This window comes from Calypte anna, chromosome 5A, assembly GCF_003957555.1.
Source record: "Calypte anna isolate BGI_N300 chromosome 5A, bCalAnn1_v1.p, whole genome shotgun sequence".
NCBI lineage: Eukaryota > Metazoa > Chordata > Aves > Apodiformes > Trochilidae > Calypte > Calypte anna.
The window spans coordinates 17,826,708-17,898,796 of NC_044251.1; the positions used below are offsets into that span (position 1 = coordinate 17,826,708).

The 72,089-nt window shown below is 40.2% G+C and overlaps 3 protein-coding genes across 6 annotated transcripts; all 3 read right to left on the reverse strand.

The window, feature by feature from the left end:
* Positions 1-14,942: 14,942 nt before the first annotated feature.
* SPTSSA (serine palmitoyltransferase small subunit A) lies at positions 14,943-20,286 on the reverse strand. Its single transcript, XM_030452581.1, has 2 exons — positions 19,949-20,286; positions 14,943-16,739 (listed from the first exon to the last, which is right to left on the reverse strand). The coding sequence occupies exons 1-2, from the start codon at positions 20,283-20,285 to the stop codon at positions 16,636-16,638; spliced, it is 441 nt and encodes a 146-aa protein (XP_030308441.1). The 5' UTR covers position 20,286; the 3' UTR covers positions 14,943-16,635.
* Positions 20,287-23,433: 3,147 nt separating this feature from the next.
* EAPP (E2F associated phosphoprotein) lies at positions 23,434-29,202 on the reverse strand. Its single transcript, XM_030452002.1, has 6 exons — positions 29,079-29,202; positions 28,341-28,522; positions 26,905-27,003; positions 26,459-26,582; positions 25,510-25,629; positions 23,434-24,027 (listed from the first exon to the last, which is right to left on the reverse strand). Exons 1-6 carry the CDS (start codon positions 29,150-29,152, stop codon positions 23,766-23,768), a joined length of 861 nt encoding a protein of 286 aa, XP_030307862.1. The 5' UTR covers positions 29,153-29,202; the 3' UTR covers positions 23,434-23,765.
* A 289-nt stretch (positions 29,203-29,491) lies between these two features.
* SNX6 (sorting nexin 6) lies at positions 29,492-59,158 on the reverse strand. 4 transcript variants are annotated; one of them, XM_030452234.1, is made up of 14 exons: positions 59,084-59,158; positions 58,868-58,915; positions 53,098-53,202; positions 52,137-52,247; positions 50,468-50,589; positions 48,142-48,265; positions 46,736-46,831; positions 45,371-45,476; positions 42,689-42,764; positions 41,442-41,481; positions 40,214-40,300; positions 38,462-38,621; positions 37,380-37,465; positions 29,492-31,419 (listed from the first exon to the last, which is right to left on the reverse strand). In XM_030452234.1, exons 1-14 carry the CDS (start codon positions 59,087-59,089, stop codon positions 31,366-31,368), a joined length of 1,221 nt encoding a protein of 406 aa, XP_030308094.1. In that variant the 5' UTR covers positions 59,090-59,158; the 3' UTR covers positions 29,492-31,365. The 4 variants fall into 4 exon arrangements, with proteins under 4 accessions (XP_030308094.1, XP_030308093.1, XP_030308098.1 ...); XM_030452233.1 differs by having other exon boundaries at positions 58,868-58,918; positions 59,084-59,152; XM_030452238.1 differs by lacking the exons at positions 29,492-31,419; positions 38,462-38,621 and having other exon boundaries at positions 37,446-37,465; positions 58,868-58,918; positions 59,084-59,152.
* Between the last annotated feature and the right edge of the window lie 12,931 nt (positions 59,159-72,089).

Below are 72,089 nucleotides of genomic sequence, written 5' to 3' on the forward strand. Positions count from 1 at the left end.
TCTAAATCCATGAGATCTGGACAGTGCAGATTCAACCTACTCTTTGCAGTGCTAAGAGCTAACCCCATGTGGTGTATCTGTGATGGGAGCACTGCAGCATCACCCACCCCTGGAGATCCCAGGACAGTGCCCTGGCATGGCATCACCCACATCTGCTTCTCTTCTCCACAGACACCACAACATCCAAAAGGTGACAGTGGAGTCACTAAGGTATATTTATCCACTCACTAATTTAAAGTATTCACATTCCTCTAATCAGGGGAACAGACTGCACAGGGATCTGAAGAAATCCCTATTGCTGGTGATCTCTCTAGTTAGATGGACTTCAGCCTAGCTCAACATAGCAGATGCTGCTGATCTGTGTAGCTGGTCCTGCACTTCAGTGAGAGAAGAGTAAGGAAATGTTGAGCCTCATTGTTTTCTAAGGATCTCAGATTTTGCTATCCTAACATTGCCTTGACTTTTTTTTTTCTGCCTATTCATAGCCAACTTCTTCTCAACCTGAAAATCCACAAACATGCAGAGAAGTGAGAGCTGCCTCCCCCTTATAGTAGTCTAACTGGTTTTGACCATTAGTACACTGATCATTACACTGTCTTGAAAAAGTGAACTGTCACCCTTCTAAGGGGACAGAAACAGAAAAGGGGCATTGCAGCAGCCAGTCTGCTCAAGATCACCTCACCACAGAAATCACATACTGTAAGGTGAAACAGTAACATTTACCAGTCCTCTCTGACCAAATACTTGATGTATTGCCCAGCAGTGGCTGGAAGACTGAAATCAGGCAGTCAGGTAAAATACGTCCTGGGTTAGACTTAAAACCACAATGCAATCAGTGGTGTGGTAGGACCATACCAAGCCAGACAAGCACTGGTGGGGCTGGCTCAGAGAGAGCAGTGAGGTGACAGCACAGACTCAGGGTGGGCCAGGTATGCACATAAACCACCTGCACATCCCCAGTGATGCTAAAGCTACCTGTTTGTCAAGGTCAGTATGTAACCTATCACAGAGCTGAGGGATATGTCCTTAAAAGCTCTTTTCTCCAGTGTTGTTCAGCCTCTCTGCTGAAGGCTGATGATAATCTAATAATTCTCTAAAAATCACTGTCCCAAGTTGCTCTGAATCACCCATCAAGCATAGTGCTCCAACAGAGAAATCAACAGAGGCTTCACCACCTCTTGGGACAGAATCAGAGCTGCTGAGGGCCACTGGTCCTGGACATCCCATCCACAACCAGGACCCTCCACACACACTGCTGGGAAGGCGTTGCTGCTGTCAGCCCCAGGGTGGAAACACCAAGGGTTCTGCAGCACTAATCTAGCCAGCACTTCACAGTAACCCCAAAAGATCAGGAAGGCAGAGCTGGCAAAACTCAGCTTCAAAGATGGTCCCAGAGAAGCCAAGATCTCTGCGCAGCTGGGCTTTGAAGACCAAAAGAAACAGACATTTGCACAGTGTTACAAGAGCTTAATCTACAAGAGACTTCTCACATGGAAAGGGATGCTTCCTAGCTGTAGAAGTCATTTGATCTTTGTATCTTAAAGTTGAGAGCACTGTTGGCAGCAAACAAACATATTTGACACAGTAAAAAAAAAAAACAAAACCATCTGCCAGGTTTCACTACAGAGCTATGATTTATATGGGCTTATAAAGGTTACAAAAGTAGGTATTTGTTCCTTCCCCATACTAAATGCTTCTGGTAACAAGATTCAGCAGCCTGGCTGCACAAGCCTTCCCTGACAATGAGGGGAAACCTCCATCAGCATCCCAAAGCTGTGGGCTGCAGGAGACAGTAAATAATAATCAGGAGTAATTTTATGGCAGACCAAGCCAGCACAACATCATGGATTCTTGCTCACCAGCAGAGCTATATAATAAGTAACTGGATCTCCTCTCTGCTTTCCAAACCAAAATATCTTCAGCTGCTGTACAAAAACAACCTCAGCAAGTACATACAACACAAGTCTAAATCTAGGTGCTGAGAAAGCTTGAAGAGAGCTGCATAAGCAAACAGGAAAAGTTGTTATTCTAGGGGGTACCTTAAAAGTCAGACCAGATAAAACCAAAACAGTAGGGTAATATATAGAGAAGATATTACCCATAACTTAAATACATATGTCCTTGCCTCAAAAGCCTTAAAACAAGGAAAAAGACAAACAACCAAAGGATTAGAATGTGGTATGACCACAGAAACATACTTTCAGTACAACCAGAAAGGGCATAAATTTAAAACAATATCAGAACTGAAAGGAAAAGAGTGAGGAAAGAGAAAGGGACAACAGTAGAACAGAAGCAGGAGGACAACACAAAAAAGCAGTCTTGTCAACTTTTATCTTCCTCAGATTAAGGATTCTGGCTCAAAGCCATTAAATTAAAACAAAAAAGAAATAAAAACATGCAGGATTTCAAAACTGAAAGGACCTTCCCCTCCACTTTTTTTTTTTTTTAATAGAGTGAGCTTACCCTCAGTTTGTTTATGAAGGAGCTTGTGAGCAGATCCTGCTCTTGGGTGTGCCTTGTTTGGCATTGAGTTGCAACACAAACTGCAGCTGTGATGCATCAGAATCCTAGGAGCAGTGGAGAGCTTAATGTCTCTAATTAATGTCTGTTTGGAACAAAAATGAGGCACTGGAGACCGCAGACAAACTTTGGCATGTAACACATATCTAAGGGGAATTAGGAGCTGGATAAATATGAGTTTGTCACTGTTGTGCTCTGGATATATTTGCAAAATGGAGATGGTGATGAGATCAAAGTATTTTCTTCTGTGCTGTGCCCAGGCAGTCGTCCTTGGTGTCTCCTTCACTGCAAGAGCTATGGCTGATCAAGGAGAGAGATGTGAATACTGTGGTTAACTTCAGGTCCCATTTAGTCACTGCAGCTATGTGCAGATTTGACTTGAGACATAAACCACCTGAAGTATGGGTTGGTGCCACTGTAACACAGGTAGGTTTTTCAACACAGATAAGCTTTTCAAACCAGAAGTAAGTGTCTGAAAATCAGCTTTGAGTGGGGATAAACAAGACCAGCTTTTCAAAGCTTCCATTAAGCCCTTAAGCTGGAAAATAATCATAAACTTTCTGCTCTCTGCACATCACAAGAAGAAAACCCATGGAGTGCACTGCTGCTGGAAAGCTGAATGCAAGTCACCCCCACTCAGCTCCACTGTCCTCAAGGCACAGAGCTCTTACTTGACTCCATATTCTCCTGCTGAGGTTTCACAGGCTGAGGTAAAAGCACAATTCAAGGTAGCCTCTAAATCCCATATGCCTGAACTCACAGTTCAGAAGTTGAGATCTTTACTCTTCATCTCAATAGTACTCCTTACCAGGCAATGCTACATACTTACTTGCCCAGGTTTGATCACAAGTACTTAGATCCACAACAAAAAGACATCTCACTCACCACACTATTGTGCAGCGCACCTTCTACCCTTCACAAACATCAGGAAAATGTCTTGACAGTTCTGGTCCACAGGCCACTGGTTTGGAACATCAGAGGCTCCACAGAAACCGACCCTACATTTCCCAGTCCCCAAGGACCAGTTGGAGCCAGTTTGGGAAAGCAAAACAAGGGTTGAGGCTGACAAAGGACAGTGAGGTGGTGGTGGAAATGAGGTTAGCTACCTAAGAAATAGGGTCCTTTAGAAAAATAATTATTTTGGCTTCTCGTGTATAAGAAAATATCTAAGACACACAGATTGCAGTAAAATTGCTTTCTTTCACAGGCATATGGTAGGGTATATCACAGAAAGAGTATGCTCACAAAGGGCAAAAATTTATTATCATAGTAACAAACAACAACAAAAATGACACAATCTCCCTGTGATAAGTCAATATAAAAGTCAGTTCACACCCTTCCCAAAACAAAGCACAATGCTGTGGACATCCACAGACCCTTAGGCTCAAACTCTCCATGCCTTAGGAATGGCATTGTTATCTGAAGGAAAGTTTTGTATACTACTAAGCTTGATGTCCTACTTTAACCCACCTTGAGACACAGTTAACATCAGCAGAAGGAAAGGAGGCATGGAACTTATTTGATTGGATTGGATCAGGCAATTTTTGGCCCTTCATTATGCCAAAAGATTGTGTTATGCACCAGCATAGGTCTGTAGGAAATCAGGATCTCTGAGGTTTTTCTTTCTCAGTTGTCCCCTGTTACCTCCACTTCCTCAGCTGGTCCCAAGCTCCCCATTAAAATTAGTGGGAATTGATCTGAAGAAGGTGGCAAACAGTGGAAACTTTTCTCTCTAATTATCTAGGGCATACCTTGGTCTCACTCATCATGTCCTGGTTGCATTGCATGGTGCTGATAATGGAGCTGGTGGTGCAATAAACAGCCAAGCTGAATAAAGACAAGGGGGAGTTTTATATGGTTTTGAGAGGTCTGAAACAGTATCACAGAGCTGATGGAAAAAAGTCCTAGTAGGACATCTCTGGAGAGAAGGCAAAGAGCCTTTCCCATACAACTCCCTAAAATCAGCCCAAAGTGAAATCTAAGCTGTGAGAAGCTTTCTGGGCCATTTGCCAGTTACTCTCAATTAGGAAGTACAGCAAAAGGGCTTTTGTCAGAAAACATATTATAATTTGATTTTTCATTTAAGTTCTGTGTATCTGGATGCCCTTAAAAAGGTAAAAAACCTCACACAGAGCTAATCTGTGTTGCCACAGACTGAACTGTACCCCATCCTGTAGATGGCTCAGGCTATCTGCAGTTCTTGGTCCTGGGGAGAGCTGAACTGTTCAGACAAAGATTTTGCATCAGCAGTTCCCTGTTGATTTTTCTTTGTGGACAGAAATTTCCAGCTTCTCAGCCTTCAAATGGGCACTCTTCATCACCACTAAATTCACTTCATAGAAACATTTACACTGAGTGCAAGGAAAATTCAAGCATTTATGCTTTAAGAAGAGACTTCTACTTGTTTTTCAGAAATATCCAGCTCTACTTCAGCAAATTTAGTTGGCTTAAGGTTTGGATTTTAAATGCCCATTTACAAAGGGACAATAAATACATGGCAAACACGCTGCATGCAGCACACAATGCAGGAAGGTAGCATGAGCTCTCCAAACAGTTCATACACACCAAGGTGAAATCCCCAGCACTTGGCACATCAGTGACACCAACCCCACTGACCTGAAAGGAGCTGGGATTCCTTAATGTTTTGGCCAGGCTAATTACTCCAGGGTTACTTAATCCCTGCACTATCTGAAGACAAAGAGCAAACTGAGGAGAAAAAGAAATTAGAGCACTGGCTCAAGACAAGCACGGATCTGTCCTCTACTTACAGCTTGTTGCTGTATCACCACCATCAAGGCACAAAGCTCAGGAAGCCCAAACCACGAGGCCCCTCAGGACAGCACAACTGAGCCTGCAGCCAAGGTGCTGGACCTGCTGCAAGTGTGCCCTGAGCAGAAAGAGGAAGGAACAAAGGGAAAGCAGTAGGCAACACCATTTATTAGAAGCACCTGTAGTGATTGCACCCCCACCAGCCTCAGCAGATTTTCAAAATGAGCTACAGCATGCAGCTGCTAAACCAAATGCATCCCACACTCCTCTTTCCCTGGTCAGCTTCCTTCTAGTCCCCAAAAAGGGGATTTTCACCAGTGGGCATCAGAAAGCCACCCAGGGTTTCTGTGGAATTTGTGGCCTTTCCGAATTTTTATGAACATCTGGCAGTTTTCCCAGCCTCGGTGTCCAAAGCTCTGTTCTCTGCTTCAGAGACCAACTCTATTGACAGTCTGTGCCACTCAACTCTCTTCAGCTTCCCTACCCGAATCCAGTGTCCCTGGATAGATACCTTGGCCTTACTTCAAGTAACACTGAACTGCCTCACTTATTCAGGTCAAGATGAGCCCTACAGAGAACATGCTTTGCTCAGTTTCTGATCAGCAATCCTTACTGCCCTCCTTGCAGCCAGCTCTCCTCACCTTCCATCTGCTGTTTCCCCCTGATCCACAAGTCCAAAAAATCTCAGCCTTGGATCTACCCTCTCCCAGCTTCACCTGCTCACCTGCTCAAAGTAAATGTTGCACACTTCTTACAGCTTCCAGGAAGGACAGCATTTTGGGGAAAAAGAGAAGAGTATTTTCCACGTGTATGTATGTCTTATCTCTTTCTATACGTCATTTTCCATTTTGAAAAGTGATGGTTTAATTTTGCATCCTTTCATTTTTGACTGCTGTACTGCATCTCCCCTTTAGCAGGAGAGTAAAGTGGCATGGGAAGCATCATATATCTGATCAGATCTCCTCCCTTTCTCTAACAATGCAGGCGTTTAACTAACTCCGGATGCAATTTGCAAAAATGTTAAGTTGCTCTTCAGATGTTGCATACAAAATGTTTGCTAAGATGCCTAAGTAGCATCCTGGAACAGGAAGAAGGTGCCTATCAAGATTCCATATCTCAGCAGCTGCAGTGCTGAGAGCCAGAAATTATCAAGCTTTATAATTCATTAGGACACAAAATCTATTTTCAGTGGCCCTATGATACATATTCGCCCTTCCTTAATGACTGATTCTCTCTCTGATTTCTCTCTCTTTCCCTATTTCTCTTCCTTTCCCTATTTTCTACTTCTTCCACCACCTGCTATGGGTCAACACTGAGTACAAGAGCTGTACACTGCTCCATAAGGAGGATGGAGCAGACTGTATAGCATCTAGGGAGAGGCACTGGTTTGTGGGACATGTGGGTTGCTTTATCACATACATGCAAATGGGCAAAGTTTCTTCTCAAAGCACAGATAAGTTAAAAAGAAGAAAAGTTGCCATCTTTTATTTTGAGAACACTGTGAGGTCTGGACCACATGGGGAGCTAAACCTGCCCTGTGGTAACAGTGATGACTGAAGAGGAAAAGAAACAAAGGGATCATAATGAGGACTGGTTATGATAACTTATGATTAAGTTATGTGGATGAGGCTTCCCATACACACACACCCTTGATAACATCATCCAGGAAGCAGTAATGGCAGGGAACTACCTAACTGGGCTACTTTTGGGAGGGGAGCACAGCAGAACATAGCCCTGTGGATGGTGATAAGAAAAATGCATTCTCACACAGAGAGAGGAGACAGGAACACAAGAAAGGCCTGATAGACTTGGTGCTTACATGGAAAAGGGATCAACTGGGAAAGAAAGGTGATGGCAACCAAGAGGCAATTGAGTGATCCATTGGAAGGCTAAGAGGTATTAAAATCACCTTCAAGATAAGGAAATAAAATAAATAAATAATGCAAATAAAATTGTCTGTAATTAATTTTTACTCTGTATTAAAAGAGGGGGGAAATAGGGTGACAGTTCCCCAAAGAAATTACACAAAAGCTCTTTATTGACCTCAGATAAAAACGGGGAAGTGTACAGAAAACAATCAAGATTGCTAAAGACGAGTATAAAAGAATAGCAGGAGTGCCTAGGACTAAAATCAAGAATGCAAAACAAAGTAGACAAAGTGAGATGTTAAGTAAGAAGGGACATTAACACATATACTTCAGCAGCTAGAACAACAGGAAACTTAGAATAGAAATTCACAAATAAGCATTAAAAATGGACAAATCCAAAGCATCTAATGTTGTAATACAGGAGTCTTCACTAAACACGTCAGAAGAATGTAGATGGTTAGCACAAGGTTAATACCAACAAAAAAAGGGTAAGACTACATTTGGTACAGTAACTGAAATATTTGTAAGAAAAGTATTTCTTTTTAAAGTAATAAAAAGCATGAATTAATTAAAAGCATATTCATAGATTTCTTGAATTTTTAACTCAAAAGGCCAAGTAAGAAGAATGGGTTATTATAGCTTTGCCATTCATACTGCTTGGACATGAACTTCCCTATAGGATAATTAAAGATTGGTAAAAATTTCTGGAGAACTCATAGGCAGTTTCAGGCAGACTGAAAATCTACTGCACCTCTAACAAGGGGAGGAAAAGAAAGAGCTGGAAATAAAAAAACTGTCGTGTTCAATTACAAGACAACACTAGAATAAATCATACCATCTGTAAACCCAAAGGTACTAGAGCAGATGAATAGTAAAGAACAAAACATACCAAATTAATCTAATTTCCTTTTACAACAGACCAACAGGCCTTGTGGAAAGCAAAGAAGCTAAAAATGTCAAAATTTGATTTCAGAAAAGGCCTTTGCTATTAGCTAATACTACAATCTCATCAGTAAGTTGCAGAAAAAAAAGATTAGAGTGAACCACCATAGTATGGCTGCAGAAGTCATCAGAAACTATTCCTAAGGGGTAATTATCCGCAGCTCCCTGTCAAACAGGAAAGTTGTATTGAAGTGGATATTTCATGGATAACTGCACCACTTCCAACTTCATTCAGAGCTTCCACTAATAATTTGGACAATGCAATAAACAACTTTACAAAATTCATATGAAAAATTAGGGAGAGATGTAAGTATACTGGATGGCAAGCATAATCCAGAATAAACCAACTGGAGAAGCAGTTGGGAAAAGCAGACAAACTGAGCATGAATTTAGGTTAAACACTGCATTTTCATAGTAACCCCCAAGCGAGTAACTTTGGGACAGGAAATGGCTGTTGAGATAACAGCTCTTAAGAGGATGGAAAGGCAATAGATCTCAGGCAGGAGGCAAATCAATATAATGCCACTGTGAAAAGGCAAGTATCAGACAGGGACATATGAACAAGATCATTTCATGTGTCTTTCAGGATACAAATACCAATAAGGCCTCAAATGAGATAACATCCTGTTGCAGAAAAGATCTGAGACCTAGATTCAGAACAGATTTGAGATTTAGCTTATAGAAGATAGCTAACTCCCTGCCTCATCCCTCCAGCCTTCAAAAACCTGTTGCAAAGAGGAAAGGAACAGTCATCTTTACATTTGGTGGAAAGAACAAGTAGCAACAGGCTTGGATGGAAGCAGGATTACATTTAGAGATGAGGAAAATCTTTATTATCACCAGGGTAAGAGCCCTCTACCACCTGTTTCATTCTCTTATTTGCACAGGCACATCTTGAAAAGATACATAAGACAAGAACAGAAGACCTTTTGGCCCCCAAAAGTGCACATGGCCTCACTGATCATGAAAACAGGCTCCCTTCTCTTCAAAACCACACACTGCTTTTTGCAATGCTCACAGTTCCCAAAATGAATCTCTAATTGGAACAGAGCTCTGGAAAAGCACACAGCTGGGGAATCACCCAGTTCCAGACAGACAGATGCCATTGACTTTCCACAAGTGCTGTCCCCCTCTCATCGACAGCATCCTCCCCAAAGGGTGATTCTTGGGGGTTGTCATTGGTTGATGGCTTTGTGAGAAGGCTGATTTGACTAGAAACCTGAAACTTACAGCTCATTTAAAGGCATAGCAGTTGTTGTTTGATGTCTGTAATCCACTTGATATTCTGGCTTGTTATACTCACACATCAAGCTGCTATTACAAACAGGCTAATTAAATGGAGAGAGCAAGGACTATTTTGACAAGCTTCATCCCCACTGCAGAGGTGAGCTCTAATTCCTTGAGTGCTGTCACTTAAGCAAGTCACTGCATTTAGAGTTGTTGCCAGGGGGGTTGCAGGGATCTGGTGTAGTTACCTTGATGTCTTAATTGAGTTGTCAGTGGGAAAATCTGTCTCATTTCCAGAGTGAAATTTTCAGTCGGGTGTAAGAAAAAGCTCCTGGGGCCAAACACATAGTGTGGCTCAAGGGATAACCTCATCTGGACATGTGCTAGTAAGGATGCTACAGTGTCTGTGATACTGTCCTAAATTTATTTGGATGTGAAAGCAAGGACTGGAGGTTGGGTTCCCCCAGATCAATAACCATCCTGCTGCATTTTAGCTATGTAAGTAACGCTGGCACTAACTTCAGTTACATCCCTTACCCATTAATCTGGACATAACAAAATTCAAGTTATACAGGTCCTTTATCTTAGAGCTCCAAAGAAGCCAAAAATAGCCTCTAGGAAAAGCAGGAGCACCCTCCCACCATTTTCAAGTACTGCAAAAGAATGTAGAATGAAGATCTAGTCTCTAACTGAAGGCACCTAATTAGCACTTTTAAAGTGTTCTCACACTTTAAAAAAAAAAAAAATCTTTACATAAGATTATTGTTTGGTTGGGTTTTTTTTTTTTGGTTGTGGATGAAGTTCCAGGACTGGGAGACAACAAAGCATTCCTTTTTAACAACTCTTCTTAACCACACATCATTCAGGAATTCACAAAAGAACATCAACAGCAATTCTACAATAACCAAGAGGAAAGAAAATATTACTCAATAAATGCTGACTGCAAAAACAGGCTTATTTTCTCTTTTTACAGTTTCAGGCCTTTCACAAGAAAAATCACCTCCCATAGTAAGTTATTTTCAAATTCCACAGGGAACACCCTCAAAATAAATTAGCAGAAATTAAGATTCTTCTTTCCATTCTCTTCCAGAAACAATAATTCTAAGAAAATGGAGATGACACATTTTGATTTCTTAACCAAAGAGTCATTCATGCTTATGACATGTTAAGTCTCAAGTACAAATGTCACCAGATGTGGATAAGGGTGAAACAGCCAGAAGATAAGGCATGCATTTCAAGACAAAAAAAAAAAAAGAAAAAAAGGAAAAAAAAGTCACTTTAATGTTATGTCATCACCGACAAAGTCCACAAGACAACTATTCTGAAAGTAGAACTCAAGAGAAGGTGAATAATTCTGCTCAGCTCACAATCTGTTTGGTTTTATAGGAAATAGACTTCCAAAATATTGAAGCACATGATTCTTTTCTTCATTTCAAACTCAGAAAATAGTGCTTTCCATTCTCTTGTTTTCAGTCTTACTAGTAACTTTTATTGACTAATAGTAGCACTGAGGGAAATATAATGTTGCTGTAGACATCATCTTGGGATCACATCACCACTCACCTTCCCTCTATTTTCACTCTATCATCCTGTACGTTTTTAACAACTTCAGGTTCTGTATTATTCTCCTAATGTCTACTGTTCCGGTTGTTGGTACAATCCATGTGAACGCTTTGGTATCAGTCTCCCACCTGACTTTTTCCCTTAGTCTTTAAAGAACAATAGAATAGCTGGTTCAGAGGAATTTCTGGATATTACCTAAGTCCATACTCTCACTGAAAGCAGGACTACTGCCAGCAGTAGTTCCAGTCAGGTTTGTCATGGTTTTATCCAGCCAAGTCTTGAAAACCACCCTGGGAAACCTGTTCCTAACTCCTAACCATATTCCTAGCCTCTTCTGAATAGTTTCTCACCATCCTTTTGGAACCGAAGAGCCCAAAACAGCATTGCAGCTGCAGCCTCAACAGCATGAAGAAGATGATGTCCTTTGATCTAGTGGCCATGCTCTATCGTAGCCCAAAGGATGACACATTTATATTGTGAACTGCCTGTGGGCTCATGTTCAGCCCACGCTACTGGAACTCACAGGGCCTCCTTCAGCAAAGCTGAGTATTTTGCACTTCTTGTCACACAGCATGAGGTTTCTGTCAGCGAAATTCCTGAACCCAGGTGTTACCTTTCAGCATATTAACTCACTCCCTCATTGAGGAACATTGTGTAATAACCTATGAAGATATTAATCATCAGCCCCAGTCTCACCTAATGGAGAGAGTACTCCACTTTTAGCCACAAGCAAACACTGAGGAACTGACAAGAATGCAGTGATCCAGTCAGCTCAACCCACCCAACAGTTCATTCATTTTACTCATGCTGCCTCTGGCCCAGATGAAAATGCCATGGGAGTCTCTGTCAAAAACCAGTTTGAAGTCAAGGTGCTCTGATGTTTACTGTCCTTCTAATCTAGGCCCGAAATTATGTGGAAAAGTATGCAGTGGCTGAAACCACTCTAATGCACAATATAAAGGGTTTATCAGTAGCTGAAGGAAGAGTTCAAATATTGCTGGGATATGAGGGGAAGAAAAAAAAAAAAAAAAAAAAAAAAAAGAGGTTTTCCCAAAAGGACTGCCTCTTGGAGCATGTAAAGCTATCCAGGACACTGGTATATCATGGGATGCATATATGTTTGCTTTAGAAGGAATAAATACATATATCTAATATTTATATAATATTTATATGTCCAATATTTATATAATATTTGTAAAGCTAATATTTACATAATATTTATACTAACAGGATGAGAGAGTTTGGGTTGTTCAACTCTGGGGAAACATTATAAAGGCCTTCCAGTACCTGAAGTGGGCCCATGAGAAAGCTGGGGAAGAACTTTTTATGAGGGCTGTAGTAATAGGACAAGGGGTTACTGTCTCAAACTGAAAGAGGGTAGGTTTAGGTTAGACATTAGGAGTAAATTCTTCAGTGTAAGGGGGGTGAGACACTGGCACAGGTTGCCCAGGAAGGTTGTGGATGCCTCATTCCTGGAAGTGTTCAAGGCCAGGTTGGATGGGGCTTTGAGCAACCTGTTCTAGTGGAAGGTGTCCCTGCCCATGGCAGGGAGTTTGGAACTAGATGATCTTTAAGGTCCCTGCTAACCCAAACCAGTCTGGGATTCAATGAAATACTACTATCATCAATCAGCTTAGAGACCACCAATCACCACCAGACCAAATTGAAGTCACCAGGCAAGAACAAGGAATGAAAGGCTTGAACTACACCTGTCACTCATCTGAACAGGCTTTATGATTTTCAAAGGCACTTATGGTTCACTTCTGCAGTCCACATTTAGCAGAAATAGTTCTGAAAACCAAGATGAGCTGCAGGTGTCTAGAGGCTGTCCACCTCACACCAACCAGCACAGCACAGAGCTGTGTGCTTCAGCTTGCTCAGGAATCCTCACAAACACTTCAGCAGACACATGGCTTAACAGAACTGGCTTTCCAAAGAAACACAGAGAAGGAGCACAAGCCCTTCTGCACTTTTGGATCCAGCATCAGGCACTACCACCCTGTGAAGGCACACCCTGAAGCCGTGTCCTAACCCAGAAAGCCTCACTTCCATGTAAGTTGTTTCCTGTTGCCTGGGTACAGATACAATAGCACCTTGATCACTTGCAATGGAACCCACCTTACCATTTTACTGGATACCAGGAGTTCATCAGACCACATGCATGTGTTTCTGTGGTCTAAGACAAACACGCTATGCAGATGCAATACAGGGGGCTTTCTCTCCAAAGCATGGAGTAAATAATGTAACATCAGCAAATTAACAAGTCAGAAGTCTGGCATCTTGTAACTAGATTCTCATATTCAGACCAGGTGTGCCTTTGGGTAACTCCTCAGATGATCTGATAGCACAATCCTATTACACCAGTGAAAACATTATCCAAAGATGTCTTCAAGAATTTTGTAACCTTACTGGTGTGTATTAACTAGCAACACTGAAAAACATACTCTGAGGCACCAAGCTTTTGCTTTTTAAAGTATATGAAGCAGGAACAACTTGACAGAAAACCTAAATGAAAGAGAAGACAACAAATAATAAAATTACAGGAGAGGAACACAAACCTTGCCCAGAGAATTTTTTTTTTAAACCTTATGTGAGTTTTTCTCCCTAGGCAGGCCCAAAACAAGCAAACTTCACAGAAAAAGAAATAAGATCAGTCATGGCAAAGACAAATCTTTTTCCAAAAAAATCTTTCTTGGGGGCAGTGCCATAAATTGTCTTGATATTGTGAAATACAGGCCTCAAAGTTCCAGGAGCACAAAATGCAAGACATGCCAACAACAATTCCAGCTGCTGATACGAGCATGAATAAAAGCCTGGACATACATACACCCATCGAGGCTCTGCTTCTGGCTCCAGACTGACTTTCTGCAACACTGTGCTTTGGTTTCCTCTTCTGGTTGTGGCAGCTCCTACTGCAAATGATTCTTTCTTTTAATGATTCTTTCCCCAGCACCCAGCCCTCACGTCAGCCAAGGTGCCTCTGCAGAGCCAGCTCTGGAAGCTGCCACAGCCACAGGCTATGGGGGCTCCTGCCAGGGCCACCAGCACTGCAAGCCACCCCACCCAGGCAGGACACCTCCACCACACCTCTGCCTGCCCCAGGCAGGGCTTGCTGATGGAGCTGCTATTAGCAGTTGTGCTGTAACACGGTTAACACATCTTAAAACACTTATTTCTTTTGATTTAATCTAATCCCCAAGAGCTATTATTAGGAAAAAACTAACATAAAGCTGCTTGCAGGGCTCACATTTTTTTTCCTCACTTCTCACAGTTGTTTTTCCTGGCTTTATCTAAATTACTGATTGCTCAAGTATCACCCTGCTTAAACAGAAAGAAAAATTGACCACCTGCCTCCAAATGGTACTTAAACTGCCTTCAAGTCCAGCTTGCACAGAAAAAGTTTAAGGTTCTATCACAAGGAGGATACTATACCCAACTAATGTAACAATGAAGCAAACTGCAGTGGTAAAACGATTTGGTAGCCTTATGATTCATGTATTATTCAAAATTAATGATTAAGTCCCTAGAAGTACCCTTATTTTAAAAACGAAAACATTCTGCTTCGTAATTATCAGCTCCTGAACTACCTCTTCACTAGATCAACTTTAAGAAATGGACATGTTGCAGAAACTTTCTTCTGGAAATTCAAGCCCTTATAACATACAGCATCTTATTATTTAAATTAGTCCCTCTAACAAAGTATCCAGAGGGTAAAAGACCAGTCCAAACCCATGATTCTCTTGTTTTATAATTAAATAAACAAACGCTGAAAAAGAGTGTACTAAGATCAGCACATCTAATTCAAGAATAGTATTGATCAAGCCCACTCCAAAATAGTTCAAGTGATTGGAGATTATGGATATTCTTTTTTTTCCCTCAACAAAAGACAGCTAACAAAAGCTGTGTATCAGAGCCCTGGTATAAAACCTTAACCAACCAAAAATTGTGCTTAACATTACTAATGCCACATGGAAGGGCTTTTCCCCCACCTCATACAACTAAATCCCTTTCTCAGCAGTGGATATGTATCAGTCACAGCAGTAGTTCAGAAAGAAACATCATAGTATCTGTTTAATTACTAGACAGCAGGAATTTATGCTACATTAAGCCAAAAAAGTATGCTTACTGTTAACTCCATATACACTTAAAATACCCACACACAACTTGGGATGCATTCTAAAAAAAAAGCCCACCCCTAAAACCAACCTGTTTAGCCAGCTGGTTGTTAATAAGCAAAGGCACTCCTCACTTCAGTAAAGCTAGGGTTAAGAAGTTTAAAACCCACTGTTTATAGCTCCCAAGATGACAATGGAGTTTTTAATCAAATACACCTAAGTTCTTAAATACAGAGGATAAAACCACTCTTTTCTCAAGAGTGCGCATTTGGGAAAATTAAGTAAACCTACATGAAAGGATCTTCATAGAGGAATTAGTTGTACAGACGAAGTACATCTCCTGACTGGATAAAAGATACAACAGTACCTATTACTACTGGGCCATTAAAAAAAAAAATCCAATCCTTTGGTCAAGTACCATTTTTCCCCTTTTGAAAAGTTCTGAGAAAAGCAAGCAGCGCTGAGAGACATTAACTTCTCCAAGAAAGTTTTACATCCAAGTTCTGCTTTTAAACTTTTATTTCTTAAACAACAACCAAAAAAAATCTCCACTTAGGAAAGTTGTCACCATCTGACATTTCAGAATACAAAACTGAAAAAAATCCCTATTAAAAAAAAAAAAAGACAGGACTTCAGCCAAGTATTCAGCTACTTACTGCTGTAGTTGTAATTCAAGTCCATTTAAACCCCTATATTTTGGTCATTTGTAGCGAGAACATTTGGAACACTAGCAGCAATAGAAAACCCCTTTAAAACCTAGATATAGTTACACTGTTGAGTGAAAATTAGCAGAAACCGTATCACTGGAACATAATAAAGCATCCTGTAAAATTACAACTGAATTGGTATCTAGAAAAACAGGGTTGATTTAAAGTGCTATCCCAAAGCCTGTGTCAGTAAAGACAAGTCCTTTTTTCCCCAACAGATAAAAGCCCAGAACCACAGCACTACTCTGAATATAACAAGTGCAGTCTTTACTCTTATACCTCATCTCCCCTGCCATCCTCTAACAGATGGAATACAGAAACATGGAATAATTGGTAATTCCAAATTTAGGTGGTATGCACAAATATACTGTTGAACAAAGTTTGGACAGCAAACAGTACACCTGAGTTCAGTCATACAAACTAACTTTTGTAAATAGCATTAGACTAATATATCCATGTCTCTAATATGAATCTAGATGTAATTTCTTACAAAATGCATTAATAGAAATATCCAGGCAAATACATACCATACAATAGCAAAAGCTTTAAGCCCCATTTAATAAGATGACTTTCTGATTAAAAATAGAAGGCAATTAAGATTTACTCAAAATTACAATTGAGAAAAGCTTTCACAGTGCAATATTGAAACTGTCACAAAGTTAAGAAAATACTGATATCAAAGTACAATCACAATGTTAAAGTAGACAAAACTACTATACAAGGGCGCACCTCATAAAATTAAAAGGAATGAACACAACATAGGGGACATCTCATGTCCCTGCTCTACGTATCTCATTTCCTAGTCTTCGGAGTCATAATTGTGTCTTTCCGACATCGGTAGAAGTCTTGTTAAAACCAAGAGGTTCATTCTTCTTTGTAGACCAGATTTCAAAGCCCCGTTGTTTCTTGAAAACATGTTCTTCATCACTGCACAATTTCAAAGTAGTGCAATATTGCCATGATGTGCTGAGGCATGAACACATAGCCTGTGTACAGTGCCATTCCAACTATGGAAACCAGCATGGAATCTGAATGACCGTTAAGGAAAACATGATTTGAAATAGAAAATGCATTACACGTCATATAACTACAGCATTAAAACTTTCCTGGTAACTATCTTAGAACATTTTAAAATCAGACAGGGTAAACTGCATTCAGCAATTTCAGCTACATGAAGAACCAAATGAATGCCAAAAATCACAGCACTGGAAGGAGCAACTGGATGACTTATGGAAGAATGCCTTGCAAGTTATCCCCTGCCTTGTCATGGACTGAAGAGGACAGGACCAAGTACAGGAAGCATGATGGAGGAACTCAGGCACTGAGAATATACAACTTTTTACATGCATCTTCCTAGGTGTTAGGCAGCTCTTGCAGAAGCCAGTCTCATTCAGCCAAACAGGAAAATGTCAACCATCACAAAAACAAACAAACAAAACCCACACATAACAAAAAACCCAAACAAAACCAAAACCACATAATACAAGCAGCTGTACTGAACAGTTCCTGCTTGTGGATGACCTACACATTTTTAAGCAGACAGCATTAGTTGCTGACCTCAAATTCTTGGAACAGAGTGACCTAAAAAATTTAATTTATGATGCACAAATCACATCTGGTGGGAAGGTTGTATTGTTGGTGTAATAAAGTCAGGAAACCTCAAATCCATTTTAAGCTGCTAGTGTCTTCTAGGCTCTGCATCACTTCAATATTTGGTTCATTTCTCCACCTGCATGTCATCATGCTCTGATGTCTCCTCACAGGAAAGCAGTTCAGTTTATGTGTTGTTTGGCATTACTTGGGAAAAATAAACCACAGGACGAATGTAAAGTATTAGAAACATCGTGACATGCACCTTTGTTTCACTCACAAAGCTCCACAGTATCAGCAGGGCCTTGAGTCAACTTGTGTACCTAAATAAACAGACTTTATATCTTTCCATCTTTAAACTTCTAGTTAAAAGACTTCAGTCTTTAACAGACTTAGTACTTTACTATAGCAGATTACACTGCAAAACAAACTTCTCATAAAGCTATCTACTAAACAATCTTAAAATGACCACTTTATTAGGTGAAATCCTAACAGGGATCTTTTGTAAAACTTAGATAAGTGATACAATAGCTTATAATGTATATGTACAACTGGACCTTTGTCAAACTCTAAGGTTCTCGATGCTTTATCTACAAAAATTATGGCACAAGATTACTGAACGATTATGCCATGCAAAGTCCAGGGTCTCAGAAATTCAAAAGTAAAAAAAATAAGTAATAACCTGTTGATACCATCCAATGACCTGCAGAGATTCTGTAAACTTAGACGGAAACACTATAAAAAGCACTGGAGATTAACAAGCATGATAACACTGGAGAGCAGTACTCACTTTTCAGGGGCTGAAACCAGAGGAGCAGCGCGCACCCTGTGTCCCCAAGAAATCACGTCACCACAGCACACTGTAACAAATGCTCTATAACCAGCTTCCCTGTGGCAGAACAGATATTAGTTGTGCTTATTACACCATGCTAGCTGCTTGGTGCATTTTTAGTCCCAGACGATTACACAGTAAGAGATACTAAAATGAAGGTCAACTCATAAATCCGTGTTTCTGCGTGAGAGCTCACTCCTGATTCTGGAGCAAAAGCAGCAGCAAGAGACACAGCAAAGCCACATGCCATGAGCTCCCAAAGCTGCTGTGTCTGCACTGCATCTACACAGAACCCAGCAGATCTGGCCCACCTACAGTCAAAGCATCCACTTTGAGGGCAAAAAACAGTTTTGCCAGCCCAAGATCACAACCAATAGTTGTGGCGCTCATGACACTTGTTAAATGGCAACTACTTCACTGCACTATGAGTATTTTATAAAAACAAACATACACACACACTTTCATTTATTTGAACATTTTGCACAAGTTGAAACGTTGCACTGTTAACACAAAAGAGAAAATACTCATGACCAATGTAGCTGCAGGGAAAGAAAGAAAGCTTCCTCAGCGATACAGACATGGCACAAAAAGAGGAAGGTATGTTACTAAAGAAAACATTTTGAAGGTGAAAATAATTGTGCACAGTAAGTCTATAGATGCTAAAAAACAGAAATACTAAGTTATCTACCAATTACTGACTTGCTCTAGAGAATAAAAATGCCTAGGTGGACAGCTGTAATTTGGATGACCACTTCTGTATAACAAATCTACATTCCTCTACAAAACTGACCAGTATCTCAACAGCCGCTTCTCACCACTACGTGCACCCTTCTCTTTGATGGGGTTTTTTTGGTTAATTTCTCTTTTTGCCTCCCAACATTAACTGGGGGTGGCTCAGGGTCATTTATGCGAGACATCATTTTAAATCAAGATCAAAAAAGCCACACTTAACAATACTTGTGATGCAACACAATGCAACACTATGTGATGCATACTTGTGAACAACACTTGAAAGAACATACTGTGTGTACAAAAGGGCCGGGTATAGAAGCAAACTGATAAATAACCTATGCAGACGCCTTCACATAAGCATCTATCAGGCTCTTCCACTCCAAAAGAGCCAAGCCAACTTACCAGCTCGAGTATTAAATACTCATCTAATACAAACCATGTGACAAAGCACCATGCAAACCTCAGCGTACACAGTTTTGCAGCGTGCACTTTTACTTTTCAGTAGGCAAAAAAACAAACTTAACACACGAAAGACACCTGTGACACCTGAAAACTTGAGATTTCAGTCCAAAACACAGGAAAAACAACTACTATAACTCTACAAAACTGTAGGAGCAGTAACTTCGAGATATAAACTCGTAAACTGGGCTGGATTCCTGGACACCCAGTGAGAGGATGCGGAACCCCAGCAGGGGCGGTTTCTCCCCAGCACCGCAGCACAGCACCATGTGCGGTCAGAGGCGGAGGCTGCCGCTCGCCCTGCCCGCACTCGGCGCCTCAAGCCAGCTGCCTTCGGCCCGGCCCGGCCCGGCTCTCCGCCCGCCGCCCCTCGGCCCTCACCTCTCCGCCCCACCGCCGGACGGGCACCCTCGGCACCGCCACGGCCCAAGAGCTTCACCGGCTCTCTCGCCAGGCACGGCACCCGCGGGGGAAGCGGCCACAGGGCCGGAGGGGCCGCCACACCCGCCCGGCGGCCTCAGGGCAGCCCCCGGCCCCAGCACCGCGCACAGGCAGACGCAGACCCGCAGGGACGTACGGCCACCCGCCAGGCCCCGCGGACGGGCTCCGGAGGCAAAAGGATACTGAAGACGGTGCGCTCCCAGGGCTCCAGCATGTACAGCGCGGTGACCAGCAGGTACTGGTAGTACAGCCACGACATCTGCTTCCAGGCCGAGCCTAGCGCCATGACGCGCCCCGCGCTCTCCCCGCCCGCCAGCGGCCCCGCTCCGGGCCCAGGCCCAGCGGAGGCGGGGGCAGCCCGGACCCGCCCCCCCGCCCCGATGGGCCCCGCCCCGGGCGGCCGCTGCCCCCCAATAGAGCCCTGAGGCCTCCGGGACGCCCAGGAGGCTGCTGAGTGCGCATCCACAGCAAATCGCCCAGCGCCCAGACACAGCCCGGCGGACCGGTACCTGCGGAGCATCGGAGCTCGGCAGCGCCGGCCCCTTGTGTCTGTTCTGATCAAAGTACGTGGCCCACCGTGAACTGCCGGTGTGAGTCATGCCTAGGAGAGGGGATGTGCTGTTCCTTTCATCCTATTTAATCCAAACGGATGTTCTCGGAATTACGGAAAGTCCGAAGACTCCGTTCTCTGTAGGAGTCATCATCAGTGGTTAAGGGGGTAAAGCCCACCCAAAACCATGAGATCTTAACATCAGCCAGCTCTGACTAGATTAATCCCTTGTGAATAGGAAAAAGAAACCAAAAAGCAAACAAGAAAAAAACAAAACAAAACAAAAAAAAACCCCAGGCAATAGATCCACTGTTTACTGTAAGTGCTGCCAGCTTTAGACTTCCCCAGAGGTACTTAGAGCCAGAAACCAGAGGGTGTGGGACGCCCCTGCCCTGACTGCTAATTGGCCTAAAATGAGGAAGAGGAGATGCAGCTATGAGGCTCCAGGGCCAGGCCACCAGTCAGGATCTGTACACACATCATAGTGCACACATCATAGGTTAGGAACTCATACAGACCCACTGTCCTTGCCCTGCCTAGCAAATAACTTTGTCATTAAGTCACTGTGCAGTGTGATTTTGTTCTTGCATTCACTCCATCCCTATCTTCACCTATGCTATTGGTACAATGAAAAACAAAGATAAGCAGTCACAGGAGAATAATGCACTTACACATGCAAGTTATTTGCACAGCTGCAAAATGTAACTACAGTGCCAGGAGATAACTGTGAAAAAGAAAGCCAGCTAGCAGACAGTTGAAGACTGCACAATTTTGTCTGGCAGAATCTGAAAAGGAGTTTAATTCAACCAGAAGACACGGACACACTTTATGCAGAATTATTTCAGCCCAAGGAGATATGGGGGCCTTTACACAATTAACACTCCCATACCAACAGCTACAAGAGCTGCTGTCCCTATCCAAGACTGCAGTTGCTTGTTGCAATTCTTGCTGACAGAGTCTTGTGTTGGTGTGGCTGCTTGAAAAAGCAGCAGTCATCATGAAAGCCTCTTTCGATACAAATGTATATGAAGTTCAAGGCCCACCAGGGTATTCAGCACAACTAAAGCATTGCTCCCATTCAAAGCTGCAAGAACATTACCAATGTGGGCAAACAAGTCCCAGTCCTGCCTGCCCCGATGCTTTGTAACAAGAAGCTCTGCAATTCAAATGGTAAGGCAAGCAAGAAGCAGCAGCAAGAAAGTATCTGGGATGAGAGGAAAGGTAAGCCACCTTCAAAGTCTCCCAATACATCTGCCCTAATGTTTTGGTTTATTTTTCACAATCTCAGGAAACATTGTGTAGAATGTGTGTGTGTAGATTAGTAAAACACAGCCCCAGGGACTCCAAAAGGTAACTAAACAGTCACATGATGTGATTGCGATCTAAGGCACAAAAGAAGTATATTCTACAGGTTCCTACCTTCTAAGTTTATCTGACAATACTTCAAAGAACATGTAACAAATTATTTGTAGTACTACTAAAAGAAAAACGATAAAGATACTTTTTTTTTAAACAGACCCTTGTTCAAAGGCAAGTGTTAAAAATACCAGGCTATAAAGAAGTATTACTTCCTATTAAAACCCAAAGAGTTTACCTGTTAGGAGCATGACTGGAGAAAGAGGGAAGGATCCACTGTTAACATTGCAGTGGCTTCATAGACTAAGCAAGAAGCCTGAAATACCAAGTAGCAAAAGCTCTTTATGCTTCCATGAAGAAGCTGTAGGGGTACCGAAGAAACAGAAAAAGCATACAAACTAACTCTATGGACACATTATAAACTATAGATTATAAATTTCTTCTTAAAATGTGTAATTGCAAGGAATAAGGACTAGAAAAAAATCCAGTGTTTTCTTCATATATATTTACATTTAAAACTCTTAACTATGTTACTAAGCATTAATGTCAGTTTAAATGACCCATGCCAGCAAACTCAATATAAGCTTATCTTCCACTCTGTATAAATAAAAGTTTCATTTTTTGAGATCTCAATGGGCCAATGTCACAGTTTGGACCCAGCAGGTACCAGCCAGGCCTCTGCTCAGTCACCCCTCAACCCCACTGTGGGACAGGGAGGAGAAAGTCCACCCAAAGGCTCCTTAATCCAGACAAGGACAGGGGTGTTTGCATTGCCCACTTACAGCAACAGAAGATTAAAAAAACAAAATCAGTCTACAAGGAGAAAGAGAAAAATAAATGCCCAGATCTTAATGCTTTCCCCCTCCCCCTCCTTTCCTGGGCCCGGATCACTTCACTGCTGCCTCCCCCTTCAGGGTACAGGGGATGGGCAGGGGGGGGTCAGGGTTCAGACTCCTCACAGCCTTCCTCTGCTCCAGCACGGGGTCCCTTTCATGGGAGAGAGTCCTTCATGAACCCCTCCACCATGAGCAGTCCCTCAGGAACTGCTCCAGCCCGGGCTGCACACAGAGTCACGGCTGCTTCAGGAGCAGTCACCTCCTCTGCCATGGGGTCCTCCACGGCTGCAGAGCCACATCTGCCCCTCTCTGTGATCCTGCACAGGCTGCTGCTTTGCTTCTGCCCACCCGTGACACTCCAGGGGCTACAAATCCATATTTACTCCACCGTGGTCCTTCAAGGACTGCTCCATTGTGCTTCTTCAGGGACTGCTCCACCGTGCTCCTCCATGGCTGCAGGGGTGACAGCTGCCACTTCACCATGGGCTGAGGGGAAATCCCTGCTTTCCCCCTTCTTCTTCACTGACCTTGGTGTCTCTTCTCCAGCATTGCTCTCTCACTTCATCCTCTGCCCTGCAGGTCCTTTTTTTTTTTCTTTTTTCACAGTTTTGTTTTCCCTTTCTTGAAGATGTTGCAGAGGCTCATCCAGCTTCCCGTATCTGCTCAGCCTGGGGCAGAGGTGGGGCAGGGATTGGAACTGGGAAAGCTTCCAGCAGCTTGTCACAGGACCCAGCCCTGTGCCCCTCCAACTTCCAAAATACCACTGCACTAACTCAACAGCCAAAAATCTAAATGTAATGACAATTCCTTCTTTATCAAACCTACCTGTGTGCAAATCCAGTAAGTATACCAACCCAAAGAAGCCAAACATCCCCAGTGAGTGTTGTTTACCCTGCCCCATAGAAAGGACCAATGCAGCTATGAAGAACCAGTTACTATACAGTATTTATTCTAAGCAGCAGTTCTAATACATATTGAGATAATGGGTAGTATATATACAGGGAATGACCATAATACACAGACTGTACATTATATTTACAAAATTGTAAATCTTCAGTGTTGCAACCACCTGATGGTGTGAAAGAATATTGCTCTCAAATGCACAGTTAATTGCATTCTCTTCATAAACTGCAAAAATCCAACCACTATACAGTTTTCTAAACAACCACATTTTAAAAAGGCAAAGATGCCTGCATTTATTCAGGATACTTCACACCGTCTTAAAATAGTGCAGGATTTTTTGCCTCATTTTTGTATATTAGCAGTGGCTGGCTAGAACATTAAAGAAGTGAAAAACTTCATCTTTATCCATCACTGCCACTTCAGTTGAGCATTCAGTACACATTACAGGATGATACAGTTCTTCTTCTTCATTTGATTGCATAGAGGTACTTTCTTTGCTGTGCTTCATTTTCTTATTTCTTCTCTTTACCTTTTTTCTGTATTTCAAAATCTCCTCTTTGTTAACAACGCAGTTCATCACGAACATTGCTCTATATTGTGTTTTGTAAGATTCATGCCTGTTGAGAAGGGGAGAAAATGCCGGTCATACCACTGGTAAAACTTCACTTCCAAAAATTCCATTATTGTGTATGGTTTCTTTTAATTATTAAAAAAATCACTAAAACCCCAGAAACTTACATATCTGTTTGTGTTTTTAGGTCTTTTTAACAACTCACTGGCTTTGCTGAAATAAACACTTTGAAGCACAATGAATTATGCATTGTTACATAGAGCTGATGACAGGAAAAAAGATCATGAAGTTGCGAAATAAATACTGGCATTTATATCCTAAAGTGTATTGCCAAGTCTGAGACTCCTTATTTTAAATAACAAATATTGACACATCATATTTGAAAAAGCATGTCTAAAATAAAATATAAAATGTATTTTCAGCTGTCAAGGGTATATCAACTGTGCAGCAGGAGTATGTACTAAAACTCAGGGCTGCAGTTCAATTCAACAGTGTCCTTCAGGCTGCAGTTTTACACCAGCCTAAAACAACGTAACAGCTGGCAGCAGAAGTCCTATCTTGACTTCTGCTGGCTTTACTGCTTGTGTAATTCTTCTCTAATTCTGTGCTGAGCTATTTCAGTTTATTAAAACCACAAAGGACCAGTCTGACAATAAAAAATCAGTTTACACATGAGATTAGCAAACTGAAATTCTTAACTATAGAACAGGGTCAAGTAATACCACATCCCGTGAAGGAAAGGCAAACAGTATCCAGTACTTGGATGACTTCAGGCTGCTGTAAAATTTCATCCTCAGTCACCAAAAGTACTCAATAAACAGAGTTTAATTATAATTTCACAAGATGTCTTTCTCCTTTATTCTCAATTTGAAAGTCCTCTCCTTAGCACTGGTTAGCTGGACTAATTAGGTTTGTAGCGCAGTCAAGATACAAGAGAGATGCAAAACATACTACAGATTCTACCTTAAATGCTCTTCAGGAACTTTTAAAATTAACTAAAATCACAACTGCCAAGACTCAAACCAAGTAATAACACATGATTTTCATTTTACTTAATCCTCCTTGCACTGTGACACAAAAATAATAGCTAATCCTGAACAAGTCTATGCCTCTAGACATCAAGAGGCATTTTTAAAAAAACAAACCAAATCACCATTCACAACTCACTCTGAACTTTTTCAGACTCAACGAAATGGTTTTTTATATAGCTTACTTTCTCCACTATGTTGAAGTTCTACCCTGTTCTTCCTCATCTCCATGTCATGGGTGAAGCTGATTTTTTTAAAAACCAGCATTCGCCTCTAATTCTGATTAACATATATATATGCTTGTCTTCCCTTTTATTTGCTCCACCTCACAAGACAGTCTTGATGATATCAATTGATTAAGTTAAATGCACTAAAAATACAGAATAATAAGATAAGAATATGATAAGAAAAATATGAGAAGAATAGATATGCGTAGAATATGCGTAGAATATGATAAGAAAAGACATTGCAAAAACACCCTTTGTTATTCACTCATATACCTCTGACAGTCCAGGCATAGTGTTGTCATGCAGGCAGGGCAATTCAAAACAGCATCACTATTTGGAACAGCTGAAGGTTTTGTCTGCTGCTGCAGTGGCACTGTTCTTTGATTACGGTACCTACTCATTCAAGAAAGGAGAAAAGAGAGACAAAAAGTGAAATTCCCTGCTGGTCAGATATAGCAATTCAGCCTCCAAAACTTTTTTTTACATTAAAACACACCAATAAATACTTGGTTTCTTCTGGACACCTTTTTCACAAACACAAAGCACATAAATAAATACACTGGGAGAAAAAAACCCACATAATAGTATCTCCATTTATTTTGTAAAGCGGATTCTTATTTGGCAAAACAAACACATCCAGCTTGAGAATTTGTGCTAATAACCCTCTCCTCTGACAAGGCAGTTGTCTCAAGTGCAATCCCTTCAGGCAACATACATTCATGTCATCCTTTGCAACAGATTTGCACAAAGAATTCTTCTGCTGCCATGACCATTTTTCCTCTTCACGTGTCAAAAAACTTTCAGTAAAGCAGCTCTGTGCTGTTCTTGTTTTATCTGAGCATTTTGTAGCTTGCCACATTCAGTTTTCCAAAATCACAAATCAAATATTTAGCAGAAACAGGTATTAATTTTGCTACTTAGGTATTATAGGATATTAAAAACTGAAACTAACAAATCCTACAACCTTTTTATCCACAATGTGATTGTTTAGATGAGATCTACAGACAAAACTGGCTTAACGAACTAGGATGTTGTGATTTTTAAAAATTTCAAGTTTTAGAATTGTGACGTTTTGCAGGCTCAACTTCCATGATGCATGTGTAAAAATTTTACCGGCTTTTAAATTCCTATGCTGAACATTCTAGACTATATTCACCATTACAACTCAGTTTTTTCATTTTATGTTGAGAATTCTAGGTTTCAAGTATGTATGGTCTCTTACCCCCTCCTTTGTGAGTCTACCCACTCTTGGTCTCTATTATCTTGCTCGGGGTCATACAGCAGTTCATCATTGGAAAGAATTCGACGTTGCTGATGTTTTCTGGTTTTCCGGACATCCGGTGCAGCTGGAAAGATTTGTGCAAGCACATGTAGTATTCATCAGACATACCATGATCCCCTGCTTAAATAATCAAAGTACCAGTTTTTCAGTGTCCCATCTCCACACTTGCAATAAATCAAACTAAAACATAAAGGTCTAGCTCATCTCTCCTCCAAAAGCACCTTAAATACATTGGGATACATCACAAAGTTGAGGGAACTACACTGAGATGATGTAAGCTGGTAATTCCTCCCCTAAAAAGTCTGCCTTCAGGAACAGCCCCTTGAACCCCACGGGGGGCTCTGATACAGTGTGCTACTGTAAAGATGACTTCTTCAGCCATTTACCTATTTTATCTTCATCTTCTGAGTCGGAATCAAAGTAAATATCATCATAGTATTTTGACGTGGTGGCAGGTCCAATCTGCCCAGTACTCGAGGAACTACCTAAGTGTGAAATTAAGAGAGAAATGTGGTAAGAACACCCTACCAAAAGAAGAGCAAGTATACAGCACAGAAATAACCTGTTTTCAAGCTACTTTATCCAAAAGTGCTTTGCTTTACCTGAGCATATTATGTAATTGCTCTCCCAATTAACTCCACATCCTGATCAACCACATCACTTCTGTTATGTCATTTACAGGTCCTCTCTCAGAGCAACGTTGCTGACAACCTCCAAGATGAATAGAATTCAAAGGAAAGTTTCTCTCAAGGTACACTCACTTTAGGCATAGACAACAGCATATCAAATATGCTTGCCTCTGCTCTGCATCATCCACAGTACCTCAAACACTCCACAAATCTTCAGTCATGCCAAAGAAATACAGGTGTGGCACACTGCTTCAGAAACTTTGATTACAATAAAATTCACTACAAAAATCCTCCAAAATTTCAGAGCCTCAGCAAAAAAAAAGACCAAGAGTAATTGTCAAGCACATCTTGTCATGGCTGGTCTGCACCAAAAATCCTATTCTGTGCTGGATGGATGTGGTGGTGTAACTATCACTACATCTTCCTAATTGCAAGACTGAAACCTACAGATCAGATTTGCCTACTAACACAGATAAAACTGTTAAACCTGCCAAATGCAGAGTGCAGTCCCTACATCAAAGTGAATACTACGTTGACTCTCCAGGAAATTAAGAACACTTTGCTAAGGGTTTTGTAATAGCTAAAAAAGAACATATGCTCTTCAAATGCAAAAACAATCCACCTCTTGCACCCATCGTACACAAACACCGGGACATATACATCTTAGCAGTTTTCCTATTTGATGCAATTTATAAGCACATAAGGTAGGAAGAGTTCAGTATTTTCCCTGACTTTTTCCCCCATACACTTGGCATCTCAAACTACCATATGCAACTCTTTTCTTCAAGTAAGGGCTCCAAATGTTGCTAGCATCTGCAACCACTAGACAAAGGACAGAAAACTGCATCCTGCTCAAAGGACTTACATACACACATGAATTAACAACTTAAAACAGAAGTTACAGGGATATTGAAAAAAAGGGGCCTGATCCAACAATCAGAAATCATATTAAATCAGAAAATAAGCAGTTGAGAGACACTAAAACCAAAACTATCTTAGAAAAGATGAAATAGAGGGATTCTGGTGACCATTTCTGTGTAAGTGTCTGGCTATTTTAAAATGCTCTGTAAGCCTCAGACACTACTGGGCTGCCACCACACAGATCTCCAGCCACAACACATTAACTTCCCACTTCCACAGCATACCACTTTACTCACCGTTTCATATGCAATCAGATGTTAAATTCACTTTACCTGTTTCTGGTGATGTCCATTTGCCTTCCATGGTCCTCATGGTGGTGTTCAGCTCTGCTTCCATCTCCTTTTGGAACTCATCTTCACTGGAAGACTCGCTCTCCCCAGTCAGGCACTCCCGGATCAGCTTCCGCTTCTGGTCAGGAGTGCCGTGTAAAAGCACATCCACCTCATCTTCCGAGCTACAAATTTACGGGTCAGACACCTAATTACGACAACCACTTTAAACCACTCACCGAGTCATCTAGAGAATGAACACCTGAACTGTGCGGGTGAACTGAAGCACTCACTCGCGTGTTTACATGTATTCATTACAATGTTTTATGAGCTTGCCGGTGTTAACCCTACGGTTTTAACGCAGAGCTCCAGCTAACTACGGCCCACCACGCTCGGCACGGCTCCGCGCCGGGAGCTGCCGACACACCGGCACTTGCGGGGTTACAAATGGAAATGCTCCACTTCCGAGGATGAAGATGGCGGCGGCCGTTGCGTAGGCCATCCTACGGCACTCCCCGGCCTTGCCCGGCGCCTAGGCCCTGGGGCAGCCCCGCCACGTACCGCAGGGCAGCGCCGGCCTCTTCGGCTGCCGAGCCCGGCATCCGTGCTCCCCGCCCCGCTTCCCGAGACTCCGACCAGGAGATACCGAGGAGCAGCGGCGGCCCGTGCCCCGGGCAGGAACCCCCACCCCGCCCGCCCCAGGCAGGGTAGCAACAACCCGCCCTGGGGGCTCCCCGGCACCTGCTGAGCGCTCGCTCCTCGTCGCTGGGCTCCTCCACCACGTACGGGTCTTCCTCCTCCCGCAGCCGGCTCATGGCGATGCCAGCCCGGCCCCCACCGCTTCCGCCAGCCTCACCGCCTTCCGGGGGCCGAGCACCTCCCGCCCCGCCCCGGCCTCTGCCCCTCCTCGTCCCGGGGCTGGGCCCCCGCGCAGCTCGGCAGCCAACACTGTCCAGGGCACGGCCCAGCAGAGCGGCAGCCCCCGAGCTCCCCCGGTTCTTCGGCTTCCCGCGCCTGCACCCGCACCAGCTGCCCGGGCCGCCTCCTCCTTTTTCCCTTGGGAGTTTCAAGTGCACGGGTCACGTTTCAAATACTTTTCTTCCCCGTTTCAGGGCCAAGAGCAGGAGTTTTCAGAGACACACCCGATACCAAGAGGCTTGAAAAAAATTTAATGAGCTAGTAACACTGAACAACGAGGACTAACCTAAAAACTGTTCCCACGTCCTACTTAAAATATTTACAATTTTGTTAACTGTATATACATTGTAATCTTTGTCCCTTATAGCCTATTTATAGATGAGTTCCTTAGGACTTATACCTGTTATATCTGGAAGATGAACAGCACAGTATTATTGTGGAGACATTGCTGGAAAGTACCATAAACAGCAGAGGAGCTGCCAAGCACCGCTGGGCACCGGGAACCCACACACACCCTGCACACAGCAGCTTCAGCTGAGCAACCTCTCTGCCTTTGAAATGCTCAGGTGTGCAAGGCGACGGGGTAAGTGTACTAAGCTGTGCGATTCACCCAATTTGAGGGGGAAAAAAAAAAAAAACAAAACAAACCACAGAACAAGCCACACACCTGTGTGGCAGTACAGGGAGGCTGTAATCACAGAGACCTTGTCGTACATTGATTGGCATCTCCAAACATCCCATTCATCCAGAATTTAGCTGCTCCATTGAAGGTCTACAAAACCACATAAAGCAGTAATCCCACTATGAAGAGCGATTCATCAAGTAAAGCCTAATTTTATGACATCCTGAAATTACACAACAAAACAGCACCTTTAGGAAATGTTTCATAGTTCAAGTAAGAGAGGACAAGCAATGCAACAAATAAAACTGGACTTACAGCTCCAAGTTTTATGTCCAGTTAGCAGAATGAGATCCTTTTCTGGCATTCCTTTATTGGAATTCTTTTATTCCTTTATTGGATATACCTTTACTTCTTATATTCTGAAGCAAAGTTTCTTATCTCTATCAAAGTGGGGCACTATGAGCTTTCATTGATATTTCATGCACATTCTGAAGTTCCTTCTACTTTATTTCCCCTTTCTGGAAAGAAACCCAGTAAGTACTCTGAAACGCTATAGCACTGAGAGTCCTCTCTCAGTAAGTTCTCAAAGAAACTGTACAGTTGGCCACCAAGCTCAGAACAGTTTAAGTACACTGGATAGGAAAGTCAGAGACAAACTGACAGGCAAATGGATAAACCTGAGAATGCAAGAGAATAATTACTGGGCAAGTATTCAGTGTCAGACCAATCCAATACGTAGTCAGTGGCTTTACAGGATGAATAGAGAAAAAACTAATTAAATTAATCTGATTTACTAGAAAATATTAAGCTTACAGATGATACAATGTCTGCATAATTTTAGAAAAATCATTGAATTCATGGTTTATTTTACAATAATTGGATTAGTCTACAAGTTAAGGCAAACATACTAATGCATTTGCTTTTCTTTTTAAATCATAGTTATAAAGGTTACACAAAGTTCTCCAAAAATTTCTAAGAAATGTTCACAATTGAAAAAAAGATTAAGTTTCTTGATATCAGTACATGGAAAAAAAAAAACCAAAACTAAGACAGTGTATACAATGCCATTACAGTAACAATATTCAAATATCTAATGGTAATATTTAGGCCATTTGAACACTGTGCTTCAAATGGTGAACTTCAGAAATTACTTACAAAGGTAAATAAGATTGGCATCCGTATTATAGTATTCATAACAGGAACATAATTATATTGGCTATTTTCACAAAAACAGAGCATTTGGTTTCTGAACAATGAAAGCATATAATGATTAAATAAACATGAATATGTACGTGTAACAAGTATGCTGTTGCTTCGTATAGTCTGGAGCTACTTTCAGGTGCTTGTTTTAATTCTTTTGAAAGCAGGAGATTGCTCATGTGCACTTTGTCAAGTGTATTCTCCAGGGAAGTGTAAATGCCTGTTTAAAGTCATGAAAACAAAATCCAGAGGAGGGCAGCCCTTGTTAGTGGGAGGACGGAGCACAGCTTATGTATCACCATTTAACACTGCCAGGCAGCTCTGCAGCAGCTGTAAATTACCCTGTAAAAATAAAGAAAAATATCACCACAGTTCCCTACTTTCTGTTACACTTGTGGCAATAATGTGTTTTTTAAATAGCAATGACACCACTGAAGAACAGACAAATATTAAGCTTACACAGAAATATTTGTGTAAGTAGCTTTAAGATAGAGCTTCTGAACGGAGAAATATTGTGTTATGGAAACAAACAGAGGCAATTTGAGATTCTAAAATAAGCATTTAGTACCCTTCCCATGTTTCTTTACAAGCTTCTTACTAAAGATCTAGTCTGGTCACAAAAACTCACTGCACTGTCTTAGCAATGAAGCTCAAAGTCCTAAAGTTTACATTTTTTACATAGTATTGCCATTACTCTGTCACTAGAACATTCTTCCCAAAGCAGAATTCATATATTATACTGGATTCATTAAGAAGTATTGCCTATTAGCAACACTCTGTATCTCCTCACCATAGCAGCCACCTAAGATCATAGTTCTGACAGGCCTCAATTGAAAGACAAGACTGGTTTACATGCTTAGACAGGTGATTTAGCCATCAGAATTCAGCCATCAGAGGTACAGAACAGATTATCAGAACACCAACTAAGCTTTACATCTAAGGCCAAGTTCCTGTGCTCTTTACAAACACCCATAGGTCAGGTTTTAATCTCACTTAAAGCATTCTGACACTACCATAAAAAATACATGTTGACTTTCAGATTTCAGGATGAATTTACAGAATTGACACTTAAAGAAGTACCCCTGTGAATTAAGCAAATGTGATCAACAAGTAAGCCAGGATTTACTTTCCAGGGAAAAATGGTCAGTTGGATGGTTGGATGGTTGGTTGGTTGGTAGGCTGGTAGGTTGGTGACAGTGTTAAGAGTAATTCCTATCAGGTTCAGATAAAATGCACGAACAAAACAGTTTGAATGCTTCCTTGTAAAAATTCTTTGAATCCAAAAAGAAACCTGTAAGGAAAACTTCAAACAAACAAAATCTAAACAGTATCAGTAGCTGTGATTTACATGTCCTTGATAAACAGTCCACACAAGTAGTAAAGTATTTGCAATTCTTATTTTTTAAGGTTAAAGGATTCCAAAAGATCTGTGGTAGACAGGCAGAAGGACACACATCCTAAAAGGTAATATATCATCATTCTATCCCTTATTAAGGTTCTTATCATTCAGATTGAGCACTTAATTAAAGGCTTCAGAGTAGAAGATGCTCAGTTGTTGTCTACTGAATCCTTTTCAGTCTTCTCCAAAACACAGTGATTTAAGTCATGACTTCAATAGCTTTTTGTCCTTTTATGCCTATACTGTCAGAGGACTACCACAAGCTATTTAAAAGGCTTGTAATTCTGTGATATGAACAAGTTAAATATACATGAAATGCATGGGGACTTGGTGGCCCATCTTTGTAGTGTACAAGACTCACATATCTTGGGTCTCTGTTACTGAACAGATGATTATTTGCTGCAATGGAGCAATGAATAAAAAGAATTCTCAATTCTTCAAATGGAGTAATTCAGCATGAAGTATAATTGTGGACTGCATGCATGTTACCTATAACGAAAGTGTGACAGTGACCTTTCAGCCATCCCTTTACTGCCCATCAGCAGCATGAAGTATACTTGGAATTCACAAGCCACCAGGTAGGACTCTAAAGAAAATACTCCCTTACATATCAGTTATTTCCAGACACAGCCAGCCAGTCTACTGACATTTTCCAAATTGGCAAATAATTAATTTTCATTAAATCCAATTTAAAGTTCACACGAACAACTTTATTTAAATAACAATATATCAAGGACAGCAGAGGCTGTGAGTCATTACTTTCTCAAGAAAGTCCTATAAATGCACATTCAAAACAGTGTTCCTGCCCCACTCAGACTTCTAAGCTCTAGATACTACAATTAGCAGAACCATAGTGACAGAAACACCCTTTTCATGGAAGAATTGCTGGCAAAGCATTTAACAAAATCCCTTAGCACTGGATTTTGCTTATTCCCTTTTTCTGTCAGTTCCAAACACACATCTGTTGCTGGTAATGCAACAAATTCTTTTTCCACAAAAACCCATAAGAGGCAGCAGTACATAAAATAGTATTTGTAAAAAGATATGTTTAGATTTTTATATTTATTTTTTTTTATGTGGAGGATGTGGCTACCTTACTAAGTTACACTTCACATGTCAAGACTCTAAAGGTACAACACCAAGGCTATAAATGCTTTAAATGGAGGATTATAACCTTAGCAGTTTTAGCAGCTATCAAACCTCCCTTCCTGAACATGAAGACCAACACCAGGGGGTGCAGGAGCACCTTAAAATGCAACGATTTAAAATACTGAATGGGTTTCAATGCAGTTTTTGTATTAAATGATCAAACTCTTAATCAAGTCTTAATCAAACTACAGCTGCATCAAGAAACACAGCTAAATACTACCTAGAGGGATAGTCAGACAGAACAGCCACAGAAAATACATATCAATGTGTTTAGTGTGTGTCAGAGACCATGCAGAATCTAAAGCTGCCATTTGGCAGCTACTTCAAATAAATGTATGGTACATACTACTGAGAAGGCAGCAGCTCTCTCTTCTCAGCCCCTCCCAACAAAAACTGTGTTTTGACACAAAGGAGGCTGTGAAAATAAGACTGAAAGTAAAGCTTAGAAAAAACCCAGAGCAAATTTTAGCTCCATCTTACTACACAGCTGCACACAGAATAGTGCCAAGATAAGGGAACAGTCATGCATCATCTTCCTTCCTGGCAGTAATCTGCACTTGCATCAACTTAAAAGATTTTTAGCTTTTTCAAAAGTCTTGAGCTGCAATCAGGAAAGGATAAGAGGATATTAGCAGATTAAAACACATATTTTATAAGGAAGTAGTATAAGCATAACTGGGCTGTCATAAGTATTTTCATATACAGTGCCCTCAATTTAAAAGCTTGACTTCCCTATCACCCTCCAGTCTTCTAGAGGCACACAGCCAAGACACAGCTCAGGAAATCCAAGAAATGTCTCAGAACCTTCTCTGGATACTTTGGTCATTCTGACTTCAGTGGAACACCCTTTGTGCTTTGGGATCTGTGTTTTTCTTTCTGCACAGAGTAAATAACAGTAAGTGACACACAGCAGCCTTCATTGTGGCTGAATTACTCCCAAAGACATCCTCTCAGGTGAGATCCAGCACCAACTGCTGCATCAGTTTCTACATCCACGCTTTATGTGCCAGGCAACTTTGAGCCCAGAAGGCACATGGCTCGACTAACCCAGAGAAATACACATCTCAGAGAACTACACATCTGCATGACATCTAGCTTGCAGGTACTCATTGCAGAAAAAAAAATAAATAGTAAGACAAACTACAATAGAATACTTGTAGCAAAAGCCTGCAGCAGTGTTATCTGTTGCCCCCAGGCTCCTGTTTTTACTGGAAAGAGCATTAGATTTAAGTAGCAAGTTATGTTGCAAAGACTGAGAATGCTGTGCTCCACATGCTATTGACAAACCAAGCCATTTCCAAGTTTAGGGCTGCTAGAACTTCCCCTACCTCCAGTAGCTGCAAAAGCTGCAGGTGAAGAACCTTAAAGCAGGGAGATTTTGGTCAGACTTCATTAAATTATTGCCTACATGAAAAAGTAGCTCTCTTTTTGCTTTTAGCTTTACTGCAAGAGGAATTAGGTGTTTACAAACAGCCCAGGACTACTTAGCCTCCCTGAAATGGGAGTGGTGCTCATTAATTGCATCATAACATGTAAAAAAAATGTCCATTGCTCTTCACACATCAGGGAACAATGCTATCTCAAAAAAAAAAAAAAACCAAAACAAAACAACAAACCCAAGCCTTTTCATATCTTATTTCTTCTGTTTATGGAACTACTTCAGAAAGTCTCCACCAAAGCATTTAATCCTTCAACAGTCTGTACAGACTAATAAATACCTATCAATAAGATTATCTCAAATTATGCTGATTATAGTGTAGTCCATGAAAATTTCCCATTATATGAAATTGAAAAATATTACCTACTGCCCTTTCTGTAATAATCCAACTCAGACTCTACAAACAAAAGCACCAGCAACCAAACTGTCCATCTGTAGTAGCTTTGTCTTAATAAATATGAAACACAGGCTTTAAAAAAACAACTTTCAAAGCCTGGGAGAAACAAAATATCCTTTCACTCAACAAGTCACAACACTTGTAAACATTTCAAGAACTGTCACTTTTAATCAAAATTACCTTTTATAAGGTAAAGCTTTAAGAATTTAAAACTGTCAAGTCATTCTTACAGTGCTTCATGATAAAGCAGGGAAAAGGATCAGCAAAAGAAAGTTCACCTTCAAAACCAGGACTGCAGTTCAAAGCTTCTATTAAAGCCTTGTTAGGAAATACACTAAGACAAGCCATGTCTCAGACTGCAACATGACTTTTCCAGATAAACTGAGGACACCAAGAAGCACAGATCAAGTACGTTGAAAGCAACAGAAATTAAGCATTTCCCCAAGACATTTTTTAAGCATTCCACACCAAGACATGCAGGGGCCTCAGCAAGGGTCAGCTACAAGTCATTGTGAAGAATCTATGACTGAAGCAGGACAAACATTGTGGATTAGTTCCCTTACTTAAAGCATGACACCTCAAATCAATAGACACTGTTGCAACTATGACTGTTAGGACTACTAATTTCACTAAAACAAATAACCAGTACATTCATAACCAAACATGAGGATTTCTGTGAGACTCAGGGCTGGATATAGACAGCTGTTACACAAAAGTAAGTAGGAAAGTTGAACAGTGCAAATGTATTATGAGAAGTTTAAGAATTTAGGGAAACTACAGCTGAATTTCTGACATAAAACATAAAATCAAGCACTGCTCATTTGAAAAAGAAGCCAAGAATTCCACACTGATTACTTTACTAGCTAAATATCACATCAAGCTGAATTTATACCTACAAAGATTAAAAAAAAAAAAAAAAAAAAGGCCCCATAACATCCCTTTTTACAGTGCATTAGTTTTCCAAAGAATGGGCTTGGCAAAATGAAGAATAATACCATCAACACTACCAAAAAGAACCTAAAGCAGCAACAAGTTAACTCAGCAACACTATGGACTTCTTAACTAGTCAAGAGTTGTATTCCAAGCAAATTCAAAGCTTGCTAGTCAGTGATACTAGTGAAGATTTGTGATAAGAACAAGAAATGCCAAAAGAGGAGAAAGATGCTAAACGAAAGCTGCCTCCTGCTTTAGTACTGTTGAAATAAGGAGACTGTTATACTTGTCTTTAATCAGAGAGGCTAACCTGATTTAGTTAAAAATATTAATTTCATGTGGATTAAAAAAAAATATATTGTGAATCTCAAAGATTGTACAATTGTGAATTTTAAAGATAGAAAAAAAACTAAGAGGCCTGTACTTAGAAAAATTTATTTTAATGAAGAGGCTATCTGCAATATTCATTTGTTCTTAGCACTTTACATTTTAAAGCCAAAAAGGTTCTAAAAGCATACTCAGAGTAACATTAACACTGATCTGACTTCATGCCTGTGTGATCTCATGCTTAATAGTTAGCCTACCCTACACATCAAGTCTCCAACATCTGGGAAACAGTAGAAACCAATTCCCATCTCACAGCCAGATGGTGAGATAACATTTTAAAAACAGGCAGGTATTCAAACTGTGCAGCTATGAATATCAAACAGACAACTATAAACCTAGACCCAGAATTCTCTAAGGGGACATGAGTTTTCTGAAGGCATCTCAAGCATTATAGTCCTTCAGAGATGTTTCACCTATACTTTTTTTTTTTTTTCATTCTATTATTCAAGAAAGCTCACCTTTCTGGAAGATGCCTACCTTCAGATTCAATTTCCTGGATGTGAAGAGCATATCACACAAAACCACTGTAGCCATTTCAGTTATTCAAGAATATAATGTTTAAAATCAGTTGAAATATGGGAAAAAAAAATCACAATTACCTTAGCATGCTTTAATTCCAGTTCTGCTAGTTCCACCAGATTTTTTCTGAATGCTGCAACTCTTCTTGTCTTAAAGTCTATCAGTTCTATAGAAAATAAAAGTGGATTCATTAACCATATTACAGCTAGTGTCCTCAACTATTAACAGACTTCCCTTCAGGATGGAAGAGGTAAAGTGTAAGAGAAGGTAACAGGAAAAAACTTAACTTTAATCTCAGTACATTCCAGGCTAACAGATACCACTGCATTGTCAGATGAAAGCAAACCATCACTACAGTTCCTCATCTCTAGCTAACCTTTTGTGGACACAAAGCTCTGGTGAAAAAATACTGCAATGTGGATGTCTTTAAACATTTAATTCCCTTATGCCATGTGCAGTTTTCTTTCATATATAAAAGTCTCTAGGGAAGATACAAAGCTAAAACTAATGTGAAGAGCGGATGAAGCAAGTATGCTTTATGGATATACCTTGGTGTCTAATAGGAGTTCCCTTCCTTCACTGCCTCACAGGAATCAGCCAGATTTACAGAGTCAAAGTCTCTTAAGTGATGAAAAGAGCATGGTGTTGAAACCTTGAACAGATCTGCCCCAAATAATGAGTCAGATGACTACTAGCTCACAACAATTTTAGCTTCAATAAAGATAGTAAGTTTCCAGGAAAAAGGCAATATGTAAATAAGGTCCCTTTTCTCTAGAGCTACTGTAACTCTGCAGCTTAAGTGAAATTTCATTTCTAGTATCATCTCTGTGACAGACTGCTGCATTCCAGAAGAATGCATAAAACCAGAAGGGGAATTTCAGTATTTTTTTTTAAAAGATTACATTTGCCTTTACTGCTATCAATTTTGTATTCTACCCTTTTCATTAAAAAAGTGGTTAATTTGCACCTACACTTAGCTCTGCCTAACATCACTATGAGGAGCTAAATGAAAATATCATTTGAACTTTTAAAAACAAATAAATATTGATTAAAAGATAAAAGATCCACTTAGAAAACAAACCAAAAAATCTATTTGCATTAATAGTATCTAGCATCTATTTATTTTCAAGTAGCAACACAGGATCAAAGACCACCCAAATACCTTGTTTTGCTGACTCAGATATTTTCTCAAATTTCTGACAGCATATTTGCTGAGTAGTTTCAGCTTGCAGCACATCTTTATTTTTTGCTCTTGCTTTATCCAATGCCTTATTAGCATTTTCATAATCCACTAGTGACCTAGATCTTCTATACAGGAGATCCTATGAAAAAAACAAAAAGCATAAAGACTATGTAGAGTTTGTAAGAACCTACCCAAGGATTTTAGTATTTACTAATTAAAAAAAACAAAAAACAAAAAAACCAAACCAGATTAATTTTAGTCTCTTTTGCTGTGTTTCAATTCTTGTACATTTATTTGCATTCATTTTACTTAATCCTGCAAGACACAGGGATGTCCATACTGGATCAAACATGTAATCTAATATTGTTTGATCTGAATCTTGTCTGACACAGGCTACCACCAGGTGGTTTAGATGATATTCCAGAAAGCCTGAGAAGGGGCAATTATAGGAAATTTCACAGTTTCTTAGATGAGAAACAAACTATATTTAGATAACCCCAGGCACAAATACAGGCTGGGGGGAAAATGGAGAGAGAGCAGCTCTGAGGAAAAGGACTTGGGAGTGGTAGTAGATGAGAAGCTGACATGAGCTGCCAATGTGAGCTCTCAGCTCAGAAGGTCAAACTGCATCCTGGGCTGCATTAAAAGAAACATGGCCAGCAGGGTGAGGGAGGTGATGCTGCCTCTCTGCTCTGCTCTTATGAGACCACACCTGGAGTACTGTGTACAGCTCTGGTGCCCCCATCACAGGAAAGATACAGAGCTGTTGGAGAGGGTCCAGAGATGGGCTACACAGATGATCAAAGGGCTGGAGCACCTCTGCTGTGAAGGCAGGATGAGAGAGATGGGGTTGTTCATCCTGGAGAAGAGAAGGCTCTGGGAAGATCTTATAGCAACCTTCCAGTACCTGAAGGGGCTACAGGAAAGCTGGGGAGGGGCTTTTTTATATGCACATCTAGTGATGGGACAAGGGGGTAGATTTAGATTAGATATCAGGAAAAAAAATCTTCACCATGAGAGTAGTAAGGTTCTGAAATAGGTTTCCTAAGGAGGTTGTTGGTGCCCCCACCCTGGAAGTGTTTAAGGCCAGGTTGGATGAGGCCTTGTGCAACCTGGTCTAGTGGGAGGTGTCCCTGTCTATGCAGGGATGTTGGATCTTGATGATTTTTAAGACCCCTTCCAACCCAAGCCACCCAAGCATTAGCATTTTTTGTGCAACAGTGATTGCTGATCTTCTAACTGCTAATATTTTCCATCAAATGCTTCTTCCTTCCATCCTGTTACTTAATCATCTTAAAACAAGCAACACTGAGAGACATTTTCTGTAGGTACAGAATACCAAATTTGACTCACATGATTTTATATCAACCCTTGCAGCACATCTGGGGTATCCATTTTTAATATTAACAAAAAAAGTAGAATTGCTAGCAGTTTACAACCAGCAAACACACTGCAAACACATGAACAATTCACCAACAGCTCTTCCACTTTTCACTTATACTGCACAATCTGGTCTTGATAAATGGATCACACAGTTCCAAATATTCAGTCTCACAGTCAGCAACTGCATTGTCCTTTGTTACTCCACAGTTACAACTGAGACTGAGGTTTTATAGTTGAAGAAGTTGCATGCTAGAGGTGGCAGCATTTTAACCTGTGTATTTCTCATGATGATAACCTTATCTCACTTTTTTTTTAAACACTATTTCACCGAACATAACATAAATTCACCTTAGCAGCTTGAGATTCCCTTAGATAATATTTCAAAAGATCAGAAAGCTTAAGATCTTCATCAGCAGATACCCGGGCCTCTATTTTCTGGAAAAGACAGTAAGTAAAAGCATCAATTTAAAAACATCCAGACTTTGAGCATTCACTTAAATGATGTTCATGCAATATAAAATATACAACAGTACATGACAGATTGTCTTTTCCAAAAACTAGAATCATGCATTTGTGACAGAATACTTAAAAGATGCATCAAGAGAAACACTATCAGGATTTCATATTAAAATGTAAGCAATAACCTACTGTGCAAGCAGTAACCCACAGGTAACTTTACATTTTAAACAATGCCTTCTTCAAATTCCAATTAAATGTATAATATATAAGAAAAACAGCAGAGAAACAAAAACGTAGAGTTGCACAAGAAATTGTGTTTTGGATACCAACAAATTTAAAGGCACCTTAGCAGACTAGTTTTGTAATTCCATGTATTACATGGTTCCAAATACCTATAAACTCATTTGCTTGTATTTAAAATAAATATTTCTGTGAATTTAGAAAGAGTATGAAAGTGTATTTTTAAAATCTTAATTAAAAAAAAATCTAAAAGGCAATCTTTTAGGTCAAAGCAAGTAATTCTGTTAACTTAATTTTCTTCATAGTACATATTTATGCAATTACAATTGCCTGTGTTTCAGAAATGCACATATTTTTCGTTCAAAAGTTTTCCTGATACAAGGCCTGCATCTTCTGCTCTACCAAGCCAAACAAATAAGACAAGAGACAAGATATTTAAAGCCTGGTTAGAAGCGTTGGCAACAGTATTTTTGAGTGAAATATTTGCAAAAGCAGATCTTGGTTCCAGAAAATAAACAGCACAACCACTGTTTTCTCAATTAAGGACTGCATTTCTTTTTTCCATAATGACTTCTGCCATGCCCAGTATCAAGTACAAAAGGCCTCTGAGGATTTTAGAGGAACAGCAACTTTACCAGTCTATGGCACAGAAGGTAGGAAAACTTCCTAAAAATCTTTAGTAGACTGAAGACTCCTAAGGATCAAACATTTTACAAAACAGATGACTGAAATGTTACACTTTTTCATTCGTTGCTTAAAATGCTTCACATAGAAGCATCCATAAAACATCCACATAATAATGTCTAATTGACACAAAATGTCCTGCTACTTCCAGGATGTACACAAAGAATATGTTTAAATTTTGCATAGTACATACCCTTGTTTTGTCAAATAACTCTGATACCTTCAGAAAAAACCTGCACAAAGGAAAGAGCTTACATTACAACATCAATTTGAACAGTCTAATTACTTTCTAGAGCTCAAAACATAATTTGTGTCTGATTGTAAAGGCTGTAAAGGCACTGCCTAGAATTGTAACTCATGGAACACAGAGAACATAATTGTTTCAAATTGGAGCACTTCAAACATCTGGAAAGCCCACAGCTTCAGAAAAGGTAAGGGACAAACAAAGCATAACAGACCAATGTTTTTTTTACTACAGAATAATTGCACAGCTCCTCAGGGATTCTTTATGTTTCTGCAAATTAAGTCCCAAACACTACCACCCTGACTAATGGCCCTACACTATTATCAAGCATCCCTCACTCTAATGTGAATGTACTTTTCTTTATACAGTAAACATGATGCACACCCCACTTGGAATTGAGGGAAGCTGAGCAACAAAGTGCTGCATTGTCAGCACAGGAAACAATCCAAGGGTTCAGTAACAGCCTAATCATACTATTTTGACAGAAGACAGAAGACAGCTGTGATTTCTGACAGACACTAACAGGCTCCATCAAATTTCAATACTATAATCAAAGTAGTCGGTATGTAAGCTATGACACCATTTGGAAGTGTATCACTGTATTCAGGTAAATTAATAAAAAGAAGTTAACTTTTATACTCATCTCCTACCTGTTGTCACATAACGCTAATAATTGTACATGGTCACAAAGCATCAACATCTTTAAGCTAGTCAACAAGTTTTACTTTCAGATGAAACAAACTTAATATTCAGGCAAGTCACTGAAAAATTAAAGGAGAAACATGTTGACATAGAGACCCTCTTCTATTTCCAAAGTTATAGTCATCTCTCTGGACTCCTTTCTTGTCCTAAAGACAGTAAAACTGCCAGAAAAGAAAACTATTTTTCAGGAAGTTACAGGGAACACCCACACAAATCACTATGCTCGCACTGAGATCTGCTCTTGATGCACATGTCAAAGCATTTGAAACACTTCAAAACAAACTACAAGAACAAACTACAGAAAGCAGCATATTTTTTCCAAATACTAAAGCAGCCTGTTATAGAAACAAAATACTACAGAAAAAAAATCTCTTCATGTGATACAACTGTAACACATTCTGTTTCTCATAACAAGAGAGCTACTGAGCTCTGCAGGTTCCCTGCAGAGACTGCTACTTACCAAATTATCCCATAAATTATTAACAATATCTTACTTGCATATATCTGTGGAGTCCTGCGTTCCTAATGCATATAATGAAGAACCAATTCTGTTATAGTCATCTGCCACATCTAGAAAAATAAACAAGAACTTGTTTTACTATTTCATTCCTCCTTGTCCTGACAATTTTGAAGTTCCTATCTTTTTTTCATGAGTGAGTGCTTTTCTAAAAGTAAGATGCTTTAACACAAAAGTAGAAATAAAATTTCAGTCTTGTCCCTCATTATGAAGGGTAACTGCACAGAATAAACATGGCACCCTCACCGAATCATGAAGTCTGTAATTTATCTAGGGATATTTAATACAACTAGCACCTGTTGGATAAATATATTGTGCAATAGTTGTTAGGTTTTATTTTGGTGGAAGATGTATGTGCTCAATGGCTGAATTTAAATTTGAACCTTAAGTCTGAAGGTATTTGAAAAAAGAAAAAAAAACCCAACATCACATAGTCTAAGAACAATGAAGAGTAAGACTATGTGCTTGAAAACAGTTAATCGAATACAAGCTGCCAACTACCAAAATGCAGTGCTATAGACTCAGCATCTTTTCTAGTGCACGCCTGATTTTCAGGAAACCCTCACCTCAATTAGTCATTGGCTTAAGCAGCATTAGTGTTAAAGCATTTTTAACCATGAAATTAGAAGCAAAGTTTATAAAGAGGGCTGCATCATTAAACTAGTGAGGTATTGCTAGATAGTAAAAAACAAATCTTTGCACAGATGGCTTTTTTTAAGTGCTTTTGGTACACATGCACTGTATACCAAATTGATGATGAAAATGCTGACAAATCCAAGCAATGAACAGGAAAATATTTTTATTTACTATTGCTGACATTTATATGCCTTTAATTAGAATTTTTTATTCTTTAAAATAACACAATCTTGTTTTCACAAATTGAGTGGGTCACCTTCCACCCAATTCATGGCTCCATACACCCCAAGGGAATCCGTGCCATTGATTACTGTGAATGCTGGTCTTAGGAAGCCATTAACCTCCCCTCCTATTCCTCTCATTTAAACATAAAAATAGATTTTCTGCTGGAACTAGGAAAGCAGTATCTGTGCAAGGCCTGTAGCTCTCTGTCAACTGTTAAACTACAGGTTACCCATTTCCAAAACAGACTTCTGAGGTCATTGCTCTATTTCTTTAGACAGAATTTCAAAAGGTGCCATTTGTCCCAGTTTGTAGTTTGATAAAAGCTGTCAGTAAATATCCTAGATGCTCTGCGTCTGAAAACCAGCAAAGCTCTGTTTGATCAATCCTTTCCCATCAGACCCTCCAAAATCTCATTTTCAAGTTTTCCTGGTTCTACAACCAACATGAAAGGCACAAATAGTCTGGCACCTAACTACCATGAATGAAGTTCAGTGTTAATTTTAAGAAAGCAGACTCCAGAAACCACTTCAGGTGGGAACTGGATGAAGACACAGGGTCCTTTAGTACTTCTTAAGACTCTCTCATTTCCTAGCATAGACATTAAAGCTACAAGAATCTGTCTTCATATAACAGCAAGAGAAACAGAGCTCAATGAATTCTTGATTTAATGTCTCATTCAGCATCCACTTCCAGAGTCCTTACCATGGAGATTCATAAAAGATTTGTGGCCTGGTTTTGTGTGAACTATATTTCTATAGACAGAAAGTGTGAATCAGACAAACTTCAAGAAAGTTGACAGAATCCAACACTTCCATTTTTATTTATCTAGGCAAAGACTTAAAATCAAGGGCAATAAAAGTCAACTTCTTTCTGAAAACACAGTAATCCTAAACCAAACACAGTAGTCCTAAACCAAAGATTTTCTGTTTTCTCAAATAAATGCACTGCACTTGAGAAGACACTTTAGAGCTTCCAGGAATCACTTTAGGTAGGAAAGAGATGGAAGAGAAATGAATAGCTTAGTGAAAATCTCTAACAGTAAGAAAAAGGGGACTGTAAAGCAAACTACTGAAAGTAAACCTTCCAGTTTCCATCCTAAAAGGCTGAAAAATGGAAACCTGACTTTCTGGTCCAAATATGAGTTTGCTGCTCAGCAGGGCACTGCAATGCCTAGTGTGCCAAGACATTGTACTCTGATGAATACAAGCTCATCTAATCAAGAACAACTTCATCAGGAGTAAAATCACATATACTTCCATATTATCCACCTTACACTTTAAAGACTAAGAATCAGTCTTCAAAAAATATGATTACATAAAGTGTGTTTCCCTTCAAAGGGACAGTATGATGGTCTTAAGTTCTGCCATGGGAGGTTTAGGTTAGATATTAGAAAAAAATTCTTTACAGAGAGGATGATCAGGCATTGGACTGGGCTGTCCAGGGAGGTGGCGGATTCTCCATCCCTGGAGGTTTTTAAGAGACTTATGTGGCACTCAGTGCCATGGTCTGGTAACCACAGTGGTAGTGGGTTAAGGGTTGGACTTGATTCCCTTACAACCTGGCTGATTCCATGATTCTATGAAGAATCAAGACAACTTCAGGCTGTTCTTACCATGTAGTCTACCCCAGCAAAGACTAAACTATGAAAGTCAGGTTCAACTTCTTTAGAGAAGCAGGAGACTGTGCTTGGAGAAATAAACTTTTCACATGCAAAAAGAAAGCTAAGAATTATTGCTCTTCATATACCACTTCCACACACTTTAACTAGTACTATTTTCACCCTGGAAAATGAACTCACTTTTATGTGACCTTGTCATTCTATCTGATTTGACAGAGGCATCTTTGACTCGGTTGTGATACTCGACAAGGAATGTTCTTTCATGCTCAAAGAAGTCATCCACATCCTACAAAAAACAAGAATAATTTAAAAAAACAGAATTTCATTCACTGTGTACAAAACTATTGCAGAGTAAATTTGCATAAGCTGCTGTTGCTGTGACACAAAACACATCTATTTTTACTGTATAAAACACCATTTAATTTAACCAATTTCTTCACTTATTGTGATCTGAAGTTCTGTTAAAAATTTGTATCAAGCATGTTACAGGTTGAGACAATTAAACCTGAAGTGAGGGAAATAATTTCACAACTATCTACCACTTTGGCAACAGAAAAACAGAGTAAATGTCAAGTACCTAATAAAATTACAACTACCTATTAAAAAGGAGAGGAGGCAAGAAGCAAACCCAGTTGCAGAAATTGCTGCAGTCACAGCGGACACAATATAAACTCCTACCTCAGGAATGCTGATCTTGATGACAGATTTCTTTCAGGTTGGTAAATGTAGTTAAATTTTAACATTTCCTGTATCACAATTTCAGATATATGGTTTATATTTATTTTAAAATACCTCTAAATTAGCACAGAATATCCTACAACATGGGTTTAAACAATGCGTTTACAAAACTGCCTGACATGTGGACTTTTTATTTTTCTCTAAGCCATAATTAATCCATGGTTGTATTTCCACTTTCCAACAGCTTTGAAACTCCAGACTTCAGCTCCTCTAAATTGTTTGCAAAAGGAAAATTATCACTAGAAAGGAAGAAGATCAAAATAATCTGCAGAATTTATGCCTGTAACTTTTGGAAAAGTAAAAATTTAACAAAATTATTAAAATTGTTGTGGGGTGGGTTGTTTTTTGTCTCAGTTACATTCTTGCATCTACTGGGAAAAACGGTACCACCTCTACCTCCTATCTTTGAAACACAAGGAGGATGTGAGAAGTCTGGTAAGAGTTGCACTGTGTTACTTCTGAGGTGCAGCAGCTGTCAAAGCAAGTACACCTTCCCACTATATAAAATAACAGGCCAGAACAAAAAAGCAGATTATCAATTATCTATGGATTTGAAAAATGCTTAATAACATAAAACAGGGGAAAGAGAACTGAGAAGCCTCTTTCACAAGAGCAATCAGAGGGTTCTCAGTTATCTTGCATTCAGGGCCACAGATTCCTTCCCATGCTCTGCCTCTAATTCTCAAGTTAGACATTACTAAAAAAAAAAAATTCCTTTTTTGTAACTATGAAGAATTCTGCTTCATTAAAAAAAGGAGACAAGGATGTTAATACATATTAAACCCTGATATAGTAAACAATAATCACCTTTACTCCTGAAACAATAACACCATCTGCTGATTTAACCATATTTTTGAAGAAGTCTTCAAGTTTCTCCTTCTTGTTTTTTCCACGAACACTCAACTGAAAAACAAATTCATTTATCATGTTAGTTCATTTTCTGGAGGCAATAAAATTATTAAAAAAAAAAAAAAAAAAAAAAAAAAGGAACTACATACCACAGCTTGCTACTCCTAAAACAGTTTTTCTGCTCTCTGCTTATAATCATCAATAATGGGTACAGGGCACCCTGCACCCAGACTGACAGACTACCTCATTTCCTAGACTGTTCTTCATCATCTAAAATACTATTCCAGAAAAGAAAAAAAAAAATTTAAAAACCCAAACAAACAAAAACCAGCAACATTCTAGCACCTAGAGGTAACACCAAATGTACAAGGTGCACCTTTCAATTATAAATAATACATTATTTATCATTCACAGTATAGCTGTTGAGTAAACCTAACATAAACAGGCTTTGCTTTTTTAGGTGCAGACTGGCAGATCTGCAGCTTTCAGAAACTCCAGATGCATTTATCTCTCACTGCACTGAGGGTAATGTTGATTTCAGCCCCCTCACACTCCTCCTGTCCATCTCAATTTGGCTAATTTAGGTAAACTAAGTTCATGAACCAATAAACATTTCTACATCAAACAACAAAAGGATCCTCTGTAATACATGTTGAGATTAAGCACGTACTCAATTGAGCCAATCTTTGTAATGATTTCTTCAATATTCAATGCCAATTTATGCAATTTTAAAAAGCTACTAAAAACTGCTAGTACATTATGATCAATCACTAACTGCATACTATGAACCCAGAAAGACCTCTCCATTAACTCAAAATTGGATACATGTATGAAAGTTGTGGATAGCCACACTTCTCCAATATCTAGGGAAAAAAAATTACATTTTTACCTACATAATGAACAGAAAGGCTTTCCTTATCAGAACACTTAATTAGAAATCCTCTCTAGTTTTGTTTGCAACAGAATTTAAATTATGGTTCCAAATCCTTAAAATTACCTGTGTTGCATAATCCTTCCTCACAAAAAAAAAGTCAAAAAAGAAAAAAAAAAGCAAAGGGTGGATAAGTATAACGTCATGCAAAATCACCAGCAAAAGCTGATATTTTTAATCCAAAACATATTGGATTTCCATTAATATTTTTGATTCGAGGCTAGAGCACATGGCACATTTTGTTCCCCAGGTGGCCGCACAATGAACTCCTACAGACAAAATTAATTTCTAACTTTTACAATACAAATATGTCTGGTATGAAGGAACTGATGCAATTTGCTCCAGGAGGTAAAGCTCTCTTAATCAATTTTCCATTCTACCATAAACGTACATCTTGATTTCTCTTGCCAGCAGTTCAGTTTTCAATACTCACATCCTGATTATATTCCAAGAATACATGAAAATTTAAATCCTTTCTCAAAATAGGATGTGCTGCCACACGACACAAAAACACTTCATGCATTGCAACTGTCTTCTTGAATATTGCCAAATATTCACTGAAAACAAGAAAAAAGACAGACATAAATATTTCACAAGAAGCAATGGGGTAAACCTAGCAAGCAGCTCTTAAGATATCCTCAGTAAGGATACACAGTTATACACAATGGTATAGGAAAGGTTATCACTCATATTTGATATCACAGAATCATAGCTTGTTAAGAGTTGGAAGGGACCTCAAAAGATCATTGAGTCCAACCCCCCTGCCAGAGCAGGGTCACTTGGTGTAGGTCACAGAGGAACATGTCCAGGCAGGTTTTGAATGTCTCCAAAGGAGATTCCACAACCCCACTGTGCAGCCTGTGCCAGTGCTCTGTCAACCTCACAATGAAAAAACTTTTCCTTTCCTTACAGAACCTCCTGTGCTCCAGCTTGCACCCATTACCCCTTGTCCTATCAGTGGACATCACTGAGAAGAGCAATACACAAACAGTAAAATGTTTATACTAGAGGGAATTTCAGAGTGCTAACATACTACAGAGACTTTTAATGAAGACTCAACATTCTAATTTTTAAGGCTAGCTAACACAGACCTATTTGCTTAAAGTATAACCTCATTTAATTGTCCTTTCCCCAACACCCCCAAAATTATGACATTGATTTAGGCTACAGTCACAGGGCACTATGTAGCTGATGTGCAAATTCCTTCCTCCCCATCTCCATCCCCTTGCCTATTTGCACCCTCCTTACTTATTTAAATGTTCATGTAGTTTTGCTAGCTCTTTAGATAGCAGGTTTTTATTCCAGGTCAAAGCACCTAGCCTTTTGGGGCTGAAGCTTATGTGGATATCTTGCTTCATAGTGGTTCTAAAAGTGAATTTAAGTGCTGCATTTGGTAGATGTAACAACAAAATCACATTGCCCAATTAAGCCAACTCAACTTTAAAGCAATTATTCATTTGTAATTTAATTAAGAGAAGGCATTCTTATCAATACAAGTTTGCTAGAATTCATTTTGCTTTGCAAAGTCAATGAATAAGCTGTAACTTGTCAAGGAATGAGGAAGGAGCTCTTCCCCATTCTGAGGTCAAATGGTGAAGTGATAATCAACACTTTTGCTTCCACTATGTGCAAGGAGGTTAAGATTTACATACCAGCAAATCAGCAGGGCCAGTGTTGGGAGATGTTTGATCTCAGTGAGAGTAGTAGTCATTCAGTGAAGACAAAAAAGGAGGATGCAGAGGATGGAGGTGGCAGTAGAAGAAACTCAAAGTTTTCTGTGTTATCCAACCCCTAACCAGACCACAAGAGAATCATGATCAGGGCCGCTGGAAAACCAGATAAAAATCTATAGTGTTTTGCTAATTTCCAGTTTTCTGCATATGAAGTGTATATCTACTCTGCTATAAAGTATGTCGTATGTAACACTAATACAGAACTTTTTAAGACATTAGGTCACAGAAAGTGGAGTTCGGAGAGAAACCAGCAGTTCTAAGATTTCTATGTACTTTTCTTGCCAATTCACAGCTCTTGATAGAAGTAGGCTAGAAGCAGCGTAAATATACACTTGAAAACTGAAACCAATGACAGGAAAAAGATCAAAGAAGCGAATGAATGATAAGGAAAGTGGATGAAGCAAGGAGAAACTTCACTCAATGTGGAACAAAAAGCTGTAGAGCAGGTATTTCAATACACGTTAAATTCAGAGTACGGGAAAATACTACTTTCAGGAAGTACATTCTCCTTGTGCAAAAAAAAAAAGAAGCATCAAAAAAGTATCTTTTAGCAATCTCAATTTTTCTTGGGAAACAGAAGGTTGGCATCTATGTTTACAGAACCCAACCACATACAAAAATCCCTAGTTCAGCCACTACATGTATAAAACTTCAAGTTTTATTATGGTTATAAAATGTGGAACACCAAAGCTAAAAAAGGCAGAGGCTACCTCCTCCCTTTGCAGGTATTCTGTGAAGAAAAGGATCTAACTTTTTTTTTTTTTTTAACTTATAAAAGAATGCTCATGAACAAGCTGGCTTTTCCTGTTTCAGAAGATCTTCCATGAAATCATTTCTACAATTTTCCTAATGGCTCTGATCATGATCATGAAGATAACCCTAGTTATGTAGCAACTAGATTCTCAAGTCTTTATTTCACAAAGAACCATTACAGTGAAATTAGAAACATAGGAAAGCAAAAAGAATTAAATATTGTGGGATTAGTTTAAAAAAAAAAAAAAAGTAGTAGTAATCAAGTTTACATACGCCTCCAGTTCTTGTTTCATCTTGGTGAATTCTTCTTTAGTCATTGATCCTTCCCCTTCTCCAAGTTTCTGCAGTTTCTCCCTTGAGGCATCAAAGTCAGGCCTGGGTGGTGCTGGTGGAATCTGGAATTGAATCATACTTTTTTTAATTGCTCATAGTCAAAAAACATCCATTCCGTACAGGAACTGTAGATTGCCTGCAGCTTTTTCATATATGGCTCTCTCATCATTCATTACAGCATTTATGGATAAATTCCCTCTTTCATGAGTTAAACATGCTGCATTACTATATTAGTTTTGGCCAAGTATCTTTAAGATTCCTGAAGTATTAACTAATGGCTTCAGTAATTTAATTTCAGCCAAAACCAAGTAATACATAGCTTTCCCAATATAATGAATTAAAATTTGAAATCACTGTTTAATAATTAATTTTGGATTAGCTTATTTGGTAAGGACCATCACTTGCTTAAGGAAGAAAAAAAAATCCCACATGATTTTCACACCATCCATTACAACTCCCCAAAACTGTAAATGAAAAAAAAAAAAAGCATTCCATATTGTTTGCAGGCATTAGTTCTTTCTTGCAGGACTGTTGACATTGAAGATACCTCTGTTGAAATAACAAAGCACACACTAAACAAGTCTCTGGATAATCTTGTAATATAGTATATTAACAGTGAAAGAGAAAACACTACAACCTAATCTTGAATTCCTATAAAAGGACACAGAACAAAGCTGAACTAAGCTTAAATTTTAGTTCACCAATATTTGCCCATTACATTAATACATTGGAAAAAAGGAAAATCCAATACTATGCAGTCAATTGTCTGAAACTAGTTATTAACACACTAGAAGCCTAGTCACTTTAAATAGGTTTTCTGACCAAAAAAAAAGACTAACTCAAGAATCACACATCACAAGTTACATTAATCATAACGTACTCGCTAATCAATTAGAAACATATATTTATCTTCTGAATCAGTAGGCATCCCTTCCAAACAAAATTAATAGATAAATTTCACACCAAGATGACAAATGTTTCTAATTGTAATTCAAGTGTGAACAGCAGCACCCATTCTAAGAGCAGTATCATAAGGTGACTACTTTGGGACTTCTGCTCCCCAGAGGCCTGAAATAAACTTCAAAACATAAATTGTGTGTTAAGGTTCTCTGTTATCCCAGATGGTATTTGAATTGGGGTTTTTCCCCCCTCCCACTGATTTATGGCAAAACAATTCTGATTTTCATAACTAGAACGGGAAGTATCTAATTGCCAGAGCTCAGTTACTTCACTCTGCCACTCCAGCTGAAACAAAGGCAACATGAAACTTGTAACTAAGTTAAACATCAACTTGCAAAAACAATACCACCAAGTTACATAGTTCATCTACCTCCCACACTTTTAACACAGTGGACTAAAAATGCACTTTAAGATACAGATTAAACTACTCACTTGTTAGGAGCAAAAGGCAAGACAACCACGGTAACTTTTCTGCAAGCTTGCTGCAAACATTACTTTTGTGTAATGGCATGAAATGAAGTACTTGAACACATGATCTTAGAAGGAATGAGTATCTATCATTGAATTTAAAAGTAGTCACAAGTACTTTTGATACAGCCTACAGAAAAAAGTGTACATAAATAAAAAAGCCCAAACCTGTAATACTTACAATATAGCCAGCATAGTCCTCATTCTCAACAAAAGAATCATGAAGCCAAATAAACTCTTCATGTTGCCGGACAACAGAAAATTCATTTTGTTTGAAATTTGGTAAGGAACTCTAGAAGCAGGAAAAGATAAAGGATTATAGAAAAAAAACAACAAAATACCCAGACGCCCAACAAAAAACCAAAACCAAAATCAACCAGACAACCCAAAATGATTTTCATTAGTACACAAAACCCAACAAAAATATCCAAGTAAAAATAATCTAATCATTCAAGTGAGGATTTGACCAAAAAAAAAAAGGTTTATACAGCAATAGTTACCCCAGTCCTAAATAGTGCAGCAATCAATTGGAACAGGTTGCCCAAAAGGTTGTGGAATCTCCACCCTTAGAAGCATTAAATCCCCCAAATGGACAAGACCTGAGCAATGTGCTCTGGTTCACCCTGATGGTGGGAGTGAGGGAGGAGATGCAATTAAATATCCAGAAATTTTATTCAACTTCAACTATTCTGTGATCCTGTGACCAATAAACATGCAAAACCAAAAACAAACAAACAAAAAAGCCATAAACAAGTCATAACTAAAAATTATTCTTGAATGTAATGTCAATTTGTAATGTAATTTTAGAATCTGAAGCCATGGATAATTTAATGAAAAACTATAGTGATATAATGAAGAATCCTAAAGATTCTACCTGAAAACAGGCCAATTAAGAAGCACTAGAATAGCACATCAATATATCAGTACAACAAGCCAAACATCACTTTCTTTTTCTAAGCAGTTTTTTAACCTCTTAACTTTTTAACCATCCTTTTCTCAAGCACAGCAGCAACACAGTCTCTTAAGAATGAGATAATCCTACTTTCCCATTTCCTTCAGATTGTGTTACACTTTTTTCAATAAACAGTTTAACAGTTTTCTACCAAATTAGGAAATGTTCAGTGCACAAACCAGGGTTTTACCTTTGTATGGACAGTGAATTTCACCTTGTCCCTCTCACTGAGTGCATCTGAGATATCCACCTGAAGAGCAGCATCAGTCTGGAGATCTACATTTATTGCTCGAAGCTATACAAAGAGAAAATCTATTTAGCTTATATTAAAAAAATATATAAATTGAATTACATCTCCCTTATTATTCCCTTGAGAAGAACCCTTATTCTGCAATGCTGAACATCCTTAAAAGGCTGCAGATAGATTACAAAAAAACTCCAACATTAAAAGATAGCTTCCAGTGGCAAAAAGAAATTCCAGTAGTATTCCTCATGGCAGACATGACCACACAAAAAGTTTCCTTTACCATACTCTTTGTAGTGCATTATTTTCATTTCTGTGTATTGCTGTTGACTTGCTAGTGGTTGAGATAGTCAAGACAAAGTACATTTACAGCCAGCAGCAAGTTCAGTAGGTTTTTCTCTTTTCATTCACTCCACTGCCCCTAATCAACAACCAGCTGTAAATAAATATACTTGTAAAGGTAACCACAAGGGTACAAACAGTTGGAAAAGTACTTTTAAGGAGAAAAATGTTCTTGTATTTCAACATATTTCAAATGAGCAAGAGCTATTAAAGACATTTTTTACTCCCATCCTCTTACACTATTTCTTCTGTTTAACATTTCCCATGATACACTGAAAAAGCTTAAATAAAATCATACACTGAACTTTGATGAACTAAATCTTCTTGGAAGTATTTTTCTGGAAAAAGCTAACAAATAAAAACAAAACAAAAAACAAAAAAGCACCAAAAAACCCCAAACCAAGCTCAGAAGAAAGCAAAAAACCCACCAAGATTTCAAACTCTTCAAAATCAGCATAAGAAATTGCTAACATATAAGGAATACAGATTTATTTTCCACAAGATTTGCACACTTGGAACCTGAACTCTCTCACAAAGTAATTCCAGTCATATCAAAAAGAAAATATGACTGATCAAATATAGAAAAATTGGAAGATTATCTGAGCATTGCAATGTTTGCCTGCAATGGGACTAAAGGCTTCAAGAGTACTTAGTGAAACTAACCTGATTCAGACCACAGCTGGAAATTCGAGCTCCCTCACCCTTGCACCCTTGTTCTAAAGCAATCTGTCCCTTGAATATTTCATCATCACAATCAACAGACATTCAGAGTATTTTACAAGTACTAAGGCTAACTCTGAAATCTTCTACTATCACACTGAGAAAAATATTTCAACACCATCCTCACGAGGCTTACTTTTTACTAAGACACTGTGTTTGATGCTGCATTTTTTCTAGAAACATCCTATTTTATACTTTTAAAATGCTTTGCCATACAATGAGAGACTTTTTCCCACAGTTTTTCAGGACTGCATTCTGATGTCTGTACTTAAATGTGTGTAACTTAAAGTTACACACTTAAGATGTGTAACTTAAAGGTTACACATGAGCAGATTTTGACTGTAACACTGCAAAGCAGTGTGGAAGAGCACTAGGAGAGAAGCATCAATTGGCACATCTTGTTTTCCACCAGCTACCTCAATCCCTTCTCTTAAATCAGTGGCCAGCTCCCACTCCAGTTTTCCCATTCACCCCAATGCATGGACAACTCTGCTGCTAATATACCAGCAACCACACTAATTCACTAATTCTAAGAAAAAGTAAACCAAAGTCATCCAGCCTAGCATACTCCACTGGGCTAGCAAAATATAACAGTTCAATAGCTATTACACAAATAGTGATAGCTTTTCCTTGCAGCAGTCATTAAAATCATTGCAGAGTAACCTATTCACAGTGGTGACTCAGGCATAGTGTTTTGTTTTCCCAAGGTTTAGGGGGTTGCTGCCTCACACAAAGGCATATTGTCATGCAATGATCCATTATAGATCCCTTCCCAGTTCCCAGAGGCAGAATCTACTAGCTCCTACTGAGTTTCCAATGCACTTAACATCTAATTCAGGAAAGAAAAATATATTCTGACATACCAAAGTCTGCCTTATGTCATGACACCACATTTTTCAGCTTGCAAAAATGTTCTTAGTGGCTACACTGTCTGGAGTACTGTTTTTCTCCGGTTCCCTAGAATATACTAGTAAACAGAGTAATCTCAGCAAATAATCTAGATTATACAGGTGGTATTTCTGTAGTCTTTCATGGGTCACAGAAGTTTTTACTAAAACCCTTTTTTCCTGGCACAACGCAAAATTTGAACATTCAGCATAACAACTGTTCCAGTTTGTCACCAGTGTGTATGCAGTCCTTACTGTCCCAGTGTAGGGACTGCATAGTGTTAGACAGTGTGTACTGTCCCCACTCTGCTGTATGCAGTATTGGCAATTTCAGAAACAAAATGCTTCTCTGTAGTGAGAAAATTAAGAACTACCTAAACATGACAACTTTGCTCATGAGATACAACTGGAAAGGACTATTTGTTTGATTTTCACTGAGTTAAGTTTGTAACAGTTTTGCAGAGTTTAATCATATGTTAAATTATACTCTGTAGCCTGACTGCCAACAGGGAACATTTTCATCTGCAATGGTAATGAAGCATTTATGAAAGGTGTCAAAGACAATCACAGAGTTGAAGGACTTCAAACATATTCATGTGACAGTATGGTTCACGTCACATTACTGGGAATAAAGTCACAAACAATATCATCACATAACTTAAGCAACCTCTTCATCACTATTTCCAAGAGAAAAGCACCACCATTGGATGGTTTTCCAGTCATGAAGGGAGTTGAAAATTAAAATGCTACAAAACCTGATTTGAATGAAATCTGAAAACAAAACACCTTAAATTCAGGAAAATTGCAAGTAAGATACAGTCCCTTTGTATCTTGCTCTCCTACCCCCCAGTCTAATCCATACAACATAGCACAATTATTTTATGCTTAGTTACATGCTCCACACCCACGCTGAACAATTTGCAAAACAAAAGCAAACTTTATGTAGCTGCTTTATGGTTTCCTATGCAACACCAAGAAAGTCCCTGCTTATTCAATAGTATAGAAAATACTAGAACCCAAAACTAGTGCTAGGTGATGTTACAATACTAAAAGAGAACACAACTCAAAGAGAGGATTTACCACCAAGCTCTTACTTGATGATCAATTATACTTCAAATGATAATGGAAGGAAGCTGGTAGAGGCAAGGGAAATCACCAAACCTTAAATTCCAAGGTAACACCATTCGTTAACAACAGTAACTTCTATACTCTTTCAAAAATGTTACGAGAAAAAGGAACCCTTTATTCAGCAGGTTCTTTACAGACAGATAAATACAGAGAGCAAGGGAAACAAACGATACTTCTACAACAAAAGATGACAAAACATCATCACAGCATTAGGTTTCAAGCAGACCTGTTCCTAGGGGGTAGCTCATTTCCCCTCAATGAGTAGGCAAATTCATTAGCCAAGTCAGCTAAAGTTTATATAGATATAAAATACACAAGATGGTAGAGCAATATTATACTACCTTTCAGACAAGTATTGTTTATATTATTCAGACAGAAAAAACCCCACAACAGGAACCAAGTTACTCCAAGCAAACTCAACAGTATCTTCCAAAGAGATTTAGAAAAGCAATTCCCGTGAGTTCATTTTATGCAGACCATCTGTAAAAAGTTCCTTTTACAAAGCACCCACTGCTACTTCCTCAAAGATGCCTCTTGCTGCTCTGTTTTACAATTCTCCAGAAAAAGCTTTATACAGTAGAACAGAATTATTTGAGAATCACTGTTCTAGGTGGCAACAGCATCATTTCCAGCTCTCTTCATTCCATCACACCCATGATAAACTTCACACAACTGCAGCTGACCAATGATTCTGAAGAGTTGAAAGTACAGTTGTCACTGCAATACCTGAATTTTAGAGAGGAAAGAGTACTGATTTTCAAATTAGGAGCTCAATTACTCTAACCAAAAGTTGTCATCCATGCTTCCAAATAAAGGCTTCACCTACTCTTTTTTTTTCAATCACAGAGGAAGATGACAAATCAGAATGAAGGGAACACTTTAGGAAAAGCTGTTTACTAGCCAAACTTATCATTTTGAAGGTTAAAGCACAAATCAATTCAGGAACAGACTGCCAGTATTGCTTTTGACTAGATTTTCCATATCACAATCAAAATCATGCAGGTAACAACCTGTGTTTTAACCCACAGGATTTGCACAGCAGTGGAAAAAATTTCAACCCCACAGTGACTGAAAATAAGATGCCTAAAAAAAAAAAAAGTGGGGAAAGGAGAAAGGACACAGTTCTGGTTTAATTCCCCAGTGATGGATGAAGATGGGGGAGGGAAAAAAAAAATAAAAAGGATTGCACTTGGCCAACCAAGATGATGTAAGCTGTCCAACAGCACAAACAAGACTGCTAAGAGATTTCTTAAGGTTTTCAAATTACCTTGTGAACTCAACTAATGATCAAACAAGTTTCACACAGGATCAGATCTGCATCATTATGTTCTACCTGCATCTTAGATAAAGACAACTGAACTGTGCTCTTCAGTGTCCATTCCTAAATACCAGGGACAATCTACATAAAACACAACTCTCTAACTAACAAGTTCTTCAGTTCTTGTTCTGAAGACACTCGAAAGGCCACAGTTCCCACCTTCTTTCTTTTTTTCCACAATATTCTTACTCAAGCAGCTGTATATATAATGAAAGGCAAACCTCTACAATGGTCAGGACTGGCCTAATAGAATATTAGAATTCTTTTTTCTAATTTCTGATCATAAACTGGAATATAAAATGCACTGAATTCCTACCACATGCATTCAGTCAAAAACCACTTGGTACTTAATGTTATATTTCACATGTGAGAATGGTATGGGTTGTTAAAGGATATAGATCAACACCTTGGATTTCAAATTTTGCATTTTTAGTAATATACTGGGGATGTAGCCACTTTAAGAACCAGCAACTGCCAAAGCAAATCTCAGAAACACAGGAGCTGCTCTCCTACCACACTCATCGAGTCAGTGTTTCTCAAGATACTAACCAATAGGAGTAATCAGTCTGAGTAAGTTATACTAGATTAGCTGATTTGTTGCTTAAGTGAGGCAGGCAAGTTAAAGAAAAAGATGGATGCAGCAGTCAGAAGAGAATGAAAGCCAGAAACAGCAGGGAAGCGGAGAAGGTTTTCTCAGTAAGAAACATAATCGTGGCATCCTGTCCCAGTAACAGAACTTCTTTTCAATAACGAGTTTATTATGCAGCGTGCCCCTGCAACGTGTAAATGTTTCATTGTTACCTACGGGAGAACCTCAATGGCCTAAAGAGAGAAGGGAGGGCAGGACCGTTCCACCTAGGCCCTGGCTCAGGACTGAAGATGGAACCTGGTGCTGTCCACAAGGCGGGTCAACCTGGCCTGGACACCAGCACGATCCGAGGTGTGGGGGCAGGGGGAGCAGGGAAAGACACGGTGGAGACAACACGAACCTCCAGCCACACACACAACCCCCTCCCAAGCTATTATGAGGACGAAAGAACTGCCCGTCCAAAACTTGGGTGACGGAACAATGAAAAATTCAAGGCAAAACACGCGCACAGCCCCCAGTTTCAGGAGACGGCGCTATTTTCACATCAACAGCCCCCGGACCCTCGCCGCCCGCCGCCCCCCGGCACCCCCGGCTCTCCCAATGCCCACCCGACGGGCTCGGGCCAGGCAGAGCTGGAGGGCCCCCCGGAGTTGGGAGCGAACTCCGCCTTCCTCTTTGCCTCCCCCATCCCCCCAGCCGCCGAGGTCCCTAACGCCTCTCCGCGGTACTTACACCTCGGTCCTCCTCCGAGAGGAAATCTGGGCCGTCGTCCGAGCCTTCCTGCTGGGAGCCAAGGGGAGGAGGCGGAGCGGGCCGGGGGGACGCGGAGGGGCACGGGCGGCATCATCGGGGAGGGTGTGGGGGTGTGGGTGAGACAAAACGCACAGGTTAGCGACCCGGCCGCACGCCCCCGCCCCGCCCCGGCACCGCGGCCGCCCCGACACCCACCATCATGGCTGCTCGCAGCGCTCGCGCCCGACGGCCCTGCCCCCGCCAGCCCGCCCGGAGACCAGCGGCGGGGCGGGGCTGCGGCGTGCGGGGGCGGAGCGCCCGGGCGTGCGGGGCGGCGGCGGCGGAGAAGGGGGAGACGGAGGAGGAGGAGGGGGCAACTGCGCTTCTCGCGAGGGAGCGGCGGGCAGGGCCGCGCGCGCCTAACCCGCACCGCCCCGCACCGCCCCGCACCGCCCCGCACCGCTCCGCACCGCCCCGCACCGCACTGCCCCTCCCCGCACCGCCCCTCCCCCGCCACCCCGCGCTCGGCATTCGGGAGGGAAGGGCGCGAGGCCTGGCGGGGCGGTGGGAGCGGCACCCTCGGTGTGGGCAGGCCCGTCCGGCTCCGGGGGGAGCCGGACCGAGCCGAGCCGGACAGAGCCGAGCCGAGCCGCCTCCGGCGAGGGAGCTTGCGGCCGGGACCCCGTGTGTCGCAGCCGTCTCGGTTTTCCCCTTCACGCCCCGGGCGTGCGCCGGCCTGTCCTGAAGCGGCTGCAGCGCTGTCAAGGCTCAGGGGTGGGCCTGGCCAGCACCGAGACCCCGGTGTTCAAGGGCAGCCGGGCCCCGGTGGTGAATGTCGAGGTGCGCGGATTGCAGGAGGGGAAAGTGCCCGCGTTGACGGGTGTGACACTGGAAACGCTCGGCACGCTGCGAGCAAATGTGCGAAAGCCCCCAGAGCACAACTTGCTCGCTGCCATCCCTCGCCCGGGCTGTCCGCTCCTCACTGCCGTGAGCATGGGCTCCGTGCCATCACCCCCTCCCCCCACGCGATTTTACAGGCGTGTGTGTGTGAATGTGGAGTTACACGGTGCTGGAGATTCAGTGGTTCGTGATACACCTTTGCTACATGGCCAGTGACCTGACCCAGCTAAGAAATGGAGCCGTTCAGTGCCCCTTTGTGCAATAACAGAAAAATATCAGCATTCACAGACTAAATTGAATGTAAGTACGGAGAGCTTATGGTCCATGTCTGAGACCGCATTTTCCAGTGAATCAGAGAGAGAGCTGCCGAGAGACAGCCTGGGGGTGGAGTTCTATGATCAGCATAACTCGATGTGTGACATCGCTGAGAGATGGTGGCAGGTGTGGAGAGCAGCACTGCCATGGGCCCTCAGACATGAGAGCATCGATCCAGCTGCAAATTAATCCTGTAACAAATTACTGGATTTTGTCCGAGTCAGCTCCATAGCCCAGCCAAGCCCATGCTTACACAAACACTGAGAGGACAGGACCACTGCTTGCCATATTGACATCATGGTTTTATATAGGACTAAAGCTGATCAGAAAACTACACCCTGAGAAGTACTTAAAGCTTCAAGATAAGTGAAGAGGAAGCTTCCTGAGCTCTGTACTGCTTGGAAGTGTGCTTTGGAATTCAGAAATGGAAATTGTCTTTTGGAAACTGTTCTTAGTACAGTTGCAGAAAGAGGCCTCTGGATATGTGAATAATTTTAAAATCTGTTTTTTAAACAATTTTCACTCACATTTCATTTCATGTCCTATTTCCATCTTGATACCCAAGTAACATCATCCAAAGTACCAGTTTACTACTCAGGTCAAGAGAGGTGTTTTTACTTCTCACTTGGTTACTTAAAAATATTTTAAAATAATATTTTTATTTTATAGGATACTGAGGAAAGAGTGCATGACCTTTGTTTAAACACCACTTTTGACATGCTGAAGGAGTAAAGACAAAGTTACCCAGGAAACTGATTTCTGGGTGTTCACCTGCATCCTGTTTTGTGCACAGTCTAGCCTCAGTACCATGCTATCACTCCATCTAGCAAACATCTATTTTTCTGGAAAAAACACAATCAGTGACAGAATGAGCTTTTGCTTTTCAATAAAAAATTACTATTTATTGTTAATACATTTTTGTAGTAACAAAGAGCCAAAGTCGAAGAGTTGAGAAGAGGCTTCAAAGAAAATTCTCCCTTCCAGGGGACAGATAAGTAGTCCAGCTGACTGGTGTGAATCCAGCAGGATGACCATCTCAGATCAAATGAGATGGTCATAAAAAAATGAGTTTACATGGCTTTCTAGTTTGGGTCTTGGAGCAGTTCAATAATGCTTTGTGTGGCACAGAGGTTCATGAGGGACATATTCCTGAACAGCATCCGTACTGTGGCTCTAAAGGTGTTCTGTACCAAATGATGCCAAAACTGCTAAGATGCAATGCTGCCCACGATAATAATCTTTTGTCCTGCCCTGACCAGCCTCTCTCATCTCCATGTCTTGCCCTACTTTTGTCCCTGTGCTCCTCCCCACTGGCAAAGCAATGCTTGCTGCACGATGTTTCTGCTTCAGGAGCTGAGAGGCAGATTGTGTATGCTGTAGGGACATTCTAGCTGGTAGGTGGGTGAAGAATACCTCTTCTCAGTGCTCTTTTGTCAGGACTCATTTTAATAAGGAATAAGCCTGTTCTGAGGCTTATTCCTCATTCCTCACATCCCGTTTCCTTTTGACAGCTAAGCCCACCCCCCTTAGGGAGCTTCCATCTTGGCTGTTTACACACTCTGGCCTACGTCTACACAACAATAAACCAGATCAATGTTCTAAATATAGGGTGAAATTATAGGTTGTAACAGAGGCAATCTGGCAGCCCTGTGGTGCTGTCACATTCCTCCCCTCTCTCTCTCTGCACACCTGGCTCTCTGCTTTACACCAGCTCAGGTCTTCAGAAGGCCCAGTCAGCCTCCCCAACAGCAGAGGAATTACACAGGAAGAAGGAAGGGATCCTTGTTTCAACATCTGAGTTGCACTGATTCTGATAAGCTGTATGGATTGTCCAGAGGAGGATGCAGGAAAAAAGGGGAGCCTTTGGGCTTTCAATATACATCCTGAGAAATTATTCCCTTTTCCAGCGATATCTCACTTTTGCTCCAGAACATGCTCTGACTCACTCAGACACTGATTTTTTTTGTCTCGTTTTTCCTCCCTCCCCCCCTCATTTTTTCTTTTTGGATGCTGTGTTTTATTTTGTCTCATTTTTAACTGCTAAAATTTTGAGGCAAGGACCATCACTGACCTGAGTTTACAGCTCCATAAGTAGAAAGAGGGACCGATTCTACGTTAATTAGGGGGAAAACTCACAGATCTTCATATTTTTTAAATTACTCCCCTGCAAAGACTCTTTACGTCAGTAGATGGTGCTGTATACATATTTTTAGGAATGCCTTTTTGCCGAGGTTTACGCAACCAATAGCATTTCCTTTGTGTTTGAGTGTGGTATCTCTGGAAACCTAGAAGCCACAGCGTTTAAGAAATATTTGGCTTTTATCGGGGAATCACTGCAGAGATCTAAAGGCCTTCCCTTCCTTATCATCATGCCAAATAGTACTACCTGTGATGTGTGACTAATTACAACGTGATGGAAGGGCTTGATGTTTGCAGGTGCTGGAGTTCTGGTATCTCATTAGCTGATGTATGTTTTTTAGAAGTGTGAGGAACTGTTTTTCATGCATCTTTCTCTTTTGAGAAGTCATTCGACTTCCCTCTCTAAAGCCAAGTACTCTCAGTTTCCTTCAACCAGCCTCATGTGCTGTTCATGTGGAGCTCAAATACGACATTTTGCAGAGAAACTGTGGTCATAAGGACCAGCTCTCCGCTGTCTGAGTGCCAGAGAGATTCCTCCTGTCGTTTCACCTTTGAGATTAAAATATTTTACTCCCTTACACAATTCATTTAAATTTTCTCTACTGCTGCTAACTGAAACTGTGTTAAAGAGCCATACGATTAAAGCTACATTACAAGGCTTTTTTGTAGCAGACCAGAAAACTACATTTTAAATGATTAATCAATATCTACCTTTTGTTGCTGTGGAAAGTTAGAGTTTTTAAGTGTAATGTTTTCAGAAGATGAGGTTTGAAGGAGAGAAAGGCTTCAAAATCTTATTACAAAACAAGTCAAAAAACTCAGTTATCAGTAGTGGCTTTTTACCTGTTATGGAGCTAGATGACTTTACAGCAAATAATTACTATCTAACTGACTATACTCCTTTAGGAACACAAAGAGGGTGTGAGCTGTAGCATTAAAAATGGAAAGGGGAAAATCTGTATAATGTTCTGGAGAAGAAAGTGAAATACAGCTTAGTACAGTATGTGCCTCGTAACTTCTGGCCACTATGAAGAATAATAATTTCCATCAGACAAAAAATTTATCTGTTTCTTAATGTGGAATAAATACGCTTCTGTGAATTCCAAAGCATAATGGGGCCATATGCAAATACTAAGGATGTGTGGGTTTCTGTTCAGACTGCAGGGACCGTGAAAAGGCTCACTCTGCAGTTTTAAAAATCCCGGCCTCCTTGTGCCAAATGCTGACTATACGTATGCATATACATTGTAATGTAATTCAGCATACTTCTTCCTTAGAAAAGAATCAGATTTTTATTTTTTGCCTTTTTGAAATTCATTTCCACTGCATTGTAGACATGTTCTGTCTTTGTCTGCCATGAATGACTTAATGCCCATATATAGTGACACAAAGTTGAACTGGAAAATGTTGAACGAGAGAGTTGAACTGCTTAAAGCCTCATTTTTCACCAGTGCTATGAAATAATGCAAAGAAGCTGCCAGGGGAGATAAAAATCACTTATTCTGAGCTCTGAACCTTTTGAAGTTTTATTTCTTCTTTGAATCACATACTGTTATTAGCCTAGTCATCATATTTCTATATAAGATTGTAAGGAATCATTTTTGCTGTACAGAAATACTTAATTGCTACTAGGCACAAGGAGACTGCATCTCCCATAGCTTCTATGAGATTGTCTAGGAAAGAGCCTATAAAGAAACTGTGTCTTTCCCTGGCACTCGGGGAAGCATAGAAATGTTTATAAACAAAAGTACAGGCTGATCAGCATTTCAGCTGCCTACTGTGGATTTAAAGCCATTTAACTTGTCTCTTTTCCTCTATCTACAGTCCCTTCTTTTTAAAACCAGCTGAAACATAGAGCGCTTCTAGAGAATATTATGAGGGAATCCTTTTTTCTCACTCTTTCCAATCCTTAATATGTGTTTCTTTAAGAGAAACCTAGAATTTCTAGCCTCACCTTTACTCCAGACTAAGAGTTTTACTTGTACTAAGTGCTGGCACAAAGTTTTGAAAATTATTATACCCCAATTTATTATTATAACTTTTTTTTTTTTTTTTTTTTTTTACATCACAGCTGAAACTGGGGAGATTATTTTCCCATGTTGCTTCTCAATTTTTTAATTTTAGAGCTCCTGGTTTAATCTCTGGGTTGTGGAAGGCAGTAGGGATACCTTGGGATAACAGCCTCACAGCAGAATTTTAACTCTATCGATTAGTACTAGCAATAGTAAGAGCATTATGGAAGACTTCTCCAAAGCAGTTTTATTACTTTTTTTCATGTCAGACAATTCCAAGGTAAAAATACCAAAATATCATTTATGCTAGTGCTTTCATCAGGGCTGGCACTGGTGATTCGTGTCAGGTCTCGGGAATAGTAAAATAGATTCAGGGGAAAAAAATCAATATAAATAAGGCCTTGTTGATGAAAATGTGACCAAGAAGGATAAAAACCAGATTTGCTAACACTGTTCTCATACACGTCATTCCTCAAAGGCCAGCTCTGCCCCAGCAGGGCAGCACCAAGGGGAGCAGACAAAGCATCTCTTGTCATGTCTTGTCACTGGTACAATAATGGGGACCAGGAAGGACTGCACAATGCTGCTTATTTTGCCAGAACAGACTGAATGACACTTTCTGCCTAATTCAGTAGATACCTATTGTTGGGGACTATTGGCCATTATTCTTCGTCTTTTGCTCCCCGATAACTTATTTCCTTCTCTCCTAATGCTTTTTTGTTTGTCCTTCAATTGTTTTTCCCTCTTTCTTTAATATTTAGCATTTTTCCTTCCTTCTCTCATTCCCTCTCTAACCTGTCTTTTCCTCTTTCTTTGTTAGACCACCCCATTCCATGCCCTGATTTCATTTGGTCTTACCTGAGGGCAACTGTCTGTTCTCTCCAGCTTGTCACAAAATGACACCTCTTTCCTCACTCCCAAGCTGTCACATACTTTCTGTCATCATAGTTCATTCTTTGTCTCTCTTCTAAGTCTTATATTCAATCTTCTGCTTCTCACTGTCTTCTGGCTCCCTTTAATTTTACTGTTGCCCTCTTTCACGTCTGGCAGGTGAGCACACACTTCTGAGTTATCCCCTGGAAACCTGCCATGTCTCCTAGCACATTGCATGAATGCAAGTAATATTAGAGCACCACGTGCAGCATGAGAGAATGTGAAGTCCACTAACCTGGTCTGCTCGAGACAGCATTCACAAGCTTGCCAAACAATAACCAGGTGTCCTACATGAATCAGGTGTGCCTTAACTGAGCAGCTTCCTAAAGATTTTGTAACCAAAGGGGTCTCATTCAAAATGATCAAAGATAAGCCAAGGAAAAAAAAACAAAAACCCAACAAAGAAAAAATCCCACCACATTTCTGTTATATGTTTACCTGAGGAAAAGCTGAGTTTGATAGGTGTGATCAACCAGCAGTAAAACAAAAATCAGCTGAGGCATTATTGAATGGCCAGGGGCAGCTCTTCAAACTAAATGATGTCTGAATCAAATCCAAAACTGCTTCCATGTCCAGGTGAATCCGTTCTGATACTTGTATTACAGCACAGCTGCATGGGAGCAGCCATCTTAAGACACATCCTATGTTTCATTCACAGTCTCAAATGTCAGCTTGCTCAGTGGTCCAACCAAAAAAAAAAAAATTCTAAGCTGCATCCAAATTTCTTCTTTCTACATTATATCTTCAGTATCAGAGTCCTTAGGACTGGCTTGGCTTAAGGGATAAGTCAGAAAACATAAATAAATCTGCAACATTGACATTGGATGGCCAAATATATCACCTTCTGGGCTCCCTTTTCCTGACTTAGCAGCTATGGAGATGCAGATGCTTGTTATTTTTAAATTGTGTTGCAGTAAGAGGTATGGGTTAAGATGCAGCTGCACAAAGCACCCACTGTTAGGCTGCATTGCAGTTTTACTCCCAGCTGCTTCCTTTTGAGTTACCGTGTTCTGAGGCAGCTTGATTTGACTGATGGTCACACTGCAAAACAGCCAAGATGTTCAGGGCGAACATAACAGCTGCACCAAATAACTAATCCCTACAGTGTGACCATCAGCACTTGAGCTGCATCCCATGCTTCCCTGGCTTTCTGTCTGGTTCATCTCTCTGGCTCTGGAAATGCTGAACATGAAACAAGCATAGAATGCTGTCTGGATTGAGCCCATCAAAGGCTATGCTGCTCCTGGAGGGGAAATCACACCTGCTGCTGCTGTGCCCCAGGGGCAGACAGAGACGGGAGCTGATCCAATTTACCTGAATTTCTTGCAGTATCAGTTTCCAGCTGACTTACTTGAGCCAGCAAGATAGGAACATAGGGAAAGTATGAAGGGTAGCACTTCACTTTCCAGCAGCACTGCAGTTTTAGATTGGCTTAAACCAATCAGGGAACCTCTTTGGGCATTACTAACAGATTATTTCAACCTGCACTTCAGCAAAGATGAGCTAACAAGTGCATTACAACAAAGCACCCTGCTGTGAAACCCAGTGACACACCACAAAAAATTACCGTGGTTCCCTGTTACAGTTCTTTAGAGTGGTGTGGTATTTTTCACTGATGGACAGGACATCCACTGGGGAAAGGCAACAAGCCTGTTTCAGCACAAATTGAGCTGGGATAGCTCGCATCATCATGGAAGCTGCATAAAGCATGCCTGGCTGCAGACAATAAAAGCACTTGTCCTTCAGCCTCTAGCACATTAGGATGTTGAGCAGGCCAGGGTATAATCTGGAATGGAGGCTAATGGAACAGCATTTGGATCTCCATTAGCACTTTATTGAGTTGCAACAGACTGATGGTAAAAGCAAAGATAATATGATACTGTGAGAGGCTATATTAGCAGGCAGAAATTAGAACTGTAATTTTGTATTTGAGAGCAAACAAGCCTTGTGCTGTAATGTGGGGACCTGAAGCATTCAGTACTTGAGACTGCCCTGTACTGCATGTAGTGAGAAAAAGGCTATTTGTAATGTTCATGAGGACCTGTTCTTCAGGGAGGACCTGAACACTGTTACAGGATCAGGCCTTCAGAGATGAACTGTGCAGTGTTATGGATGTCTTTTGCCACAGTTAGTCAACATATGGTAGAGGCAAGAAAGGAAACACCAGTGCTTCAACTTTTTGTTTTTTCACCCCTGTGCCTTTTGAATTACAGACTTTTACATCTGAGTGGGTGGATGTGATGCTGAACAGGTGAACCAGTCTCACTGAGAATTTTACACCTGACCGAAGGGAATGCTGGGCCAGATGGGTGGCTCTGCAAGTAGTAACTGAGCATTGGGAACCAGCCTAGGAAATACTCCCAGTCCTCTCACTGGCATCAAGCTCTCTTAATCTCAAGGTACAAAATCAAATCCAGGACATTAATTAGGGTTTGTGGAGTTCAGATGTGTTATCACAACTTCTCTGTTCAGATCTGTGCACAATCATCCCATCAACTGTGACATGTAGGGCCAAATCCTGCTGATACACAGAATAACATGATCAGCAAAAATCCTCCTGTGTTTGACTCCATACAAAAGGCAGGGGGTTCAGTTCTTGCTTATTGCTGCCGAGTTCCTAAGCCTCCCTGTTAGATCCCTGCCACTCTAGTAGACACTGTACAAGTTCACAGAGAAATACATACCAGGAGGGCAGCAGGGAGCTGTGGCTCAGGACTGGTGAAGCATCCTCATCCAGGCCATGGGAAAAAATTATTTAATCCCAACCCTCCTCTGGAGTCAGTTCCTTGCACTTTGTGCTCTAGGGCTGTTAAAGACAGCTTTGGCACTGAAAGTATAAGGACCTGCAAAATGAAACTATAAAAGAATCACAGACCTTTAATAATCCTTATTTTTGAGAATTCTTTCAGGGAGATTAGCTATATGAGTGATGCAGTCAGGAATGCACCTCCTTCCACTCATCTCTTTTGCTAGAGCAAATCAATGTTTTTCCACTAAAGTCAATGGAGTTTTGCTGATTACATGAAGTCATTATGGACAATTTATTGGCTCCAGTCATTTGATAATACTCTACCACAGGAAATCTTTTACCTCTGCCTCTTCTGTAAAACACAAAGGACCCATACAGTTTCAGATCATTATATTTTGCTCTGGTCCCACCTTCTCAAAAAAATCCTTTTGTTATTTTTCATTTGAGGGGGCAGCTATGACTAAGTGGCTGAACAAAACCTTCAGATTTACCAGACCTGCAATGCAGTTCATTTTCCACCATTTAAGGCAATGCTGTTCTTGGAATTCGCACTTTGAAATCTCCCCACCCGGAGAACCAGTGCTTTAGGACAAAGGTAGGCACCAGTGTAAATCCTCATTGCAAATGAAATTTTTGGTTAAATTTTGCCTTTCAAATCTCATAGAAAATTAGTTCCTTGCTGTATTTCTTATTTTACACTTTTGTGTAATGAAGAGTTCTAAAAATCCAACCTGACAAAAAAATCCCACTCCCTTCTGGGCTGAGCTCTCTTAGCTAGGGACTTCGTGCAATCCTGCCTCCCAGACATACAGTCACAAAAATCAGCTCTGACCCACTGACAGCCAAGACTTTTGCTTAATCATGACAAGTCTGTGTTAGAATATTCCTGCATTTCTGCTCCGTAACACCCCCAGTGTGCTGTAGTGGTACAAGACTGTATCAAATCCTGCAAGCACAATAGAACTGAGTTGCACCAAGTTGCTACCTAATGTACAAGCTTAAGGAACAGGACAGCACAAAATGACATGCTGGTGATTCATTAGGTGATGTTCTTTCCTCTGCAATGATTCTGAATCATTCCCCAAGGTATATGGGGCTATGACTTCCACATAAATCATAAAATGTTTGGGCTGCTTGAGATGTGATTGTGTGTGACAGATGTAATCCTTGCACTGAGCTAAAGCAAATAACAAATAAGGCTCTATAAGGGTCAGTAATGCTCTTTGCATTACAAACCACACATTTTCAGCTCAAGTCCCCTCCTAGGATTCTAGCAATTATTATTCTAACCCACTCCTCTTTGAGTCACCTGCAGTTCACATCTGGTTACGAATCTAAAACACATCAATGCTGAAATTTATTTTAAGGACCTGCAACGTCACAGCTGAGTCTGACGTGCTGCCAGCTATTGGTTCACTTTGGGCACCAAGGCTGATGTTAAGATCACAGCATCCCCCATAGCTGAAAGTTGACTAAATTATGCTTACAGAATTTGTGAATGCCACCCACAATACAGCTTATAGCTATTTCATTGTTTTTATGTTTTTTGTATATTTCTGACACTGTTTTATAATTAATAGGCTATTAGAAAATCACTTAATTTGTTATAATTGCTAGCACGTTGTTTTGACTGAATTACCAAATATTTGGGGCTAATTTATTAACAACAAAGCTGAAATACCAATCTCTTAACATTCACCTAGAGAGATATACAAGAAAGGAAATAAGTGAACAAGGCAGCTGCCAAAGCATGCACATCTCAGCTGAATAATGATCAGGATTTTGTGCCACATTTGGAAAGCAAACATAGTAAAAGATAGGGATACAGAAATGGGATAAAAATACCCACTTACTGATGATAAATAATTCTAGACTTGTTTGATAAATTATTTGATAAAATGGCTGCCTGTTCTTCACAGAGATAAACACTAGACCTAATCTTGAAGGACTCCTGAATGTATTTTTATAATATTAATTAAGATGAAAATCAAGACTAATATGGGAACTGTAAAACATGTAAGAAACTAACTGAAGAGGAGTCTTCTGTCAGGAGAAAGGGGAATTAGTAATGTCATTTCCTAGATTCACAGTGGGAACAATCTTATTTAATCTTCTCATTAACAACCTTGGCACAAAAAATAGGAAGTAAATGAGCTAATGGAATCTGCTGATAATACAAAACTGGCAGGTACTACTGTTACAGAAGAGGACAGGAGTTATCACATCATGACCTTGAGGACTGCAGGAACAGAAACAGGATAGAGTTTCATGGTGAGAAATGCAAAGTGATGATCTGAGGGGCCAGAAGACATTTCTTTAAGAATGAAGAAAGATAGGAGGAGGTGGAAAAAGTAGATGTATCAGTCACATTATATGTATCAGGCTTTAGTGGAAGAAGGCATAGGATCCTGCAGTGCAGAAAAAGGAATGAATTAACATCTTCGTAACATGCAGTGATAAGGCCTGGTCAAAAAAATGTTCAGGAAAGGCAGATTCAGACTGGAGTAGGTACCAAGAGGTGCCGCTAAGACAGCTAAGGGGATGAAGAAATCTATCCTACCATAAAGATGTTATTGTAGACAAATGAAAGAAGAGACAGTAATATGAGGGAATAAAAATAGGGAAGGCGGTTCAAAATAAAGAGCAATATACATACAAAATAAAGTATCCAGGAAAATATATTTAGGCTGGAATTAAAATGAGGCATCAAAACATCAAAGATTCTGGATCGTCACCTCCATCATAGTAGTAGAAGAAAAAAAAAGTAACTAGTTTTAAGGTGAGCTTTTGAAACACAAGGCAAACAAAAGGTGGGGTGGGGTTGGGGGGGGGTAGGGCATGCTATGTCTCTCGATAGCTGTCAATAGCACCTGGTTGGAACAAAAGCCCCATTGGGTGCCATCAGGTTCTCCATTCCTTGTCAGCCAGTTATTCATAGAAAAATTATGTACAAACTTTCACATGTGCAGCATGGAGTCCTGGCCTGTACACGTGCTTACTGCAAGTTTGGAGCTCTGTGATCAGACTCACAGACATTTCAGGTCCTGTGGGACATCAGACAGCCAGAATATGAGCAAGGCAAGTTTGTGTTCCTTTGGCTGTGCAACCCTATGCTTCAGCAATACACAGGACCACGCAATTCCCATGTAGGAAGAAGTGAACAAAGTAGATTTGACCTGTCCAGTGACTCCACTTGGCAAGCCCTGGCAACATGGGTAGTGCTGTATTTGCAGCAGGAACTGAGTTTTACAGAAATCACTTACAGGGACAAACCTCTCTCTTTTCCCAGAATATGAGTTTGTGAAAATATTTCTTGGTATCTTATCATTGGAGCTTAGGCCAAGAAAAACATATTCATCTCTGGTCAAAGACAGCAATCTAAAGATGATTTCTGGAGGAAATAAGTTAAACACACAGTGATGTTATGCCATACAGATAAACAAAGAATTCTTCTGACAAGGGATCTGATTCTTAAAAAAATACCCACGAGGCTTATTAACAAGAAATACTAAACTTCTTAATTAATTAATAACATTAATTACATGATTAATACCATGAGTAAACCATGTGTTAAATGGGGAGCTGTTCATGTTATAATCTCTAGGAGCTGGATCTACAGAGTGCAAAGTCCAATGGATGTGATGATCCATCATCACCATGATGGTGCAGACATCACCGTGTTTGATTCCTAGATATCTGCTCCCTAAGCAGTAACAAAAATTAAGTGGACTTTTGTGCCTAAACTGAACACAAGTAGACAGTACATGAATGCTGATCTAAAAGGTTGTAATAAATAAAATGGCCATACGATAAACCAACAGCATTTATAATTGCATTTCTTGCATTTAAAAAGTGAGCACTGTTAACCTAAATTAATAATGCATATTTAAAGCAACCTTTTGATTGAGAGTGTCACGGCTGCATCTCTTGTATATATTGAGATATCACATTTCATCACATCACATTTCTCATCACATTTCAGACTATCGTCTTTGTTGTCTAAAGCTATAAATCTGTGGTGCATGCTCTGAAACATGCATGATGCTTGTAAAATATTAGTCTTCATCTACTGTACACCCAGAGCATTTCCCTGCTGCCATTACCTCACTCCATACTGTTGTAATGACTCTAGACACTAATGAACTTGTAATAAGCATTTCTAACCTCCACAGAT

Coding starts and splice junctions, on each gene's coding strand:
- EAPP (XM_030452002.1), bottom strand. CDS start 29,152: ATGAGCCGGCTGCGGGAGGAGGAAGACCCGTACGTGGTGGAGGAGCCC. Junction 28,523..29,078: donor GAGGAGCGAGCGCTCAGCAG/GTGCCGGGGAGC, acceptor GTAAATTTGTAG/CTCGGAAGATGAGGTGGATG. Junction 25,630..26,458: donor GTAGACTCACAAAGGAGGGG/GTAAGAGACCAT, acceptor TTGAATGAGTAG/GTACCGTAATCAAAGAACAG.
- SPTSSA (XM_030452581.1), bottom strand. CDS start 20,285: ATGCTCCGCAGGTACCGGTCCGCCGGGCTGTGTCTGGGCGCTGGGCGA. Junction 16,740..19,948: donor CTGGGAGCGCACCGTCTTCA/GTATCCTTTTGC, acceptor ACGGTCATTCAG/ATTCCATGCTGGTTTCCATA.
- SNX6 (XM_030452233.1), bottom strand. Junction 46,832..48,141: donor TCTTGGAATATAATCAGGAT/GTGAGTATTGAA, acceptor TTTGTTTTTCAG/TTGAGTGTTCGTGGAAAAAA. Junction 41,482..42,688: donor GACTCCACAGATATATGCAA/GTAAGATATTGT, acceptor TCCTTTGTGCAG/GTTTTTTCTGAAGGTATCAG.